At 35.0% G+C, this 70,144-nt stretch overlaps 3 protein-coding genes, 1 non-coding gene and 2 pseudogenes across 4 annotated transcripts; 3 read left to right on the top strand and 3 right to left on the bottom strand.

Moving 5' to 3' along the window:
* Positions 1 to 9,611: 9,611 nt before the first annotated feature.
* LOC105057981 (E3 ubiquitin-protein ligase RDUF1-like) lies at positions 9,612 to 14,183 on the top strand (annotated as a pseudogene).
* Positions 14,184 to 26,297: 12,114 nt separating this feature from the next.
* On the bottom strand, positions 26,298 to 26,391 carry LOC114914857 (U6 spliceosomal RNA; annotated as a pseudogene).
* A 787-nt stretch (positions 26,392 to 27,178) lies between these two features.
* LOC105057982 (uncharacterized) lies at positions 27,179 to 28,726 on the top strand. The gene is made up of 5 exons (XM_073249079.1): positions 27,179 to 27,775; positions 27,876 to 28,137; positions 28,251 to 28,309; positions 28,408 to 28,473; positions 28,631 to 28,726. The coding sequence occupies exons 1-5, from the start codon at positions 27,179 to 27,181 to the stop codon at positions 28,724 to 28,726; spliced, it is 1,080 nt and encodes a 359-aa protein (XP_073105180.1).
* A 1,510-nt stretch (positions 28,727 to 30,236) lies between these two features.
* Positions 30,237 to 46,290, bottom strand: LOC105057921 (vacuolar-sorting receptor 3). The gene is made up of 12 exons (XM_010940643.4): positions 45,749 to 46,290; positions 38,540 to 39,232; positions 38,168 to 38,256; positions 37,943 to 38,012; positions 37,792 to 37,875; positions 37,608 to 37,684; positions 37,452 to 37,533; positions 32,191 to 32,273; positions 31,988 to 32,054; positions 31,656 to 31,784; positions 31,462 to 31,571; positions 30,237 to 30,809 (listed from the first exon to the last, which is right to left on the bottom strand). Exons 1-12 carry the CDS (start codon positions 46,062 to 46,064, stop codon positions 30,708 to 30,710), a joined length of 1,902 nt encoding a protein of 633 aa, XP_010938945.1. The 5' UTR covers positions 46,065 to 46,290; the 3' UTR covers positions 30,237 to 30,707.
* Positions 46,291 to 52,415: 6,125 nt separating this feature from the next.
* Positions 52,416 to 55,279, bottom strand: LOC105057922 (pentatricopeptide repeat-containing protein At1g25360). Its single transcript, XM_010940644.2, has one exon. It carries the CDS (start codon positions 55,232 to 55,234, stop codon positions 52,799 to 52,801), a length of 2,436 nt encoding a protein of 811 aa, XP_010938946.1. The 5' UTR covers positions 55,235 to 55,279; the 3' UTR covers positions 52,416 to 52,798.
* An 8,024-nt stretch (positions 55,280 to 63,303) lies between these two features.
* TRNAM-CAU (transfer RNA methionine (anticodon CAU)) lies at positions 63,304 to 63,375 on the top strand. Its single transcript has one exon. It is a non-coding gene; the product is annotated as a tRNA-Met (tRNA).
* The last annotated feature ends 6,769 nt before the right edge of the window (positions 63,376 to 70,144 follow it).

Below are 70,144 nucleotides of genomic sequence, written 5' to 3'. Positions count from 1 at the left end.
GGATCTTAGATATATGGCCAATTGGGTTTAAATCAAGTGAGAGTTTTGTTGGATGTGTGCCCTAAAAGCCAATTGTTGGCAAACACATTATGTATTTTTAGAGTCTATTCTTGTATTTATAAAATTTTGTTATTACTAAAGGATATTTTTATTTTTAATCATGTTTATGTGTCCATGATTTATCTTAAAAATTAATAAAGATGATATTATATATTTTCAAGGTGTTGAGAATTTAATACGTACATTATTAATGGTTAGTTTCTAAATGCTTTCGATCATAGGATCGTCATAGAGGATAGTGATCAATCCATTTAAGATTGATGCATGGGTCACCTCCTTTATGGACAGATGAATCTCGAGTCTATAGTGTGGTGACACTAGGATAAGAGTGCAAGTGATTGTTAGAGAATAACTTATACTGAGTGTGATCAATACAAAAAATTACTTAGATGTCTACTCACTCGTCAGTGATCTTTTCGATGCTATAGTGGTATGAGTGGTCTTTTGACCTATAATATCATTGGCTATTCGCAGTAAGACTACTAAATTTGACTATATATTTTTTTAGTCCCTAGCCATTCAGATCTTTGCTGTGTATGTTAACTACAGTAAGTTCAAGTTCGCTATTAGAGTAGGATACACCTAGATGGAATCTATCGACTTTGATAGAAAAGGAGAAGTCGTATGCGATTTGCAAGACAGAGTTCAAGAAGTCTTTGATCGAAGCAAGTGTGAATACTAGAAAAAAATTTTCATGGGATTCATAAGTGAACTTGAGTTGAGCCAATCTGGCATATGACTGATAATGGAGTTTGACGAGTTCTTCATGATCTCCATCAAGTCGGGACTCACGATAGAAGGACTGAATCATATGGCAACTGCACCTAAATAGTATTTATATTTTTCTACTCTGCTAGGTTGCTAATACATACTGCTGATGTCACTGATAAATTGTGAGAACTCACTAGGATTATTTTCAGATCAACGATCTTTATTGGGGTAAGCTAGAATTGTTTTGATCCATCGAAAGGAGTTTCAATGATACTATGATGGAGATAATGGTGTGTCTCACTACCTGATAGAATAGAACCTGAGGGGTTACACATAAAAAGAGTTTGACCTGATCAACGACTTGGATCAAATTTGAATTATCAATTTGATTGATGACTTGAATTTGAAAATTACTAATTTGTAAGTGTTACATATTCAGTAATTGCTAATTGTTAGCATGAGAACTTTATTGCAAATATTATGATTTAATTGGGACTAATTAAATTATGGATCAAGTCCTAATTAATTTAAATTAGATTTAATTTAATTAGATTTGATTTAATTTAATGCTAATTGGATTCAATTATCCAAATCAGATTTGAGTTTCAATCCTGATTAGATCAGGTTTGACAGTTAAATTTGATTCGATTCGGACTCAATTTGAACCCGATTGGGATCCAACTTGAATCAATTTGACACTAACCCTTAGAGCCCAAGTTTCCTGAGCTTCTCTCCTCATTTGGCTGACCAAAAAGAAGAGTGGGTGGTGATTTTTCTCGCTATTTTTGTGCATGCACGCTTGAAATGATATAGAGAGGTTGTTTTTTGATATTTCTTGATTAGTTAGGATACCTATTTGGATAGAGATAAAGCCAAACTAATTCAAATTGATTCTTATCAGTTATTGGCATAGGAAACAAGATAATTTTTTGCGATAAAATTATAAAAGGGGATGGGTTTTGACATGAAAAAAATCAACGCGTTGTTTTATGCGCTAACTACCGCACGCCCCCTTTCCTTCTCCATGCCAACCACCTCTCATTCCTTCTTTTTCACGCTCCTATTCCACATCAGATAGAGATCTGAAAGAGAGCCTTTGAGAGAGGAAAAAAAATCAAAAAATAAAATTTTGATTTTTTTTGATGATTAGGATCAATCCCCAGGATCCTATATAGGACTGCTTCAAGTGATATCAAGTAAAGTGATCTGATTCAAGACGAAGAATGAAGCCTGCAAGGGAGCTAACACTCTGGGGGTTTCAGAGTTCTGATCGAGATATCTCTATATAGATACTAGCAGAGGTCGGATGCTTGCGTGGCTATGACAATAACCCCAGACATCTGTAGGATCCGATCCGACGGAAGAGGAAAAAGTGATCAGATATACCTTCTTCTTATTGTTTCTGATTTTAGATCTATGTTCATATATTTATTTATGTATGTTAGATGATTCTAGGCTTGATTATGATTTAGAATCAATATGCTTAGATTAGATTAAAAATTTTAAAATCTATTTTCACTATGGTTATCGTAATCGTATAGATCTATGCATGCGAATCAGCCTGTTTTCTAACAGACTCAAATTGCAGAAATGAAGATTGTTTCGAGCCGGCTCAAAGTTGGCTCGAATCTTATTTCGAGCTGGTTCAAGCTGCAGAACTCGAAATTCATCTTTCTATCCACTTAAGAGAGCTAGCTCGAATTTGTCTCGAGCTGGCTCGAATTTATCTTGAGCTGGCTCGAACTACAGACTTGAAAATACTTCTTTTTGTCAATTTGAGAAAGCTGGCTCGGATCTTGTTTTAAATTGGCTCGACTAGTAGAACCCAAAAATCTCTTTTCTATCATCCTGAGAGAGCTGGCTCGAATTCTTTTTGAGCTGACTCGACTGTGTGCCAAATTAAAGTATCAAGGATATTCCATGCCAGAGCTGGCTTGATTCTTGGGTGGGTCGGCTCTAAATTTTTTAACTTTTTTTTTCATTGTTTGACCTTCCAAACTTGAGTTTCTTGGCTCCAATTTCTTCTAAATAATATTTTTATCTTCTAAATTTATTTTCTTCACAATGAGCCATCCTTATTTTAGTGAAGGAGTCGGCTCATCTTACTTGAGGATTGACTCCACTAAGTTTAAACTTGAATTTTCTCCCTTGAAGACTCGAGGATCGGCTCATCTTTTTCAATGAATATTATTTAATGTCAATACCTGGAAAGATCTACAAACATTCTTGAAACACATGATTAAATATATGATATACTCAAAGTTTAGCAATCATCAAAATCAATCATAGGATCAATAAAAAAGAGCAGAGAAAGTAAGACTTCCAATGGGAGTCTTCTTCCCCATCAAATCTAACATAAAATCGATCTTCTAGGGCTGCCAAAAAATCTCAAAAAATCCCCTATAAATCTCCCTCTCTCCCTCCAAAATAATCCATGATAAGCATCGGCCCTCTTCCTCTCTTCTTCCTCCCTTCTTCCTCTCCTTCTTCCTATTACTTTGGATGCTACCGTTGGTCACCAACTTTGTTGGAAATCTATTACAAAAAGAATCCCTTATTTCTGCCATTATTTTTCTTATTTCTCCTTTCTCTGACTTCCTCCACCATCGATGATCATCATCAAGGCCTTTGGCCTCTCCTTTGCATCAGTCTTTGGCCTGCGTTGGAGCCCCAACTGCCAACGAGCAGGTTGGGACCCAAGGATACCAAGCAAAGGGTCTCAATTTGGCCCTATTTTGATGCTTTTTTGTTGGTTGGCTACTTACGACCGGCTGTCTCCTTCCCACCACCATCGGTTGCTTGTTGCTACCACCCATCATCGATCTTCAAGCCACCAACCACCATAGACCACCATCCCCTGTTCTGCTTAGAAAAGGAAGAAGAAAAGAAAGAAGAAGAGAAGAAAAAGAAAAAAAAAATTTCTCTCTCTTTTGCATCTCTCTCTCCTTCTCTCTAGAATTTTTCTCTCTTTGCTTCATCTTTCTCTCTCTATCCAAGCCATGGATTTCAGTATGAACTTGAGAAGATCTTTTGAAAAAGAGATCCAAAAATACTTTGATATCTATGCAGTATGTCGACCCTATCCTGACTATGTCGAGTATCTTTAAAACCCACTATTGATGAATCCTATTGATTGATCTTGATCTTGATCCAATCTGTGCTTCATAATTTTTTGATTGAGTCGCTTAGATCTAATCCTTAACTAGGAGGTCCATCCGAACAGCATGTCAAACCAACCATCCAATCTATAATCTCCTTTCCTTATAATTAAATTTATCAAATAAGAATTAATTATATTTTAATATATAAATTCATCTAATGAAGCTTGAAGGGCTAGGGTGGAAAGGGTAAGTAACTTCGATACTTTTTACTTCTTTTCAAATTATCAAATATTTTCAATGCTTAAGATTTTATGAAATATTAAAAAAAAATATTTGGCATTGATGATTCTGTATTTTCTTAAATTAAGTATCAGACATATGATATCATGTAAATCATGTAATGTCATGAAAAGTATAGTTTTATGAATATTCTAATATTTTGTATAGTTGTTATAAAAACACTGATTTCATGATTGTTTTGCTTTATAGATTATGAACTATATAAAGTCATTAAATATCTTTCAACTTATTTATTTATGATATAAGAATATATCTTTTGAGAAAATATGATTTAAGAAGTATGACTATGGGCTCTCATATAGCTATGTATGGCTCCGTCAGTAAGTTACAATAGTTGATATACAGTTCTCGCCAATAGGTTATAGTAGCTTGGCATACTGGGCCTCAATAGATTATAGTAGCTTGGCATACAGTCCTCGCTAGTAGATTATAGTAGCTTAGCATATGGCCTTCACCAGTTGGTTATAGTAGTTGGCATGATTTGATTTCGGCCATATTATAGGTAAGATGATCATGATATTTAGTCTAAGAGAATTACTAAGAGTTATGATGTGATAGAATGACAGATGATTTATGACTTTATCCATAAAGTTAAAATGATTTATGAATTTATTTATTTTATGCATTGAAAATCATGTTTATGTAAAGTGCATGATTTATGCAAATAATAAAGTATGATTGATTTATGATATAACGATATTATGAAAATTTTATCTTACAATAATAATCTTCTCCTCTAAATAATTTATTGATGCATATATAAATTTATACTTGATTCAGATAAGATAATATAAGATTTACTTACTAAACTGGTGTAGCTTATTTCTTTTTTTTTCTTTTTCTATCTAGATAAATAAGATTAAGAATGAAGGATAATCCAGACTTGAGGTCTATGCTAGTGAGCTTGGATATTTTGTAGTTAAATCTTAATTTGTAGGATAATTATGGATTTGTGGTCAACTATTGATGAATTTTGAGACATAAATTTTGATATTTGATATTAGATTTAGATCTTCAAAACCAATCTTGATTTATTTTCTTAAGAAATGATGAAATTAAAATTTTTTATTATATTTAATTTATGATGAATTTTAGCTAATAATGATCGATTGGCTTCATATTATCATGGACTGTACCCCTCGGTAGTATTGTTGAATTATGTTCCGAATTTGAGCATGATATTTTATAGTATCAAAGTAATAGGTTTGATCATGTGTAGAACTTAGCTTAGGATTATTATTCATAGGGTTAGATAGACAAAGAGTATAGAAGAATTGATCTAAATTAGAATTGTACAACGAAAACATGGTGGAGTATTAGATGAAAATTAAGTAATCTTATTTATTTAGAGAATAAAAATATGTCAAATTTTGAGGATGAAACTCTTTTAAGGAGGATAAAATATGACAACCTGATCTATCATATCAATCTCAAAGTGGCTCCGAAAAAAAGAATAGAGGAATGAAGACTCCTGATGGGAGTCTTCTTCCCCATTGAATCTGACATGAAATCGATCTCCTAGGCTGCCAAAAATCTTACAAAATCTCCTATAAATCTCCCTTTTCCCCTCCCAAGTAATCCACAACGAGCATCGGCCCTCTTCCTCTCTTCTTCCTGGTTTTGCCAATTTTTCTAGCACTATATCCATCAAAAATTGGAGTCGAAGACATCATCAGCGTCGAAGATAAGCCTTGGTCCTCTTCCTCTCCTTCTTCCCCTTCTTCCTATTACTTTGGGCACCACCGCTGGCCACTGGCTTCACCAGAAATCTATTACAAAAGAACCCATGTTTTTATCATTATTTTTCTCATTTCTCCTTCCTCGAGCTACCTCCACTACCGGCAATCACCGTCGAGGCCTTTGGCCTCTCCCCTACATTTGTCTCTGGCCTATGTTGGAACCGCAGCTGTCGGCGAGCGGACTGGAACTTGAGGATACCGAGCAAAGGGTCTCGATTTGTCCATGTTTTGAAACTTTTTTGTTGGCTAGCTACTTGCTTTTAGCCATCCCCCACCCTAGCGCCATCAGCCGCTTAATGTCATTGCCCATCACCAGTCTTTCGACCGCCAACTGCCATTCGACCACCATCCCTTGTTTGGCCAAGAAAAGCAAGAAGAAAAGAAAAGAAGAAGAGAAAAAAAAGAAAAAGAAAAAGAGAGAGAATGATTTTCTCTCTCTTTCTCTCTAGAATTTTTTCTCTCTACTCTCTTTCTCTCTATATTTGATCCACAGACCGTAGTATGAACTTGAGAAGATCTTTTGAGAAAGAGATCTGAAAATACTTCGATAGCTATGCAGTATATCGACCCCACCCTGATCATATCAAGTATCTTTAAAACCCATTATTGACAAACTCTATTGATCGATCCTGATCTTGATCTAATTTGTGCTTGATAATTTTTTGATTGAATCGCTTAAATCTAACCCTCAGCTAGGAGGTCGTGAATTATCCGAAGTATGGATAGCCTGTCGATCCAACCACCAAATCTACAATCTCCTTTCTTTATGATTGAATGTATCGAATAGAAATTAATTATATTTTTAATATATTAAATAGGTTTGATAAATTCATCTAGCAAAATTTGAACGATTAGGATAAAAGAGGTAAGTAACCTTGATAGTTCTTACTTGTTTTTGAATTACCGGATGCTTTTAATGCTTAAGACTTTATAAAATATGAAAAGAATATTTGACATCCATAATTATGTATTTTCTTAAATTAAGGATCAAGCATATGATATTATGTAAATCATGTATTGTTATGAAAAGAATAGTTTTATGGATATTCTAATATTAACTATTTGTTAATGAACTATGAAAATCTATATAGTTGTTATAAAAAAAACTGATTTCTTAATTATTTCACTTTATAGATTATGAACTCTATATGATTGTTAAATATCTTTTAATTTATTTATTTACGATGTAAGAACATGTATTTAAGGAAATATGATTTAAAAAGTATGATTATGAGCTCTCATATAGTTATACATGGCTCCACCAATGTGTTATGGAAGTTGGCATATGGTCCTCGTCAACGGATTACAGTAGATTGGTACATAGCACTTACCAGCGGATTATAGTAGCTCAGTATATGCCAGTGAATTATAGTAAATTAGCACATAGCCCTCACCAGCAGGTTACAGTAACTCGACGTGTGGCCCTCGCCAGTGGATTACAATAGCTTGGTATATAGCTCTCACTACCGGATTATAGTAGCTTAGCATACAGCCCTTGCCAGTGAATTATAGTAGTTGGCATAATTTGATTTTGATTCTATTATGGGTATAAGGTGACCATAATATTTAATCTAAGAGAATTATTAAGAAATATGATGTGACAGAATGACAGATGATTTATGACTTTATTTTATGTATTGGATATCATTTTTATATAAATTGCATGATTTATGCATATGCAAGAGTATGATTGATTTGTGATATAATAATTTCATGAAAGTTTTATCTTACAATGATAATCATCTTCTCTAAATAATTTATTGATACGTGTATAAACTTATGCTTGATTCAGATAAAATAGTATAAGATTTACTTACTGAGTTAGTGTAGCTTATTTTTTTTTTTTTATCTTTTTCTATCCACACAAATAAGGTTAGAAATGAAGAATGATTGAGGCTTAAGTGTCTATGCTAGTGAGCTTGAAGTTTTTGTAGTTGAATCTTAATTTATAAAATAATTATGGACTTGTAGTCAACTATTGATGAATTTTAAAACATAAATTTTGGTATTTGATATTGGATTTAGATACTCTGAACCAAACTTGATTTATTTACTTGAGGAATGATGGAATTAAATCTTCTATTATATTTTATTTGTGATGAATTTTAGCTGATTATGATTAATTGATTTCATATTATCGTGGGCTGTATCCCTTGATAATATGATCGTGTTATGTCCAGATTTGGGGTGTGATACTCTTAAATGGGTTTATCAAGATCAACACTACTGTGTAAGAGATACTTCTATATCTTGGACTAGCATTTCTAAATCCTTCAGGTGATAGTGGAATATATATAGGGATCATAGCTTTTTAAGTGTACATGGTTCACTATTTATTTTTATAATTGTTAAGCTTGATTATTTTTAAGATTTATTGTATGATAACATGAGATCCTTTTCATGTTCGAATATTTACTATAGATGATACAGATTCCCGTTGTTTCCTTTAGGCTCCTTAGGTCTCTTGCATATCTATAGTCTTAAAGATAAATCACCTTCAGTACATTACTAATTGCTAGCACATGTTGCTTAGATTGTTCAAATAGATATTTGGAGTATAGAGGAACCCTGCTTTCAAGTGAAAATAGGGATGGTAGTTGTAGTCAAACCATTGGATATTCAAACTGATCTGATCTGAATGGGATAAATTTTATCGATCTAATTAAAATCTGAAATGGATATGGATTCTAAATAAAATATCCAAAGCAGCTCTAAGTTGGATGCAGGTAATCATATGCTCAGATCGTTGTAACTTTAATCTAGATCCCTCTTTTTAATTTTATAATTATTTTAAAATATTTACATGATAAATTTCTTAGCCAATTGTTCTGATCTAATTGATCTGTTTTATCTGTCCAATCTGGTTTGATCAGCATCATCTCCTTTATCCATTCTGACATAAGGTGGATATGGGATGGGAATAGGTTTAAGCCTCTTTTTTTTTTTTTTTTTTTTTTTTTTTTTTTTTTTTATTATTATGGTGGGCGAGCATGGTTATTGGCTGATGGCCCATAGCCATCCCTGGGTGGAAAATCTCTTAATGTAAATTTTGGCCTATTTATTTTAGTTCAAATGAACTTGAGAACCTTTGAGTCAGGCATTCCATATTTCCTATTGATTCATCGATCAAGTTCTTTTTTGTAGCACGAAATTAGATGGGGCAGAATTTATAGATAATGTCTAAAAGGTTACATGAATAGAATGGAGTTTATTGTAACTTTTGTCTGCATTCCTAAAATACCCGACACCACACCCTCTCACACATGTACCCTATCCCACTTGGTTCAAACAAGGCACCGAGTGGGTGCAGATTGGAGTGTACCTAAGAGTGGAGGTATTCGAGTTTCTTAAGCCTAAAAAAGACTCAAGTTTTGGAATTTTGCAAGATTTGTCCCTGATCCCAAATACAGACAAGACACCATGTGGATACGGACTAGAATACGTAAGTACGATCTGTCGATATCATCACATGATAAGATACATATTTTTTTTAAAATTATCATTTACTATAATGATCTAATAATATATATCCCATGAGCATATACTCACTAATCGTTGTCTATAGAGAAAAAGACCAGAGGAAGAGGCCTTTGCATGTGTTCCCGCACGTTCTCCATGACAAATAACATGATATTTTTGTTTGACTTGTGTGCTCTCTGCGTTCCATGAGAACACCCCTACTACCCTAAGCAGGACGTGCATGGGGTAGACTTAGGTGAGCTTTTGGCCCATGAGTACTTATAATTGTGAGTAATTCTTTCTACACTGGCTGCAGTGTAGAAAATCTGACGTGAAACGCACCATTTCGCCCAATTGGTCCACATAGCATTTTCGTGGTATGACATGATGGATATTGCTTCAATTCAAATTAAAAGTCTAAAGACGCAAGAAAAAAAGAGCGGTGCATTTAATGCACATCATAGCCTGATTTGAAATTTTAATAGGACCAAAATGCTCTTTTCCTCCAAAGCAAAGTATTTTTATCATTTTGAAAGACTGGTTAGACATTACAAATGCTGTTCTTCTCTCTCTTCTTCCTCATTTTGTTGAGCTTTTGCCTGAGCATCTGGGTGTCCAAGTTTTACTCTCCAACGAGATTTGTGCATCCGATTTGTGCATCCAAGGTTGTTAGAAGATGTCTACATAATATTATCCATTCAAGCAATATATCCCACCCATCAGGAAGTAAAATACCATTTGTAAATCCTTTATTATAATTTTTTTTTAGTCTCTTTATTATAGCATCTCCTCTGATAGTTAAAAGAAGTTAATGCATTAAGTAGATTTAAATGGAGTTCTTCTTTTCAGTTTTGAATACAGCATGCCATATAATTTTTTTTGGAAAGTCATACAACAAACCAAGATGCCATGATTTCTACCCAAGATAGTTTTTGATAATATTCTAGGATAATATTATGATATTTTATAGATAAAATATCTTAAAATAGATATTTTTTGATATTTTTATGATATCATAAGCTCAAAATTATGACATTGAAGGTCAAAATTATGACATTCTGTCGGTAAAATATGTTTCGAAGATAGTTTTAGTAATATTATGATATCTTAGTTTGAAATTATAATATTTATATTGATATTATAATATTCTGTAGATAAAATATTTTAAAATAAATATTTTTTTAACATTTTTATGACATCCTAAGCTTAAAATAAGAATTTTTTAGATCAAAATCATGATATCCTATAAAAAAAATATCTTTCTATGATAGTTTTGATAATATTATGATATTCAAGATCAAAATTATGATATATTAGATAAATATAATGATATTCTATAAGTAAAATATCTCAAAATGGATGCTTTTTAATATTTTTATGATATTTTAGGTTCAAAATTATGACATTGAAGGTCAAAATTATGACATTCTGCAATTAAAATATCTTTCAAAGATAGTTTTAATAATATTATGATATCTTAATTCAAAATTATAATATTTTAGATTAATATGATGATATTCTATAGATAAAATATCTCAAAATAGATATTTTTTGATATTTTTATGATATTCTAAGCTCAAAATAAGGATATTTTAGATCAAAATTATGACATCCTATAGGTAAAATACCTTCCTATAATAGTTTTGATGATATTATGATATCCAAGATTAAAATTATGATATTCTAGATAAATATTATATCATTTTATAAGTAAAATACCTCAAAATAAATATTTTTTGATATTTTTATGACATCGTAGGCTCAAAATTATAACATTGAAAGTCAAAATTATGACATTCTGTTGGTAAAATATCTTTCGAAGATAGTTTTAGCGATATTATGATATCTTAATTTAAAATTATAATATTTTAGATTGATATTATGATATCCTGTAGGTAAAACACCTAAAAATAGATACTGTTTGATATTTTTACGACATCCTAAGCTTAAAATAAGGATATTTTAGATCAAAATCATGATATTCTATAGATAAAATATCTTTCTATGATAATTTTGATAATATTATAATATTTAAGATCAAAATTATAATATTCTAAATAAATATTATGATATTTTATAGATAAAATACCTCAAAATGAATGCTTTTTGATATTTTTATAACATTCTAGACTCAAAATTATGACATTGAAAATCAAAATTATGATATTCTGTAGGCAAAACATCTTCTGAAGATAGTTTTAATAATATTATGATATCTTAGTTTGAAATTATAATATTTTAAGTTGATATTATAACATCCTGTAGGTAAAATATCTCAAAATAGATATTTTTTAATATTTTTATGGTATCCTAAGCTTAAAATAAGGATATTTTAGATCAAAATTATGATATCCTATAGCTAAAATATCTTTCTATGATAGTTTTGATAATATTATGACATCCAAGATTAAAATTATAATATTCTAGATAAATATTATGATATTCTGTGGATAAAATACCTTAAAATAGATACTTTTTAATATTTTTATGATATCCTAGGCTTAAAATTATGATATTGAAGGTTAAAATTATGATATTTTGTCAGTAAAACATCTTTCAAAGATAGTTTTAGTGATATTATGATATTTTTGTTCGAAATTATAATATTTTATATTGATATTATGACATCTTGTAGGCATAAATTTTCAAAATAGATATTTTTTAATATTTTTATGACATCCTAAGCTCAAAATAATGACATTCTAGATTAAAATCATGATATCCCATAGGTAAAAAATCTTTCTATGATAATTTTGACCATATTATAGCATCCTAGATCAAAATTATGTCATTCTAAATTAATATTATGATATTTTATAAGTAAAACACCTCAAAATAGATATTTTTTTATATTTTTATAATATCTTAGATTCAAAATTATGATATTGAAGGTCAAAATTATGCCATTCTACAGATACAACATCTTTCGAAGATAGTTTTAATAATATTATAATATCTTAGTTCAAAATTATAATATTTTAAATTGATATTATGATATCCTATAGGTAAAAATTCTCAAAATGGATACTTGTTGATATTTTTATGACATCCTAGGCTCAAAATAATGACATTCTAAGTTAAAATCATGATATCCAATAGATAAAGCATCTTCCTATGATAGTTTTGATCATATTATGATATTCTAGATCAAAATTATCGCATTCTAAGTTAATATTATTACATTCTGTAAGTTAAAACACCTTAAAATGGATGCTTTTTGATATTTTTATGACATCCTAGCTCAAAGTTATGACATTGAAGATCAAAATTATGATATTCTATAGGTAAAACATCTTTTGAAGATGATTTTAATAATATTATGATATTTTAATTCAAATTTATAATATTTTAGCTTAATATAATGACATCTTGTAGGTAAAATATCTCAAAATGGATATTTTTTTGATATTTTTATGATATCCTAAGTCCAAAATAAAGATATTTTAGATTGAAATTATGATATTCTATAAGTAAAATATCTTTTTATGATAGTTTTGATAATATTATGACATTCTAGACTAAAATTATGATATTCTAGATAAATATTATGATATTCTGTATGTAAAATATCTCAAAATGAATGCTTTTTGATCTTTTTATGACACCTTAGGCTCAAAATTATGATATTGAAGGTCAAAATTATAATATTTTGCAGGTAAAACGTCTTTCGAAGATAATTTTAACAATATTATGATATTCTAGTTTAAAATTATAATAATTTAGATTCTCCTCGAGAAGGTGGAGAACCCTTTGTGTTTCGGTGAACCCTCCGCATTTCGACGTTGCCGCTGGCGAGCCTCGCCGGTTTTGCTTCTCAATTTTCCGACCCTACCACCAACGCTTCGACCTTCAGCTCCATCACCACCGTGGCACCTCCGTGAGTGATCGCTCCCTCTTCGACCCGATCATCATCCTTTGCTGCTCGACCAACGATGATGATAGAAATGCCAATCGTGCTCCTGCCAACAGCTTCGAATTCTATTATGATGATGGGGTGGGATCTGACCTCCACCCCTTATTGGAGAGCATGTCGGATTTCTTGATGTCTTTAGCTTTTGAGCAGCTCCTGGACCAGCTCTCCTAGATCGACATCCATGGCATTGGCGGTGGCCAGGCATGCGAGCATCCGCCCGCATTGAAGGCTGTCGTGGAGTCGATGCCCACCGTCCAGATCGCCGCCAGCCATATCAAGATGGACACCCAGTGTGCTGTCTGCAAGGAGCCGTTCGAGCTCAGGACTCAGGCTTGAGAGATGCCCTGCAAGGATATCTACCATCAAGATTGCATCTTGCCATGGCTTTCACTCCGAAACTCTTGCCTTGTGTGCCACCATGAGATGCCCATCAATGTGCATGGATGGAGTGGGGTGGAGGTGGATGGTGATGAACAGGCTCCCTGTGTGGAAATGAGGAGGATTTGGTCGGCCTCATGATATGGAGGCTACCAGGTGGTGGGTTTGTGGTTGGGAGGTTCTCAGGGGGGAGAATAGCAGGGGAATGGAAGTTTTCAGGAGTTTACACGGAGGGGATGGTGGATTCAACACCACCAGTGGTGCAGCGAGAAGGATCTTGTGGACCTTAAGGGTGAGTCGGTCCAGGGAGAGCAGAGGAATTGGTCGGGCTTTTTGCAATTTCATTCTTTTTTCAGGCGCTTCCGCCCATCTTCCTCCAGTTCTTCAAGATCAACTTCAGACTCCAGTTCCACTGCTTCTCCAAGGCACCGCAGAAGTTTGGTCTTCAGTTGGAGTTCACGAAGGCACAGTTTAAGTTAGGCATTGGAAGATGGGAATATTAGAGCAATCATAAGATGGTGACTGAAGAAAGTGGAGAAAAATTTGCCTTTCTTTGTATCTAGTTTTTTCATTTCATCTTACCATAGTTGTAGTTAACTGTTTTCCTATTTCATGTAAGAGGAGGAAAATAGGATCTTAATCGATGGAGATCCAAGTGTTTTACCCCACAATTCTATCATAAATAGAAGATATTTAAGGGGAAAAAATGCAGTTTGCTTCTATTGTTTCTATTTTGTGGTTTGGAATTGAACATCATTCTGGATTCTTATGAAAGATAAGGAAGAAGCTGATTTTTTGTTTCATTTGAGAAGTCCAACACACCATAGTGATTTTATGTTAAATAGAACTCTCCACTATGAATCCTATTTCAGATTCTCTATCTTTTTTCTTAACATGCTGACAATCGCCTTTCTTCTCCTCCTATAAGCTACATCGCTGACTATCTTTGAAAGATGTTTTACCGACAGAATGTCATAATTTTGACCTTCAATATTATAATTTTAAGTCTAAAATATTATAAAAATATCAAAAAGTATCTATTTTAAAATATTTTATCTACAGAATATCATAACATTAAATTAGAATATCATAATTTTGATCTACGATGTCATAATATGATCAAAACTATCATAGAAAGATGCTTTACCTATAGGATATCATAATTTTAACCTTCAATATCATAATTTTGAGTTAGGATATCATAAATATCTCAAAAAACATCCATTTTGAAGTATTTTTCTTACAAAATATCATAATATTTATCTAGAATGTCATAATTTTGATCTTGAATATTATAATATTATTAAAACTATCATAGAAAACTATTTTACCTATAAAATATCATAATTTTGATCTAAAATATCCTTATTTTGAGCTAAAGATGTCATAAAAATATCAAAAAATATTCATTCTGAGATATTTTATCTACAGGATACCATAATATTAGTCTAAAATATTATAATTTCAAACTAAGATATCATAATATTGTTAAAACTATCTTCGAAAGATATTTTACCTGTAGAATGTCATAATTTTGATCTTCAATGTCATAATTTTGAGCCTAAAATATCATAAAAATATTAAAAAATATCAATTTTAAGATATTTTACTTACAGAATGTCATAATATTAATTTAAAATATCATAATTTTGATCTAGGATGTCATAATATAGTTAAAATTATCATAGAAAGATATTTTACCTATAGGATATCATAATTTTGGTCTAGAATGTTATTATTTTGAGGCTAAGATGTCATAAAAGTATCAAAGAGTATCCATTTTGAAAATTTTTACCTACAGAATATCATAATATCAACATAAAATATTATAATTTTAAACTAGAATATCATAATATTACTAAAACTATCTTCAGAAGATGTTTCATCGATAGAATATCAAAATTTTGACCTTCAATATCATAATTTTAAGTCTAAGATGTCATAAAAATATCAAAAAATATCTATTTTAAGATATTTTATCTACAGAATATCATAATATTTATCTAAAATATCATAATTTTGATCTTGAATGTTATAATATTATCAAAATTATCATAGAAAGATGTTATACGTATAGGATGTCATAATTTTGATCTAAAATATCCTTATTTTGAGCCTATGATGTCATAAAAATATCAAAAAATATCTATTTTAAGATATTTTACCTACAGGATATCATAATATTAATCTAAAATATTATAATTTTGAACTAAAATATCATAATATTATTAAAACTATCTTCAAAAAATATTTTATCTATAGAATGTCATAATTTTCACATTCAATATCATAATTTTAACCCTAGGATGTCATAAAAATATCAAAAAGTATCTATTTTAAGGTATTTTACCTACAGAATATCATAACATTAACTTAAAATATCATAATTTTGATTTTTAAAATTATCTTCGAAAAATATTTTATCTGTAAAATGTCATAATTTTGACATTCAGTGTCATAATTTTGAGCCTAGGATATCATAAAAATATCAAAAATATCTATTTTAAGATATTTTACCTACAGAATATTATAACATTAACTTAGAATGTCATAATTTTGATCTATAATTTTATAATATGATCAAAACTATCAAAAAAAGATGCTTTACCTATAAAATATCATGATTTTGATCTTCAATGTCATAATTTTGAACTAAGATATCATAAAAATATCAAAAAGTATCTATTTGAAGGTATTTTTCTTACAGAATATCATAAAATTTATCTAAAATATCATAATTTTGATTTTAGATATCATAATATTATCAAAACTATCATAGAAAGATATTTTACTTATAGAATATCATAATTTTAATCTAAAATATTTTTATTTTGAGCTTAGAATATCATAAAAATATCAAAAAATATTTATTTTGAGATATTTTACCTATCAGATATCATAATATGAACCTAAAATATTATAATTATGAACTAAAATATCATAATATTGTTAAAAATATCTTTAAAAGATATTTTATCTGTAAAATATCATAATTTTGATCTTCAATATCATAATTTTGAGCTTAGAATATAATAAAAATATCAAAACCATTCATTTTGAGATATTTTATTTATAGAATTATATAATATTAACTTAAAATATCATAATTTTTATCTAAGATATCATAATATGATCAAAATTATCATAGAAAGATACTTTACGTATAGGATATCATGATTTTGATCTAGAATATCATTATTTTGAGTCTAAAATATCATAAAAATATCAAAAAATATGTATTTTGAAAATTTTTACCTACAGGATGTCATAATATCAACCTAAAATTTTATAATTTTGAATCAAAATATTATAATATTGCTAAAGCTATCTTCAAAAGATATTTTATTGATAGAATATCATAATTTTAATTTTTAATATTATAATTTTGAGCCTAAAATATCATAAAAATATCAAACAGTATCCATTTTAAAGTGTTTTACTTACAGAATATCATAATATTTATCTAGAATATCATAATTTTGATCTTAGGTATCATAATATTATCAAAACTATCATAAAAAGATATTATACGTATAGGATATCATAATTTTGATCTAAAATATCTTTATTTTGAGTCTAAGATGTCATAAAAATATTAAAAAATATCTATTTTGAAGTGTTTTACCTATAGGATGTCATAATATTAATCTAAAATATTATAATTTTGAACTAGAATATCATAATATTGTTAAAATTATCTTTAGAAGATATTTTATCTATAGAATATCATAATTTTGATCTTCAATATCACAATTTTGAGGCTAAAAAGTCATAAAAATATTTAAAAAATTCTATTTTAAGATATTTTACTTACAGAATATCATAATATTAACTTAAAATATCATAATTTTAATTTATAATATCATAATATGATCAAAATTATTAAAAAAAGATATTTTACTTATAGGATATCATGATTTTGATCTAATATATCCTTATTTTGAGCTAAGAATATCATAAAAATATCAAAAAATATTTATTTTGAGATATTTTATCTATAAGATATCATAATATTAATTTAAAATATTATAATTTTAAATTAAAATATCATAATATTACTAAAATTATCTTCGAAAGATATTTTACTGATACAATATTATAATTTTAACCTTCAATGTCATAATTTTGAGCCTACGATGTCATAAAAATATCAATAAGTATCTATTTTATGGTGTTTTACTAGTAGAATATCATAATATTTATATAAAATATTATAATTTTGATTTTAAATATCATAATATTATGAAAACTATCATAAAAAATTATTTTACTTATAAGATGTCATAATTTTGATCTAAAATATCTTTATTTTGAGCTTAGGATATTATAAAAATACCAAAAGTATCCATTTTAAGATGTTTTACCTACAGAATATCATAATATCAATCTAAAATATTATAATTTTGAACTAGAATATCATAATATTATTAAAACTATTTTTAAAAGATATTTTATCTATAGAATATCATAATTTTGACCTTCAATATCATAATTTTGAGCATAGAATGTCATAAAAATCTTAAAAAGTATCTATTTTGAGATGTTTTACTTATAAAATATCATAATATTTATCTAAAATATCATAATTTTAATTTTAAATATTATAATATTATCAAAACTATCATAGAAAAATATTTTATCTATACAATATCATGATTTTGATCTAAAATATCCTTATTTTGAGCTAAAGATGTCATAATATCAATCTAAAATATTATAATTTTGAATTAAGATATCATAATATTATTAAAACTATCTTCAAAAGATATTTTATCAATAGAATATCATAATTTTGACTTTCAATGTCATAATTTTGAGCCTACGATGTAATAAAAATATCAAAAAGCATCTATTTTAAGATATTTTACCTACAGAAGATCATAATATTTATCTAGAATATCATAATTTTGATATTAGATGTCATAATATTATCAAAACTATCATAGAAAGATATTTTATCTATAAAATATCATAATTTTGATCTAAAATATTCTTATTTTGAACTTAGGATGTCATAAAAATATCAAAAATATCCATTTTGAGATGTTTTACCTATAAGATATCATAATATCAATATAAAATATTATAATTTTAAATTAAGATATCATAATATTATTAAAACTATCTTCAAAAGATGTTTTACCTGTAGAATGTCATAATTTTGACTTTCAATATCATAATTTTGAGCATAGGATGTCATAAAAATATCAAAAAGTATTCATTTTGAGACGTTTTACTTACAAAATATCATAATATTTATCTAAAATATCATAATTTTAATCTTAAATATTATAATATTATTAGAACTATCACAGAAAGATATTTTACCTATAGGATATCATGATTTTGATCTAAAATATTCTTATTTTGAGCTTAGGATGTCATAATATCAATCTAAAATATTATAATTTTAAACTAGGATATCATACTATTGCTAAAATTATTTTTAGAAAATATTTTACCGACAGAATGTCATAATTTTAACTTTCAATGTCATAATTTTGAACCTACGATGTAATAAAAATATCAAAAACTATCTATTTTAAAATCTTTTACCTACAAAATATCATAATATTTATTTAGAATATCATAATTTTAATTTTAAATATCATAATATTATCAAAACTATCACAGAAAGATATTTTACCTATAGGATATCATAATTTTGATCTAAAATATTCTTATTTTGAGCTTAGGATATCATAAAAATATCAAAAAATATCTATTTTAAGATATTTTATCTATAAAATATCATAATATCAATCTAAAATATTATAAGTTTGAATTAAAATATCATAATATTATTAAAACTATTTTTCAAAGATGTTTTATCTGTAGAATGTCATAATTTTGATCTTCAATATCATAATTTTGAGCCTAAAATATCATAAAAATATCAAAAAATATCTATTTTAAGATGTTATACTTATAGAATGTCATAATATTTATCTAGAATATCATAATTTTGATCTTGAATATTATAATATTATCAAAATTATCATAAAAAAATATTTTACATATAAGATATCTTGATCTAAAATATCCTTATTTTAAGCTTAGGATGTCATAAAAATTTTAAAAAATATCTATTTTGAAGTATTTTACCTACAGGATGTCATAATATCAATCAAAAATATTATAATTTTGAACTAGGATATTATAATATTGCTAAAACTATCTTCGAAAGATGTTTTACCGACAGAATGTCATAATTTTGACCTTCAATGTCATAATTTTAAGCCTACGCTGTCATAAAAATGTCAAAAAATTATTTTAAGATATTTTATCTATAAAATATCATAATATTATCTTGTAATATTATCAAAAACTATATTGGGTAGAAATCATGACATCTTGGTTTGTTGTATGACTTTCCAAAAAAAAATTATATGGTATGTTGTATTCAAAACTGAAAAGAAAAACTTTGTTTAAATCTATCTAATGCATTAACTTCTTTTAACTATCAGAGGAGTTGCTGTAATAAAGAGACTAGAAAAAAATTATAATAAAGAATCTATAAATGGAATTTTACTTTCTGATGGGTGGAATATGTTGTTTGAATAGATAATATTATGTAGACGTCTTCTAATAACCTCGGATGCACAAATCTCACTGGAGCATAAAACTTGGATACTTAGATGCTCAGACAGAAGCTCAACAAAATGAGGAAGAAGAGAGAGAAGAACAGTATTCGTAATGTCCAACTAGTCTTTCAAAATGGTAAAAATACTTTGCTTTGGAGGGAGAAGGCATTTTGGTCCTCTTAAAATTTTCAAACCAGACTATGACATGCATTAAATGCACTGCCTCTTTTCTTACGCCTTTAGACTCCTGGTTTGAATTGAAGCAACATCCATCATGTCATGCCGCGAAGGCGCTACATGGACCAATCGGGCAAGGCGGTGTGCTCCATGTTAGATTTTCTATACTACAGGAGGTGGAGAAAGAATTACTCTATTGTTGTAGGGTGAGAAGAAGCTTAGGTCACTCCAAACAGCTAATAGCCATCTGTTCAGAACATTATTGAATAGACTTAGTCTACCGTATGTGTTATAGACAAAGTTATTGAAAAGGTGCCACAACAGCATACAATGGTGTATTGAGTGGTTAAACAGTTATATGTTAAGATGGTTACAAGTTTAAACAGCAGTGTCTTAAAGTGGTTTTAAAATTTTTAAAATCAAAATACTAATGTGGCATTTTTTATTGACTTTGTCTATAGCACATGTAGTAAACCGAGTCTATCCAAGAATTTCTCTATCTATTTGGACATGTCAAAGTCTCTTAAGGACCACAAGATTGTCTGACATGGACATATCCACATACACCTTGTACCATCTTGAGGTAAGATGGATTAGATAAAGTTAGATTGAGTTATGATATATCAAGACAGATAAATTATGTATCCATATTCTTTTACATGATTAATCTTTCTTATGATCGATCATAATGCTTTCTTCTCTACTCTGCTTTATAGAAACAATACAAAAGAAATGGAGCTCTAAAACATCAACAAAGCTTACAAATCAAAAATCACAACAAAGGGAGATTTGAAGGAAATAAACTTAGAAAACAAATTAAAGGTTGTGGATCCAACACTTTCAAAACTCAAAAATCAATGCCTGTCACCTAATAACTGGATCAGTAAATTAAATTGGATAAAGAAAAGAATTTGGGCAACTTATACCTGAGAGAGAGGCCTATTGGTTTCGGCATCAAAGGTGGTGATACTCTTAAAGAGAATAGTGACTTTGTCCCAAGTGAATATGAGAGAGCACAAAGGGTAGACTAGGGCTTGGTAATGGGCACGAGAGATTGCGAGAAGGATAGTGAGTTGGTATGCGTGCAATTAGGGTTTGGGAAGGGAGTGGATAAGTAGCTGGCTAGGGGATCAAATTATTTAGAATTAAAGCATACTAGGAATAGTTAATTGGCCAACGGCTTATATATAATCGGGTTGGGTTCCCGTACCTAGATCCATTACATTTTGATTTCAACAAGATTGTAAATAAAGTAATAATCTTCTTGAAATTATTAAAAAATACTTCTTCAATCATTGATGAGGCTATCAAATTGATATGGTTGTAACTATTTATTATTTTTTTTATTTATTCACGATAGTGGTATTTTTGCTAATCATATATGAAGATGCTTCTTGACACATCATTATTTAACCACAGATATTTTCCTCAACATCAATGATAATGGGAAATCTCATTTGGCCCTAGAGAGTTGATGAATAAATTGAGTATATGTAGCACTAATCCTATATTTGGTTTGGGTTATGAAAAGGAGGATAAATAAGGTTGGAAGGATGAATAGCCTTCATCCATTATTTGGTTCAAAAGATTTTAGACAAGATGGATAAAAAGAAAGGATTGTCCATTTACCTTGGCCTACTAATTTACATCCTTCCAATTTAGGAGGATGCAAGATAGATGGAGCATGCGAGGGTTGGATTTTTGCATTGAAAACATTACCCCTCACTAATTTTTTGACAAAATTATAACATATCTTCACTTTTTCATTTCATTTTATTTATATATATTTTTCATTTCATTTTATTTATATATATTTTTATTTTATCTGTGTTATCAATCTTGTACTATTAAATTTTATTACTAATTATTTTAATTTTAGTACATAATTTTTATAATTATAAGTAAATAATTAGAATTATATTTAATTTTTTATTTATATTTACTATTTATATAAAATTATTTAACTAGTTATATTATAAAGTCATCTATTCAATTAAATTTAATTAAAATTAAATATTTATATAATTTTTATATAATTATAAATTATAAAAATTATAAGTTTACACAATACTCCACTTCTTTAGTATAAATAAATATTATAAATTGATAATAATAATTTTTTATCAATTTAGTATGGATTTTTGCATGGACAATATTATCCCTCACTAATTTTTTGACAAAACTATAACATATCTTCACTTTTTTATTAATTTTATACTATTAGATTTTACTACTAATTATTTTAATTTTAGTACATAATTTTCATAATTATAAATAAATAATTAGAATTATCTTTTTTATTTATATTTATTATTTTTAGTTAACTATTTGTATAAAATTATTTAATTAGTTATATTATAAAATCATCTATTCAATTAAATTTAATTAAAATTAAATATTTATATAATTTTATATAGTTATAAATTATAAAAATTATAAGTTTATACAATGCTCTATTTTTTAAGTATAAATAAGTATTATAAATTGATAATAATAATTTGTTATCAGTTTAGTAAAAATATCAAATAAATATCATTCATCATTCTTTTCATTCCTCCTATACCAAATAGAAGAGAAAATATTCTCATTCATTATTTCATATTTCAATAAATATATAAAAAGATGGATAGAAAATCCATCCATCCTCCCTCTTCCATCATTCCTCCTCTATCCATTCTTTTTCTAATACATCATTCATACCATATAGAGGATAAGTGACCTATGATCTTATAGTTTCTTGGTCCAAAGTAGGTAGAAAGCCCCAATGTTAAGAAGTGGTGTCCAACTAGGTGACAAATATCAAATCAGATTGCAAACTCCCCCCTAGCGAGCTAGAATCGTCTAAACTCGGCACTCGCCCGTCCATCAGAAGGATGGGACAACCCCACGCACTTCCAGATGCTCAATGACATAAAATTAGGAACAAGGAACAACCTCTAATCCATATATTTAATCTAATTGGATAATGCTAAGTGGTGCCTATATTGTGGGGCAAAAACTTCTCCACACGCATTGATTGGTTTAGCTCATAGAAATTGGTGTGATGCATGGGGCTGATCGGAATGCAATTGCCAAAGCCAATACTTTTTGTGTGCCTTGAAGAATCTCCAATCTAGTTTATTGGATTGTCAAATTTTGGTGACTCTAATCCTATATAATCAAACTCATTTGGCTCTTAAACTCAAGGATTTTGGCTTTTGTTTATTAAAGATAAGATCTTCATATCTAATGCCAGCACTTAATGTCCATTAAATATATAAAGCATTTGAGATGCATGAATTAGAGTACTAAAAAAATGTAAACGATTTTTGGACCAGTAATTAGAGCGAAGATATCGCTGGCATCTCTTATCTTGATGTGTTGTTATTTTGTCCAGATTAGGTCTTCTAACACTTCAAAGTATCAAGGTTTGTTTTCTAAAAGAAACAAAAAAAAAAATAAACATAAACATATAGTAGTGAACATATAAATAAAAGTATATACGGGTAACAAAATATATACTAGTAAACATAAAAACATATGCTTTGAACCAAGGCAAATCGTTGAAGATGTAACAACGTTAGATGGTTAGACACATGTACTTCACGAGTAAACATGTACTAGGTCATCTTTTATGTTGTGTGCATGATCAAAAATAAAAAATAAAAATGATAGAGAGTCTTTGTAAAGATTTAGGGAGGTGGATAGAGATGGCCATGACTGTAGAATTAACTGAGGAATTAAGGCCGTGGCTTGTGTTGGTAAAGCCTGAGAGCGTTCTTCCTAGCCAAAGCCTAAAGTGTTCTTCCAACTCAGTACTGATGGGGTTGGTAATAGTTTTTTGTTTGAACTTCTCGTGAGTTGCGGCAAACCTCGGATAGCTGTAACACATTGGGTCCTACCATTGCATGTACCCAAGTGTTTGCTTAGATGATGCTACCTCTTACCTTTTGAACAGAAGGATGAACGTTCTACTCCCAGTGATGTGGCCTCTTATGTGTGAGGATCTGTGAGATATGTTTTAGTACCATATTAGCGTGCGTTTGGTTATATTTTTGGATTTTTAATTTTTAATTTTTAAAAAATATTTTTTTTTTATTTTTGTTATTGAATAAAAATAAAAAAGTAAAAAGTATATTTGGTAACTATGTTGCTGCAAAGTAAAAAGTAATGTTTGGGGACGACAGGTGAAGAGCTCGATGAGAGAGAAGAATTCAAACTCTTTACTTTTTAGTTTGATGTTTTAGATGTGCGGAAGTAAAAAATTCAGAAAAATAAATTTTGAAAAGCAAAAAAATTTTACTTTATATATAAAGTAATTATTTTAATTTTTTTATTTTTATTTTTTACTTTTCATGATGTTACCAAACATTGCTTTTTGATTTTAACTTATTAAAAATCAAAAATTAAAAAAATATATTTTTTTAATGATTAACCAAATGCACCTTTAATAAATCATCGATACTTATGTGGGATTAAGAAATCAAAAAATATTTTCTTGGCTAGCTTTTTTGAGTGAAGTTTTGGGTTGTTGAAAATGATATCAAAACGGAACTCGCCCATAGCTCGTATGAACTTGAAAACATCAGGGCTTAAACCAAAAGAGTGTGAGGATCTATAAGGGTATTCATTTAGTTATATATTAGATTTTAGATATTTATACAGAATCAAAGAATATAAATAACACCTTCTTGACTAATCTTTTTATGTGTGAAGTTCTAGGCTGTTACATTATAGGTAGTAAGTGGGATTAGAGCCCCTCTCAGTTAAAAATAAAAAGATTCGTTAGAGTAAGAAAATGGCGGTAAAATAAATATCAGAACGGCAAACCAAGTTTTTTCCCCTTTTTTTATTTTTTTTTTCAAGAATGGTGGTGTTATCTCAAGATTATCAAAATTTGGTTTGTAATTTTATTTGTATCTCGAGTCACTTAGAATTGATATTAATAACTAGTTCTATGGGTCACAACTTGCTTTGAGAGGTGACACACATGTTAATGAAAGATGACTCTGTAACAATCTTTTTTAGTTAACAGAAACACTCTGAAAAGATCTAGTGACAACCATCATGAGTCAACGAATTTGCAGTTGAAAGTACAAAATGTTGCAGAATGGTCATTAATGCCCATGAGTTTATTTCCCATAGAGCTTAGCCATAATTGAGTTCTTCATTGATGCAAGCTGCCCCCACCCTTTTCATTTTTCAAAAAATAATATAGGATATAACAAAATTGCTTAATTCAGTGTTGGAATCCACTTGAGTTATAGATGGGCTCCATTATAATTGATGAACATCCTTTTGTTTAAGCTAGAAATAGATCTGTCTTCCCAAACAATGTTATGGTACCCTTATCCTTTGACCTTTGAATCTACCAACTAGCCTGACTGAAGTGTCTCATGGTAGTTGTATCATAGATATAGGATCAAATTCTCCTTCATCAGGAGCTTTCAGGGGAAGGCCACATTCTGTTGTGTAGCCAACAAAATTGCTACGGGACTCATCTATTAAATGAAGTGAGCAAAATGTTCTTCCAATTCAGTTTTGCTTGCTTGGTGAAAAACATTGGTAGCTATTGTTTTTTTTTTTCTTTTTCTTTTTTTTCTTTTTCTTTTTGGAGAAAAATTGCTATTGTCTCCACAAATAGAAGTAATATGAATGAAGACTACTACTTCCAGCTTTACTATTAGATAAACAACCTCTTGCTTTCCCAAAAAAGAAAAAAGGAAGACCTCTTGCTAGAAAACTAGACTTGGCACAAACAAAGCATAGTATATGGCCTTCACATGGGACTAGTGTTTTACATTGTACAAGTCCAAACTAGTACTCTTGGCACTTTCCTTTAGCTTAAATTTTAGCAAAAGATTGACACTGCAAATTGCAAGATAATGAATTAAAACAAAACTTGGTCCATTTGTCGAACTGCATGTGCAGGAGCCATATTAATCTTCTCTGTATTGTTCCAATTTTTATCGAATGTCTCTAAACAGACATCAGTAGGGTTAAACACAAATTTCATAGAGTGATTATCAAAGTTACTAAATCTTCTTCCAAGCTCACAGGAAGGACTCGCATGTAATTCACCAACTGCTGACAAATTGTTTGTAGCTGGCCAAACCATAGGATCCCAATAATTTGTGAGCCCAGAAAAGAAACAATCGTTAGATATGCAACATCCCATAGGGTATCGAAACAATCTCCAGAACACCTCCCCACGTTCCTGCAGGTCTCTCCTCTTCTCCTCCTTTCTTTATTCCCACAAAAATTCCTCCTCCAGTTTCCTTCAATTCCTTAACAACACTCCCACGTTCTCCCAATTGCCAGATCACACACTTCTCACACTCTCTCTCACCTCCCGCTCCTTCCTATACTTAAACCTCTCTTAATCATAAGCTTATGGCCTTTCAATCAGTAGCTTTAGACCCTTGGACCACTTAAATAGAATCCCATTGAATGCCTACTTCACAGAATCTTAGATAATCCCTGGTGTTATTCTCCTGAGAAGACTCCCCAATTTTTAAATCCTTTCATTGCCTGAACTTAGTCCTCTCTGAGCTGTATTGCTCCCCTAGGTGACTATTAAAGAATGTTTATTATTGATGACCAAAAAATTTGCTGGTGCTGGCGAGACAATGAAACCAACTCTATATGTGCAACATTCTTCAAAACTAACATATAAATACACTTTCAACTTGCTAGGCCTCACCAATCCATTCTAACAGTGATCATACCACCAAAGTCCCTCCTTTCGATCACCACCCAAATTTTTGTAACTCCACAATGGAGCTTGAAGGAGCATTTGATGTAGCGATGTCGGCTGAAGAGTCTGAGATAATTGCCCACCTGCTAGGTGGTCAGCAATTTCCAAATGAGCCTGATCAAGACCCGAGCATCGGAATGCCACCGATGTTTTGGCCCGGCCATAGTTCTGATCTGTATTACTGTTCGGACTTCGAAACTAATGACAACCCATACTGTGTGTCTCAAGGGAGTAGCAGCACTAGTACTAGTAGTTTCTCTGTTCCCCTTGCTAACAATGTAGGCTGCTGCTTTAGTAATTCTAATGCTGTGCCGCAGATCAGCACTTGCTCCACCCCAATGGATTTTAGCATTGGGGAAGAGCAGATTATTGCGCGATCCATTCCAGCTGTTTCCTATCATCAATCCAGTGAGCCAATTTGCACGGCCGAGGAGAAAGGCGGCGATGAATTCAGAGGCTCAAAGGAGAAATTATCAGTGCCTGTTGTTCCTCCTCATCAGACCTCACGAGACATAAAGAAAAGGTTCCATGCAGGTGATGCTGAACAGCCCATGACAAATGGGAGATGTGGCACCTCTGTTGGATGTCCTAAGAAGAAGGCTCGGGCCTCGGCACCGGTGAGTATGCAACTCCTCTTTAACTGGGTGTCAACATATTGCCAAGTTTTTATTGGTGCAAGTTCTAGACATCATGATCAATGGATTGTACATATATTAGGTACCTAAGAAGGTGAAGAATGCTCAGTCTAGGAAGGCCAAGACTGACAGTACTGGCAATGAAGAAGAGAACAATGCTGACTTAAATGTGCAGAGCTCCATCTACTACATCTCAGAGGAGGATTCAAATGCCTCCCAGGAGCTGAATGGAGAAGGCGGGGCAACATCTAGCTCCAAAGGAGGAACTCTGAGTACAAGTGGGAGAAGAAAAAATGGTCGGAGATCGGCGACCGATCCCCAGAGCCTCTGTGCAAGGGTAAGTAGTTGATCTGAATTGGCCAATGGCCCTCATTTTGAAACCCAAGAATGCAGTAATGCTGCTGCCAACTTTTTGACAACCTGATGTTATTGCGACTTCAATAATTTCACAGAAGAGGAGAGAGAATCAATGAGAGATTAAGGATTCTGCAGAACTTGGTTCCCAATGGGACCAAAGTAAGTTTTGGTTACTGCATCAATCCTGCTTTGCTACAAAAATTTTCAGAGTGAAAATGTCAGATATCTAATGAGGGTAAATTGGCATAATCTTGCAGGTAGACATTAGCACAATGCTTGAAGAAGCAGTTCAGTATGTGAAGTTTCTACAGCTCCAAATTAAGGTGAGGATTCTCTGCCTTGTGTTATCAAAAAATCACAATCTAATAGTCAAAAAAAAGGTCCAAACCAATAAGAAATTGTAGGTTGATATAATTAGCATTTAACCAAGGTTACATTAGATATCTGAATCTAATTTTGTTGGTGATTTTATCTGTGCAGCTTCTGAGCTCAGTTGAGCTGTGGATGTACGCTCCAATTGCTTACAATGGGATTAACATTGGACTTGACCTAAAGATTTCTCCACCTCAACAGTAAGATCTAAATGGACTCGGACCTGGAGATTGCACCAACACTGGCCCCCAAACAGAATGTTGCTGGATCTGTGTTGTTCACAAGTCTTTATTTATATCTTCTTTTTTCTTTTTTTTTTTAGATTCATGACACAGTAATGGGTTTATCTAAATAAGCTATTCTGCCATTGGAGGACTAAAACTTAATGATCACCTTGATCAGATTTTAAGCTCTCAACTCTCCTTGTGTTTGTTCACCATGAAGCAGATGAGGAGATGGTTAGATTCTTTACAACCATCTCTGAGTATAGGATATAAATCGGGCAAATCCCCATAATCAGAATATCGATAACAATTCTTCGGTCCACTATGTGTAACATTCCTAAAGTTCTTCTCCAAGATAGCAATAACCAGTGGAGGCTAATCCCAATCTCAACTCTGGATTTTAACTTTTAACTAACTGATGTGGCACACGAGGACTCTCCTAACAATATTGAATGGGCCTCTTCATTCAGAAATCATTAACCACGGCCGAACGGGTGTTTCTTATGGGCTAGAATTTGGCCCGATTACCCGTCTGAGTTGAACTCGGTTGCAGAGGAGTTCTTCTTTCTGGATCCACACATATCAGGTGGAACCTGGAGCACCCCAGAGCCCAATACTTGCATCAACTGGTAGTAGATGGGATTGGGCCAGCTTAGGTTTCATTATCAGTTCTTTGTACAGTACAATGGGGATGATCATCCTCCTAAATACATTTCTTTGTGTCTCAGGCTCGCTTCAGTCCGGATCCATTTTCTTGTAAAGCTCCGAGGCCAACCCTGTTCCCATATGACTCTCATCGGTTCTTATTTATTCTAGACCCAGGGCTTCGAGTAATAATCCATGTAAAACTGTGCAGCCAAACCACGGCAGCAAACCGGAGAAATGAACGTGGGGAGACCTGCATAATAGCAGGTGACCTTCATAAAGCAGTAGAGAGTAGCATTAGAAGTCAGGAAATTTCAGCTTGAGTTTGATGATGGATAAAGAAACCAAATATGGAGAACAAGAGGGAAGCGTATATGAGTTGACCAGCATGATGGAGAAAATGGCTAAAGGAAATAGATTTAACAAGTCAGAGCTGGAAGATGCAAGGAGAGATTCCATAAAATCAGATTCTCATATTTATCATATAAAAAAAAAAAAAAAAAAAAATCACTGGATGTAAGAGTGTGTGTGAGAGAAAGAGGGAGAAAGGGCAACCATTATCATCCAAGCCTTTTCCATTGAACAGAGGTCAGCTATAGAACCAAACCTACATGGCGAACCGTAAAGCAGGAAAAACTTTATTGCTTACAAGTTAAACTTGTGCATCCAAGGAGAGACTCCAAAACTTTCCTAGGCGCACAGCAATTAGAGCACAATGCGAATAGGGCAGTGTGGATGAAATAAGACAACGTCATATTGAGTGCCATCTCTAAATTTTTCATACCTTGGGGGTGTTGTCAAACCACAAGCTAGAGATGAGAGCATAGAATCTGTAAATGCATGTCTGCTAGAAAATGAGAATCTATCTCATTTGATGTAATTTGAGCTCACGCAACCAATGAGAAATCCTTCATCAGTCCCCCGCACTTGCAGAAAGTCGGCACAATGTTTAACGAAATATTAAACAAATTGTCAACATGGCTGTCCACGTGAACTAAAAAGCCACCATACCGAGCACCATCCCTGTGAACTGTTCATGCCTTGGGCTATGTCATCAAAGCACAAGGCCTTTGGGATATGATGTGTACAGAAATCTATACATGTACTGTGTTGATAAAAGATGAAGATCTTTAGAATCCTCACTCCATCTTGGCACACAAACAACTTTCCTCGGCCCTTAAAAATCTATTTGAATATTAAATATTCCTTCTGTGGGCATTCCTCCCATCCATCTTTTATTTGTCCACCAAGCACTGCGACTTTCTCGTTCAGGCATGGTGATTGCAGAGAATCCTTCATGAAAACCAATCTCCATTTCAGGCATGATTTTCTTCATGGGCATGATTTGGGACCTCTCCTTGACTGTCCAGAGGCATGTATTGTGCCATAATAGCTCTGATCTCTGAGTCCATGTACGACTGCAACAAAAAGAAAAAGGTATGCAAAGTAAAGAATTACCAAACAGATGGCCTAAATACAACAATTTTCAGTCCAGCAAAAACTAAATAGTATGTGGCAGGGGGAAATGCCAAATATAACAATCCTGACAGAGTGGTCAAATTTTTTCAGTGGGTATCAAGAAATGGAGGCAGGAAAATGTTTCAGTAATGGAAATCAAGATCGTGGCAATAAATTCATCAAAACAATAAAGCATAGACATTCTAACTTGCAGTTACTTGACTCTACAGTGTTAACTTCAGAAACCAATGATATTTTTTATTTTATCTACTGTCAAAAATGTGATATTGGCAGAACTTCCATGGTTTTGCACAAAATCCTAAAGCAACTTTGCACAAGCATGGCTCTTGCATTTACTCCAGGCTAGTTCACAGGTAGGAAAACTTTCCTTACTGGCTATTCAGTTTAAGCTAATGCAAACAAGTAATTACCCATTTGAGGTTTACCGGATAAAATAGTTCACATAAAGCATAAAGAAGGCAGCATTTTATATAGGGAACTGCATTTAATTTCCCCAGAAACTGGAAGCCAAAGAGACTGAACAAAATCCCCATTACAGAGACCACAAAACTAATGAATTTAAATATAATCAACCGGAAATTATCAACTTACCCTCAATCTATATTTGTACACAATATATGCCCCAAAAGCAGCAAAAATCAAGACTACTAAGATCACCCAAACAGCGGTCCACGTTGCCTTGGCTTCACTTGCACTCTTGCCTGCAAATAAAACATCAAAACAATATCAAGCAACAGAGTTTTACGAGGATGTGACTATTACTCATGCTAGATTACAAATCTCACTTATGCAAATGTCATGTTCTCTGATGTACAGAAGATCTCTGCTACAAGTGCACTCATAACTTCCCCAAGTATCTTTGCAGCTGCATTCAGGGCACTGACATGCTGTTTTCTCCTTGCATTCATCAATATCTGTGGATGAAAAGGACATGGGGTGTAAAGCAAATAGCTTTACATGCATAGGAAGATTTTTTGTTGTGATATGAGATGCTGAGATGATTTCATAAGGTGTAAAGCAAATAGATTTACATGATTTGAGCATCATTTTTAACAAGACCCAGTACATGTAATGAATAGGACCATGGTAATGAATATTAGTTAACTGAGCACCTTACCTTCGCAAGTTTTGATACCATCACCTTTGAATCCAGAGGGGCACACGCACTTATTGTCTCCAGTATCCTGTACACACCAAAAACATGAATTTGCTCAAATTACTCCAAAACATAGAAGCACATCATGAAGATAGAGCAGTCAACGTCCATAACCCACGCATTTGGTTAACAGTATTTTGCAACCTAGAGCTCCCTGGACCAACCTGACAGGCAGAAAAGGTCGTGCCACCACGTGTTACTTGCCAACAACCTCCATTATTTATCCTGCACCTTCCAGGACCAATTGCTGCAGAAAACATGAGTTATTGAAAGGTGTCATCGTGTAGAATGTTTTTATGAAGAAAGCATGTATTAAAAAAAAAAAAAACTGGATGGTTGTTATTTTCTATGATAAGGCTGTATATTGTAGGTGGTTTCCTCCTCTTAATATAGCAAGTCCAAGTTTTCCAGCCTCTATGACTAGTGTCATCACAACATTTTAAATGCCATTCAAACAGTTTTCAGTACAACAGTAATGTTCTAAGATATACAACAACGAAGAATAAATGGTTGTTAGATACACGCCACACCCAATATAACAACGTTATGTAGTGGTCATAACATTGTGATGCAGAAACGTCTTGGGGGAATAAATAAGAAATTAGGTCCGGATCCAATTTTTCCTGTTTAATCTGAATTATCATTGGATTTGATGGAGAAATTTTGCATGGGAAGGAATCCATGTCCTAGGTCAAAGGTATCCTTGTTTTTAAGGTGATCCTCAAGTGATGCTATGGGGGAGGAGAAGAAAAGACATGGACAAAAAAGAATTCAAAACTTTATTTTTTTTAAGGATAAATTATAGAAACACCCTCTCAATTTTAGCCCACTCTCACTCACACCTCTTCGACTTTAAAACATGTCAAACTAATCCTTCAAATTTTTGAAATATTTCAATATGGTCCTATGGTTTATCTCTGTTAATGGAATGATACCATTATTTCATAAAATGATCAAACTATCTTCAACCCTATCTCCTTCTTCCTTCCTCTCCAACTACTCTCCTTCTCCGCCTCCGGCGCCAACGTCTTTCCTCCCTCCTTCCCCATCCTCCTCTTCCTCCTCATCCCTTTCTTTTACTCATCGTCCTCCTCCAAGTCCGCCCATGAGCTTTCTTCCTCCACGGTGACTCCCTCTACGTCTGCCTATTTCTCGCTGGCAATCCCTCATTTCCCCTCCTCTCCTTTCTCCTTACATACTTCTCATCCAAGCCTACTTGTGAGCCTTGTCCCTCCATGGTAGCTCCCTCCACCTCCATCAATCGCACCAGCAAACCCTTCTCCCCTTCCTCCTCTCCTACTTCTCTTCCTTCAGGCCCGCCCATATCCCTCTCCATGGCGGCCCACCACCTCCAGCCCCTCCTCACCAGCAACCTCTCTTTCCTCTCCTCTCTTTCCTCATCCTTTGTTTCCTCATCCTTCTCCAAGCTCACCTACGACCCCTTTTTCCCCCCTCTGCTTTCTCCTCATCTACTTCTCATCCTCCTCCAAACCCGCTTGTGAGCCTTGTCTCTGATGGCTCCCTCCACCTCCGCCTACCTCGCCAGCAAACTCTCCTCCCCCCTCCTCCCTTTCCTCCTCTCTCACTTCTCCTCCACCTTCTTTAAGCCCGCCCATATCCCTCTCCACGATGGCTCCCACCACCTCTGCTCCTTCCTCACAGCAACCTCTCCTTCCTCTCCTCCCCCTTCCTCATCCACATTTTCCTCTTGTTCTCCTCCTCCAAGCTCACCCACGACCCCTCCTTCCCCATCCTTTTTCTCTTCACCCACTTCTCTTCCTTCAAGTCCGCTATGACCCCTTCTCCATAGTGGCTCCCTCCACCTTTGCCCTTCCTTGTCGGCAGACCATCTTTCTCCCTCCTCTCCTTCCTCCTCACTCACTTTTCCTCATTTTTCTTCTCCTCTAATCCCACCCATGAGTGCTCTCCCTCCTCCCTCCCCTTCCTCCTAACCCCTTCTTCTCCTCTTCCTCCTCCAATCCCGCTTATGAGGCCTTTGGCGCCATCCTCTCCTTCCATGCCGACCACCTTGATCCCATCCTCCCCCTTCATGGCAACTTCCTCCACTTCCATCCCTTGCTGATGATCCATCCAATATGAGCAAAGGATATTTTTATCTATTGAAATAGAAAATTAACACCAACCGCTGGAAAGTGAATAATAGAACCATATTGGAACATTTCAAAAATTTAAAGGACTAGTTTGACACGTTTTAAAGTAGAGGGATATAAGTGAAATTGGACTAAAGTTGAGGGAGGTATTCTTGTAATTTATCTTTTTTTTCTATTTCACCAAGATTCTAAATCTTAGGAATATCCTTACCTCTGGTATAGACTAGAATGACTTAAAAACTAAAAAGTCAAGTCTTAACTATTATTCTAAATAAATTAATCCTATTCCTTAAACTAAAATTATAAGAAAATGAAGCAAAAGATGCCAACACTTTATCTTGACATGGTTAAATAAATCCACTAACTCATCTAGTCGAGGTTTAGAAACTTGATTTTGGTTTTGGTCAGATTTGTGCAATTTCAGTTTCAGCAATTTTGACAATTTCAGAAGTGCTCAAGTTCCAGAGCTTAGGTAAAAAAAAAAAATCAAAAGAAAATTGGAAAGAAGTTTAAAAAAAAAATTAAAGAAGCCAAGAAAAGTTATCACGGAACATTTTAGAGTATTATGTGTAATATAGGTTCTTTATGTGAGTAGTTGCTTTTGTTTTATGCTAGAGCTAATATTACTTATTGAACTTGTTCAAAAATTAATAGCCTCTTAGCACATAGTTCAATCGCATGTTTTCTTCTTTTTTTATAATTAGAAATCACAAATACATTAAATTTAGGCATTATCTTCTCATATATTCGAGGTTAGGAGGCTATTTAATCAAATGCATATAGATAATTTTTTTTCTTTTTTGAGAGAATTATGATAGGAAGAAGCTTGGTGGAAATTGACATTAGCCTAGGCTCAAACCCAAGTCACTAGAATCCAACACCTGATGACTTTACCAATTGAACAAATTTGCACCTTGACATAATTATGAAATGTTATAATTTATTTTATATAAAAAATAGCATCCCTAGACATGCATTGTGGTTCAAATAACCTTGTAAAATACAGCAAGAGCCTTTGTGGCCTCAGTTTGTCAAATGTTACGCTTGTTATCCAAACCAGCATATATGGAACCGACCCGAACCATGCAGTTCAGCCCATACTAGGGAGAACCCACACAAAATGGAAACTATTCTGCCATTCAGGTCATTTTGGTTTATAAAAGCCCTCCGAGTGGCTTCATTTCAACTGCTCTCTCTCACAACCGGTTTTACTTCAAATGTTCATCCATTCTCTCTCTCTCTCCCCCCCTTCTCTTCGATGCCAAATGATGCTAACCAATGCTGTTGCCCTCAAACAATGCCAAAGACAATGCCATCAGCCTCAACCAATGCTGAAGATAACATTGTCGCCCTTGATTGACACCATAGGGGCCCTCACCAACATCTCCAGCCCCTATCAATGGTCAAGATTAGGGTATGGGATTTCTAGCTGCCACCACCAACAAGGTAAGCCCCTCTCTTTCCCCCTCGCTCCTCCCTCCCCCTCTTTCTCCTCTCTCCTCCTGCCTCTCCATAAGCACTCCCCCCCCCAAACCCCGGTCTCCCTCCCTCCCTCTCCTTCTCCCTTTTCCTCCTCTCCATCTCTATGATTCGGTACCACCGTGGTATGTACTAGTACCATACTGAACCAAACACCAGCTAGTACGACCCTACCGATCTACATCATTTTCATGTCACCAAAATGCTTGTTTTTCGATATCACATGATCATGTAGCCTATTTTTCCCCTTCTTTCTTTTCTTCAAACTATATCTCTTGATCTATGAGTTGATATATCTCTTGCTCTATGAGTTGATGATCATAAGGTTGATTGAAATAAGTTACAGCTCTTTGGTTGGTCTGAGTGCTCTGCAGTTTCTTCATCTAAAACAAACAAATATCCAATGGTTGATAGTAAAGTGGTTGTGTCACCTGCTCAATTTTTGAGAAACCTTCAGAACATTTGAATTGTAATTTTTAGGCATTTTCAATTTTAGATATCATGTTTAGAAGGTGAGTTATCCTCACTAAATAAAAGCAGCTACATTTTTTAAGTCTCCAATTCCCATAAGCCTAAGTAAATTTCTTTTTGAGTTTTAAATCATGTTCACTTCTACAAAAGAAGATCCTGACACTGCTGGACTCAAATAAGTCTAAAGGGAGAACCCTCCTTAAGTTGGAATTTCTATGATTCTACGCATAATAAGAGTCTTGCATCCTCCAAAATCCAAATTCTTAAGCTTATCAACATTATGAACATAACTTACCAAATAGATCAAATTTTATGTTATAGGCATATTAGCACATAATCCATACTAAAATCCTTTTAAAAATTATCCTATATGGAAAATCTTTAGTAGTAGCCATGTGCATTTGCACATGCAATATTACTAGTTAAATTAAATGGCCGAACACATGTTTTGCATTGGTAGGATTATAGTTATTTGCCCGGCTCATCTTCCCCCCTCCCTCTGAACACATTAATGAGTTCCATTTGATATGGGTGATCATATGCTCGAGCATCACCTACCACTTAGTATTAGATTTCAGATGCACAATATCAAGAAAAGTTGCATGACACCCTTGACCATCTTTTATCTTTCAATACACATTACAAATCTTGATACCTCAAAGTACTCACTCTCCAACAAATATGCCTCTCTTTCTTAACCAAGGCCCTAAAACATCTGGAATTGTTACTTAGTGCTCTGTATCTAATCTGTGCTTCAACAAAACCACATATAAACATCAATAGCAGCAGCAATACTCTATCGTATATAAGATGCACACCCTCAGAGTATCTGGCTTAAGTTGTATTCAGTTCCAGAAAGGTTAATCTCGGACAGTTAATTGATAAGAATGACCTCTGTTCTGCCTGATATGTGAATAATTGAGATGAATTTATGTCTCAGGGTGTTTTGTTTACAATACATCAATTTAGCGTCCGTCCCGTATTCTTGTTATTCGTGTTTCGGTTTCCCAATGAATTAGTCAATATCACATGGAGATTGATGTTTTTTTGGTAATTTATGGAGATTGATGTTGAAGATAACATTTGAACAACACTTCTTATACTCCTTGCTTTTATTTTCACTCTTTGTTGAAAGCACTAACTCTTTGCTACCAAAAGTTTCAATGAATTTACAAATTATTTTTCACAAAAAAAATAAGAGGGTTTCATCATACATGTTGTTCGGTTTTCATTTTCTTCTTGAGCTTTTGAAAACCAAAACATAAAACAAAAGAAATGCCAAACAGACCCTTAGTTATTCTTGTCAGACTTTTTTTGTTTTAAACTGTCAGATTTCAATTGAGATGATGGGGGAAAAAGATCACCTTCGCAATGGCTATAACCATCACCCTTGAAATGCACACCATCAACCACCGGACACTCACAAACTCTGCCACGGAAAGTGTCCTGAACGACAATCCAGCCATTAGGACAAAGAAACAACCAAAAGCATGTGAATTATATAGTTGTTCACTTCAAACCTTGCAGGCAGTGATGTTGGAGGCTTTATCTTGCCAGCACCCCCCATTATTGTCCAGGCATTCATTTGTTTCAATATCTGTATTGAAAGCATATATGAATCAGAAACCTATGCTTCTAGAATAAAATTCTATCATGAGAACGGAAAAATGTTTTCAGAATAATTTCGCAGCCAATGACTCCTACCATCACTTAAACAAGCGGCTGGCTCGGTAGTTTCCTCAAAGCCAGCACATATAGCTTTCAAGACAGCTTTTTTCTCTAATTTTCCTGCAATTTTACATGTTAGCACCAGTAATGGCCTAAAAATGAGAAATATAACATATCCAAGACTAACCTCGATATTGTCGATTATTAACAATTAGAGTAGGCAATATGGTAACATCTCCCCTCGAACCCTTTCCAACCTGTACAAAGAATATTCATCATCTAGCATTTAGGTGTGGAGTTAAGTTAGCAGTACAAACTCAGAAGGAATGTATGGCAACGTCATTTCGGAGTATGAAATTCATCATAACAGATTTGACAGATCAATCTACCAAACACATAATGAGATACCGACCTGGGCATCTTGCTCCATTTTCAAAATTGCATGGTCAGAATCTGCATTTGTATCCCCCATGCACTTTTCTATCTTCTTGACATCTAGCCCTGCTTAAATGTAAGAATATTATTACTGTCCTGCTCAATGATAAACTGATGCTTTTACATATAGCAATGAAAATTGCTGGCCAACTTAAATACATGGTATTACCATCATTTGTACAAACCTAGTACATTAACATATTGAATTTTTCTTTTATATATCTTCATATGGGAAGTATGAATAAAGATTTATTATGCATTATAATAAAACTGGAATGATAGCATCTCCCAATCATGTTAAGTCAGCAACCAATTAAAGTATATCTGTCAACTTGAAAATAAACATTACCTAATGACTTGATAACAGTGTCAGCACACTCTTTGTTATATTTCTTCTCCTTCATAGGGCACCTGATGTGAAAATCAGTCACATAATCCCACCAGACCCAGGGCCTTTTATTCTCACTTGCAACTTTAAACACACAGAGTTGCCTCAGATTCTCAACAACCACATCTTTTCCTTCATAGCCAGTGCTGAAATCCTGCTCAGGGTCAGGTGCACAATACCTCCCATGATTGATGCATTGGGACTTGCACTGTTTGCTAACAATAAACGCTTGAGGACAGTACCATGTTATATAATGGGGTGTAAACTGACTGTACCCACCTTTCTCAAGTAGTTGAGCTGCGCCCTTAAATTCCTTTAGAAAATCCATCAGCATGTTGCATTTAGGCCCACACTCATCATTGCTGTTAGTCCACAACTCATACTCCACACGATCATCTGGATGTGGAACAGCTTCTCTCCAGTCAAGGTTCACATTCACCATTTCACCACTAAGAACAGCCTTCTTTAACTTTTCGCCAAATTTTTTATCAATGAGCGCAGAGGGAATCGTTATGTTCTGAATATACTTTGCAGCTTTATCATCCTCTCGAGGCAGATCCATGGTAATCAGTGGTTCATCCTTGTCATCAATAACTAGCACTGCTGAGGCGCCAGCATTCTGTGCATTCCAAACCTTCTTAGCAAACAGGCATTCTGTCAAAAAAAACAGTAGTCAACACAAGTATAATACATAGGAAACACATTCCAAAAAAAAGTTAGAATTTAAAATCTGGCTTCAAATATGGAAAGGTGATGTGCAGCGCAGGATGATGCCTAATTGGGGTTATCACATATCAACATTACATAGAGCCATACCTTAATTATACTGCAAAATATCAGTGTGAGTATCTAATGAAATACAGAATGCATAGTTTAGTACAGTCAGTGCTAAATTACTTATGCAAGGAAAAGCAAATTTGTTTTTATTCCCTTTTTTCACTTGAAATTTAGATAAACCTGTTTTTTTTTTTTTACAATGACTGAATCAATTGGAAATTTATACTGCATCTAGAATCTTAGATTTATTTTGAAAAATATTTCTTTTAACAATGCTCATACATTAGCATTGCATTAGAAAATGATAGAAATTTAAGTAACAAAATGAGTTCTTTTAAAAGAAGTACATAAATTTTCAAACAAACTGATGAATTCTTTTTCAAATATGCTCATGATTACATACACACACATACCATTTTTATGGATGATTTTCCAAGTTTGTCAACTTAACCTCATCTTTCTTGAAGTGAATTGCAACTACAATGCATGTTATAAATGACCTAAAAGATTTTTTTATAAAACAATTGGGGCCTGAATAATTTTGCAACATGCAATTATTTGTTCCCACATGTTATAGACTGATCAAACCTTTTTAAATTTAAAGAATTAAGTAGGTATTACTACATGTCGACTCGAAAGGCCAGTCAACAACTAGGAGCTTCCTTGATGGTCAAAAACAATGCTCATAAAACCAAGGAGCAACCTTACGATACCTAAAACCAGTACATTTGGTTTCAGTTTCCTGTCTCCAAATACAAGAATTGTTCTTCCCTCACCAGCCTTGGTCAAAGAAAACATCAAAATTGTTTTCCCACATCATTTACCTGATTAAGACATCTCTTCAGAATATCTACACACTATAGTCCACATTGACCAATGTTCTCACCACCATAGTCCAACAGTCGGCATAGCAGATAAAAGCTTAGGGGCAAATGACGTCAGGGAGAACCATAAACATCATTAGTCAAGCCAAATTTACCCTGCCATGCCCCCCATCTTGTGGTCATCAATTCCACCTAAAAGATCTCTTTTTCTCAGAACACATTTTATAAAACCACTTAAGGCCAATCCATTTGTATGTTCCCATATACTAATATTATGCAAGCCCTTCTTCCCCATATCATATCTCAGCTACCATTTGCATAATATATGGCAGTCATCCGTTCCCTCCCAATATCCAAAGTTATGAAAGATAATCCTCATGAAGATGAGGGGAACATTTGCATTTACAGCCAGCATATTTGAATATATCTGCAATCATAAAGGTCTCCTTGAGAGACTTTCTTTAATCCTTTCCTCCTTAAGTGCTGTAAAATTAACATTTTAGTGACCACTCTAAAGAAAATGAGGAAAGAGAAGCCTTTCATTAGAGGAACCTGTGGATGGGCCAATGACAAGCTCATGGAACAAGGATGTCACAAACAATTGTTTTTCATCCACCTTGGTTTTCTCCCTCAAAACTCTTTTTTTTTTTTTTTATGCATGAATTGTTGAACCTGTGAAGGTCAATTCCGCAACAGAAGCCAACCTTGCCTTTCTTGACTTTACAGTAATGCAACCCTAAGTGACAGAAATTTGTTAAGCATGCATCTAACTTCAACAAAAGGCATTTTGTTTCCAGAACTAGACTCCTCAATACTTTGCTGAACTAACATACTGGTTATCATCCTTCCAACCCACGTCTTCTTCCTTTCAAGAGAGATTATTTACTGGCACAAAGGTTCCCTCACAGGAGATTCTACTGTTAAAAGGTTAAGAAGACTCCTCGCTTTTATCTTTCATACTATGTAGAGTTTTGGATTAGACAACAAGGGTATAGCCATATGGGGACTTTCTTCTCCTAAAATATGAAACATGCATCTTTCATCTATTTTGACTTAAAATCCTCCCACATTCTTGTCCCTTCAACTCAAGATTTATAGCTTAATGCCCCTTCCTCTATGTTTAAGCAAAGATTTAAGTAGAATTTCATGATCTTTTGTTCACTACTTTGCCATACAATTTTGAACTCTCTCATTATACACTAAGTGGGTGTTTGGTTCGCAATTGGAATCGGAATCGGAATGGGCATGGATTGGAATTGAAATCAAAATGATCAAATCATCTGAAGTATTTGGTTGGTGATTGGAATCGGAATCGAAATTGATGATTCCCATTGTTATTGTTTGGTTCATACAAAGATAAAAATCAGAGTCAACTCAAATTTTTATTTTTATTCTTAACTAAAATTTTTAAAAATTAATTATTTTAAAAATTAATATTAAATAAAAAATAAATATAATAATAATATCTTTAATTTTTTAAAAAAAATATCATTAAAAAAATGTAGATAGCAAATTATCATTAAAAAATTTATGGTAAATCTAACAAAAGCTCGCCATAGCAACTACCAGCGATCTTACAAAAAAAAAAAACTACCAGCTAGAAAGATAGGATCTCTCAGGTGGTCCCCTCTAATACTCTGTCCTCCACCCCTGTATATAAACCCCCATCCCCACCACCACCCTCTCCCTCCTTTGCCCAACATCTCTCTTCCCATATCTCTCTCAATTTCCAATAACTTAGTTGGCAGCGCCCTATGCCACCGTCGTCGGAACCCTAAACGAATGATTCCGTCACTGACCATGGTCAACATCGACCGGAGGATGGTGGACCTCACCCCTGCCCACGCTGTCGGCCTCCACCGCCTCTCCACCCGTGCCGCCACCGCCCCTTCCATGTCCACCGCCCGCAATGGCCTATTCTCCTTCTCCCCTCTCGCCGAGGCCGTTATCTCCAACCTCAAGGCCTCCGCCGTCCCCATCCACCCGGGCCTCTCCAACGTCAAGTTCGCCCGCCTCGAGGCCTAGTTCGGCTTCGCCTTCCCCCCCGACCTCCGTGCTGTCCTCGCCCTCGACTTCCCGGCCAACCCTGGATCCCCCGACTAGCACTCCCTTCCCTAGCTCCGCACGTCCCTCAACCTCCCTCTCGCCGCCGTCTCCCTCCAGATCGCTCGCGCCACCCTCCGACTTTTGTTAGAGTTTTTTTTATCTCGTTCTACTGGAATAAGATTTTGACTCCGTTGGGATGAGTCTGGATTCGGTTACAGAAGGAATGGATCATTCTCATTCCTCTCTGAAATGAAAATCAGAATGGGACTCTCCCCAATCAAACAATTGGAATGAAAGTCATCCATTTTGATTCTCATTCCAGGCCTTAATTATTCCAACCAAACATCCCCTAAATTAACTTTGATTTATGCCTCAAAAAAACTTCTTCCTAGTTATGCTGCTTTTATTTTCTTTTCAAATCAATAGTTCCTCCCAAGAATCACTATGCCAATATCGAAGCCTGTACCGATTACCTGGCAGCATGGTTTGGTACACCCCCATGCTGTTCTATGTCGGGTTTGTATTGGCACAACAGAAAAGGCAAGGGAGAGGGAGAACAGGAGAGATAGAAGGGAGGGAGAAAGAGGGAGAGAAGGCCTGTGGAGGCTAGCAGCCTGTAGCCCAACATACAAAGAGGGTGGCGGAGAAGGAGAAGGGAAAGAGAAAAGATAGAGGGGGAGGGGGAAGAGAGGGCGAAGGAGAGGCAAGAAGGAGGGCTAGAGATGGAGGGTGGCGGATAGCCAGTGAAGGTTGCTGCGAAGGGCAAATGGAGGGGCGAAGGAGGGGCTTCATCCTCCAATTCTCCTATTTCGATCAGGATAAAGGTCCCAGAGGGAGGGGCTCCTTTTTTATTTTGAATTATTTAAGTAAAGTCAGCAACCCCCTTGCTAACTTCACTTAATTTTATCAAAATAAAAACTTCTTTTATTTTTTCAAAAAATAAAGTCGGCAAGGAAGTTGCTGACTTTACTTAAATTCTTCAAAATTAAAATGAGGCCCCTCTCCAGGACCCTATTTCAATTAAATTCTTCAAAATTAAAAAGGACCAGCCTCTAAGACCCTTGTTTCAAATAAAACAGGGGAACCGGAGAATGGAGCCCCTCATCCACTCCTCCACGCCCCTTTTCAACCCTCCACCCTCTCTCTTCCTTCCTCTTCCTCTTCCTCTCCCTCTCTCCCCCCTCTCTCTCTTTTCCTTTCTTTCCTTCTCCCCCTCCTTCGCGGGTTTCTCAATTTGAAGGCCAGATCTATCCTAGTCTGCCACCAGTATGGCTCCATACACCCCAAATCAGATGATTCAGGATGCTTCTGCTGACCTTAGTTCCTCCCTTTTAGGTCTTTCCAAATCTAATATGCTCCGCATCTCCGCTTAATGTCAAATTTGTAAATCTTCTAAAAAATTATATTTCAAATTCCTTCGACATCTTAAACACATTACTCTTCACATATCTCAACTTTTTGAGCAAAGCAAAGATTGAGTTTCCAATTTCTCGATGCACACCCACATACCATCATATGGAATAATTGATAACAGATTGTCAAACCACCCTTTTTTTTTTCTGGTTGGGGGGGTGGAAATGAAGGCAATGTTGGTCAAGATAGTTGTCAAGGTAAACCTCTTTAGCATGTCAAAAAAAAAAATCACCAAATCAATGGACAAGAAAAGCTAGTAATCTTTCTCAAACAGGTTCATATTACTAATCCATAAAAACTTACTAGGAATCATGGAAAAATCCACTTCAGCATTTCAGTTTAAAGTCTAAAGGAAATTAACCACTAAACTTTCTACTTATAATAATATTACAATCCCAACACCCCGTCCCCACAATTTTGCTAGCAATATTCTTTCTCCACCAAAAGCAAATTCCAACTGTTGGGCATTTAGGCATCTTAACTAACACAAATTTACTTACTAAGACTACAGAAATAAAGAGTCAATGGTTTTGGTAAAAAATGAAGACTCAAATTTACTATGATTTCCAAAAAAAAAAGGAAAAAAAATTGTACCACCATATGAAAGCAAAGTGAGGTGATTATACATAATTAAAGCCTCTTTAGCAATTCAAACCTCCAAAAAGCAACCATATATGTGCCTAAAAATTTTCCATTTACCGTCCAATCCGCAGCATTTATGAATTCTCCTTCTTAAACAATCTTCTGGCCATCCCACTTCCTCATAGATCCTCGTAAAACCCAGTATTGCAAGAAATTAATATGAACTAACCCTCCAAGTTTGGCCCCCTCCCCTCTCTAGAATCTCATACTGATTAGATGAACTATTCACCCCTTTCAATAATCTTCGAAATTACATGCTCACTTTCTTATCCTTTGCTTCTTGATTGTTACTTTTAGCAATATTCCCAAGACTATCAAGATACCACAAAAGTTTCTTTTTCACTTTTTAGATGTGGGTACCCATCCACAAACATGATTTGTCTTGCAAACCAACAGCTAAACATGATGCTACTAAATGCGCTTTACAGTGTATCTAGATATCCCATTGATTGAAGTTGACCAGACATAAGACAACGTCAACATCCCCTCCATAGATGCAATTGCCTGCAAAAGTGCAATCCCTCTTTTAACCTAATAACTTATAGAAAAAGGAGGGAATCGAACTTCATTTTCAGCAATATGATGAAGACATGATAGTTTCCTCTGCTCTGCTTTTGAATACTAAGTATTCATGAAAGTTTTAGTGATTTGTGCTGAATCATGACCTTGTAAGGTAAGATTAGTTAACTTATTTTGATGAATAAAGTATGAGGCTAAGATACATAAATATATCTATTTTTAATTTCTGACAATAGACAATTTTCTCAATCATCTAGTTACCATGGTTACTTGCATGGTTGTGCCTTTCAGTTCAAATATAACTACTGAGAACAGTATGCTAGGGAGTTTATGAACTCAGGAACGCCGGCATGACATGTGATTTAATGCCACTATTACCAAATGTTAAATGAAAGAAGACAAGTGTGACGCCTCTCCAGTACTGTTAGCTTTATGTATTATTTGTTCACAATGATAAGCATAAGAATCCTATGTTCAGGTGCCAGCCCCCATCATCTTGTATTAAAGAAAACATAAAAATAAGAACGTAAGCATCCTATGTTGGTTAACAAGGAATGCAACTTCCATGCAACACTAAATGTCACTCCATGCAACTTCCATGCGATGCAGATCACTCTGCCAGCTAAAAGGTGATTGAGATACAAACTTCTGAAATGAAATTCCAGTATAATCGAACTTTTCAGCGCCGAGTATTTGACTTTAATTAAAAAGTGGAGGAACAAAACTAACATAACAAAATTAACTGTACATTTTATCGAACATCTTACTAAATGTCGCCCATCATTTTACAGTTCATGGACATCATTCCGACCCAAAGTTTTGCCTTAATTCGCTCAAAAAAGTTTGTGCTTTCAAAACCAGTAAATTAAATGCCAACATAAATCCGAACAAAACTCCAAACTTCAATTATTCTCTTTTGAGAACACTAGGGAATCGAAATGGGGATTACCTCCTCGATCGACAAGAAGAAAGTTAGGGAGCGCTCCCGGCTTGGGCTTGAACAAATCCGAATCCGAGAACTCCTCGCAGACGTATTTATTGGTCTTGGGGTACACCACAGTGCCCGCCATGCTCCCGCCGTACTGCGGGATGCCGAAGTTGCCGATGGCGCTGTCGTGCTTCCCGCGGAGCTCGGACGGCGAGGTCACCATCAGACTATTCTTCTCCACCACGAACCTCCCCGCCACCGGCAAGGCCAAAAACACCAATCCGAGCCCCCAAACCGCGAGGAGGAACCCTGGGACAAGCCCGTCCGATCGCCCCATCTCCCCCAACACGAGGCCGAAGCCAAAGAAAAGGAGAGAGATGAGAAGAAGAAGGAGGTGGCGCGGATCGAAAAGAGAGGGTTTTGGGAGCGGCGCGAGCGAGCGAGAGAGAGAGATTCTGACAAATGTTTGATATTATTACTTTTGGTCGTCAGAGTGGGTCAAGCGGGTCGTGAGTGGTGACAGTGGGACGGGGGTTTGAAGCAGCGTTGGAAGCTTCAGGGGAAGATGATGCGTGGCGGGGTAGTGGGAGAGTTAAGAAGGGTACTGTAGGGAGTAGTGAGTGGTTTGGCATGGAAAGAGAAGGGGGCTGTTATTGATGCTTGCGAGGGGGATGGTTGCGGTCTCCATCATCCATGGCCCACGTTTTGGGCAAATTAACGGTGGAAGGTCTGGATTTTTATTTTTTTTATTTGCAATATCTTTGTATATTTAGTCTTTAAATTATTTTGCATGTAAACCCCTAGCATCTTGTTAGTTGTTATTTATATAAATATTTTTTCTAATCATAAGGTACTAATTGAATTCTTTAGAAATCTTAGTAACCACGTAGACAACCTCTTGTTGTATGTGCGTTTCTATTTCAAACACTATGACGCAAGCTCCTTAAAATTTGAACTTATTTTTGAGCCACATCTCCCATCTCTATCAGTTTCATGATTTTATTTTTAAAATAAATATTATAATATAATTTTTTAAGTGAATGATTTATTTAACCAAATCCTCCATTTAAGGTGCCTAATTTCCACCGACTTTTATATATATCAACTTTCATCATGGAGTAGATACTCCAGTTCTGTTATATCTTAAGAGGTAGAAATGAGATAAGCGTAGAAACAAAAAAAAAAAAAGAATATAATAAATTATATATTATTCAAAATTTTAAACATATGCAAATCACGGCTACCTATATTCCTATAGAATATATTGTGAATTATTGCTACAAAACTCCAATCTGAGGTGAGTGCAATTGAGATCGGACTCTTTCCGACCCAAGGGCACGGCTTGAATCCGAGGACTGGAGCGCCGACAAAAAACTGCACAAAAAGTTTACTTTCATCAAAAAAAGTTCTCTAACATGGAAGCCTTTAATACTGAAATCAGTCAGAACTTGAGAACAGTAGACAAAAAAAATAAAGAAAGAAAGAAAGAGCAAGAATATAAATTGTTCTTTAGAGTTGAACTTATCTCGGTCCTCTTGTTACCTCTTTATATAGAGAGAGAGTTATAGGCTATTATATCTAAATCCAATAAGTCATTAGACCCTAGTTTTTTAGGTTCTTGGCCTTGATCTGATAGATCGTTAGGATAAAAAATCTGCCTACTAACCCTTAAATCAGAGTTGTTAGTCGTGGGTGTCAATAATAGATTTTGTTCATGTTTTAAAAGTTGTTAGAAGATTCTAACGAATCACCCATGTAGCTGAATAGGCTGGTGGCTTGAGATCGATACAAGATCGAGATCCTGTCTCGGATGTATCAGAGCCATTTTTGAGATTTTAGGATATTATCTTCTATTCTATTGGTTGTTGGACCTCGTTTTCTGTCTTCAATAAGATCCCAGCCACGAAATTGGTGAAAGTTAGAGCCATGGGTCAAACAGAAGGTGATGATATAAAATTGCTTTGTGTTGGCTTCTTGAATCTCTCCCTGGCATTCAAGATCGTCTTATTGAGTCATCAATGAGTCCTCAATTATGGCTCTAGAAGGGGAAGATCGGTTCGGATAATGGATAACCTTCATGACACTTGTCCCTTGCTTTTGAGTCTAAAGTGGTTTCACTATTTTAGATGAAGTAGTCGGTCTCAAGATTGATTTTCGATTATCGATCTGTCCTTCTCCTCATAGCATTTACTCTATAATATTCAGTGAAAAAAATTTTGAAACTTCATTAGTGTGCCACTTCGTAAGTCTTGCCACATTTATGAAGGATAGATGGCTCGAGATATTGCAGTATAATGATTTAAAAAAGAAGATCCAGAGATCATTTTCAGATCCATCAAGGTTTGCCACATGTCGGATGTTGATAGGCCCCATATTGTGCCTCATAGATCGACCTACGTAGCTCAATCCAAAGAGGTTTGGTGAAGAGTCGCAGGATCCGACGCCCTTAATGCTAGCCATGTGGAGAAATCTAATGGTTTAGAGATTTAATCCAGGCCGTTGGTTGATAGTATAAATAGGCATTATCTCCATTGCTTTCTCTCTATTTTGCTTTGCCAAATCTCAGCTTCATGTGCTAGCTGCTCCCTTGCAACTGGAACCACCAGATGGAAACTTTTTTGATCATTGTCATCTTCTTTGGCACTATCGTCCTTTGAGTTACCTTATTCTCTGGTTGGTTCTCTATTCTTTCTCTGTTCTTCCTTGTTTTTTATCATTTTTCCTAGTTTGGTTCCTCCTTTCCTTGTTTCCTTATTTCTTTCATGTCCTTTTCTTCTTCTTTTTATTGTCTTAGCTTTTATTGATAGTTTCTTTTTTTTTCCATGTCTTCTTATAATGGTGAGGTCAGGGGTGAAAATCCCATGGTGGCCAAGGTCCTCGATTGCCACCTCTCGGATCAGGTTCGAGGATACTCCTCAAGCCTACCAAGGATACTCTTCATGTCTTCATTATTATGCTGACATCGGCTCTTCGTCTGGGGCCTGAGCCTCTGAATCCTGAAGCACGGGCAGCCTATGAGCGGGTTCAGAGATTTTTGGGACCTGAGTAATGAAGAGATGAGCAGTACTGAGAACGATCTTAGAAGGTTTTGTACTTAGTTTTTCAATCTCTTGGCCTTCCAACTTGAAGTCCTAGTTAGGATGATCGTGTGACCGATGCTCAAGTGGGACAAGTCGCACTATATGGGAGTCCCTCTGGATAGGTCCTTGTCTTCATTTCCATCCTTTCTTTAATAATATCCTTGATTTCTATAGAATCCTTTTGACCTAGACCACTCCAAAATCTACTCAAGCAATCATGATCTTTGTCATTCTATGTAACTAGCTTCATATCACCCGTGTTGCTTGCTCCAAAGCATTATTCACTCTAAAGAAACATCTTCATGAGAAAGGATGGTGGTATTTCTCTCCCCAATAAAGTGTAAGTTCATTACCGGACTATCCTCTTTAGTTCACGACTGGAAAGACATTTCTTCTTTGTGTCCTCGAATCTATCCTAGGGATCTAGTTGGGTCTAGAGTGATCCTTGTCTGTCCTTGAACAAAGATAGGTACGTTCTTTCCGATGATGAGGCATCAAAATTGAAAGAGCTAGTGGCTGAGCAGAACCTCTATAATGTCGATATTAGTCCGATGTTGCCTTAAAGTATGATCGACGTCTTTCTTTAACTTAGAAAATTTTTCTGGTTACCGTTAGAACTTGAGCTAATCACTTTCTCTTTGGTTTTGCAATGATGAGGCCGATCCTTAAGTCCATCAAGTTGGCTTTGAAAAGAAAGTCGAGCTCCTCAGGTGGAGAGTCCTCATCAAAAAAGCTGAAGAAATTTCAATTGAGGACTCCCACCCCTGCACCCTGCACCTGCACTGTCCATGGGTACTTCAGGCATCGGTCCATTGGAGATTGAGGACAAGCCCATGGTGGCCGTGCCACTACAATCTACCCCACCAATGACTCCAAATTCGGTTCGGGCACCATCTCTGTCTGCCAGACGAACTCCATCCCCACCTTATCCAGCCTCATTATCGCTGTCTCCCATGGCGCCGAGCAGATCAACAAGGTATGAGGCAGGCCCCTCCTTGTTCGAGTCTGAGGAGGGGTTATTACTCTAGCAAGAAGAGTGCAGAGTGATGACTCCACACTTTGGAATCACCAACTTACCCGAGAGTTGGTAAAGATGACTCTACTACCAGTCGATTGATCAGAGAAGAAGGCCTATCCCTTGGATGGGGTGATAGGCAACTCATACACTGATCCCTTTAAGGTAAATATTATTTGCATGTTTCTTCATCATTAACTGAGGTCACTAACTCGTTCTTTTTCTTGTGCAAATCGCGCATGATATCACTGTCCTCAACAAGGGCCTCATTGGTTTTAACCGAATGAAGCTCTCGTTCAAAAAAAAGCTTCGGGCTTTTGAGGCCAAGGCAAAGGCTACCGAGGTGGAGAGGTAGGCAGCTAAAGAAAAAGCTTCCCAAGCTAGGTCCAAGCTCCTAGTGACTCGAAGAAGGTCAAGGCCCTAGAGGGCTTTGTGGCCATTAAGCGTGGGGCCATCGAGATGCATCGATGGAAGGTAGTTGAGCTCGAAGAAGCCCTGGAGTTCGGCAAGATAGTGGTCAAGGCTGCTGAGGATAGGGTGCAGCTTATTAAAGCTTGAGCCGAGGAGAAGAAGGCAAAGACCATTGCCAAAGCCAAACTCAAGACCATCAATGAGTTCAGGGGCTCAGAAGAATTTGAGAACGAGATCACTGAGGGCTCTTCGATGGCCTACGAGCATGGCTTCAAGGCATACAAAAGGCAGTTGACTCGAATGTTTCCCAAACTGAATCTAAGTGGTTTCCTGCTTGAAGACAGCAACAATGAAGATGAGCCCGCCCCAACCACTAAGGCCCTAGCTTTTGAGCCTACAAATGACAAGCCGGATGCAGAGCTTGCCACCAAGGATATCATCGACGGTTCTACCGAGCAAGCTGCGGATCCTACCACTAAGCCCATGCCTAAGGACCTCGACTAAACTTATACTTTTGCTTTTCTTTTTTACTAGTAATGAACTTTTTGTAACAAACCTTCTTTCAATGAAATGAAATGAATTTCTTTTCATTGTTTGCCGATGTATGTTCTCGTTGAATAATCTTAGTCTTTGGAATCGATCATTTGTCTGACCAATATAGTCATCGACTCGATCAACTGATTGAGTTGGTTACAAAGTAGAAGTCCTCGATTCAGACTTGAGTCCGAAGCCACAATATCTGAAGTCAGTCTGAAGTTGATCCTTGACAATAAATTTTGCTAAGTCGATGTCGTTGCCTTTTTCCAACCAATGTGGTTGGAAAGATCTTGACAAGATTTCATCCGAAGTCAGTAGAAAGTCAATTCATGATAGTAATATTTTATCTAGTTGTTGTCGTCGTCTTCACCCAACCACACTAGGTGTCATCAGGAAGATCTTGACGAGGCTTTTTATCCAAAGTGAATATGAATTTGATGGCAATAATTTTGCCCAGTCATTGTCGTTGTCTTCACATGTGTGGTCCAAAAGATCTCGATAAGGCTTTTTATGTAAAGTCGATACGAAATTGATTGTAGTAGTTTTGCCAAATTGTAGTCATCATCTTCATCCAACCACATATGGTATGGTCAGAAAGATCTCGATGAGAGTTTTTGTATAGGTCATACCTTGGATAGAATATCTCCTTATAATTAATACTTTGCGATCATTGATTTGAAGGTCTTAGTTGTAACTAAGATATCTCCATAAGGTCAGTACATTCCGACCTAATCATCAGGGTCCATACCAGAGTCCGAATATCTTGGATCGGATTATATCCGATCATCTTTCTCTGAGGATCAAGGTCTGACTCGATTGTCTTAGATATATTCATGCAATCTTTTCGATCGTTTCTGATGACTTTAATAATGAGCAGCTATTGCCAACATTATTTGAGTATTTCATTTAGTCATTTTAATGAGAAACCTACATCAAAGCTCAAAACAAATATTTTGACTGATACAATTAATAGACACACAATTTACTGATAGTACATTCTCAAATTCTCGATATTCCATATCCAAGGAATGGGAGTTCTATCAATGTCTTCAATTTTATAAGCTCCAGATTTGATGACTCTAGTAATTCTATAGGGCTCTTTCCAATTCGGAGCTAGTTTGCCCTGCTTTATAGGTTTAAACACCTCAGCTTGATGAAGGACGGAGACTCCTAGATGGAATATCTTCAATCTAACTCATGCATTGTAGTAGCAGCTACTCACTACTGGTACAATATCATCTTAATTCGAGCTTATTCTCTAGTTTCTTTGAGCAAGTCCAAGTTCATTCGAAGTTGACTTAGATTCTCCTGTTTGTCGTAGTGTTCCACCCTGATCGTCGGCATCCCAATCTCAACAAGGATAACCGCTTCAGCACCAAAGATAAGGTTAAATGGCGTCTCTCCAGGAGGAGTCTGAAGAGTTGTTCGATAAGCCCAGAGCATGCTGTAAAGTTCTTCAATCTAGAATGCTTTAACTTGACCGAGCCTCAACTTCAGTTCTTGTGTGAGTTGCCACCTCGGATTCTCTATTTGACTATGGATGGCCTACCTAAGTGAGCTTATGGTCGATACGAAGTTTCGAGCAGAACTCTTTAAATTTTAGATTATTGGACTGTCACCCGCAGTCAATGATGATGCCTCATAGTAGTCCGAACCGATAAATAATAGATTTTCAGATGAAATTTTGAGTTTTAGAAATTAAACATATAATCCAGAGCACATGCCACTCGGAGCAATGAAACCAGTTTTCACCAATAATTTCCACAAAAGCACTCCCCATTCTTAAAATGGTGAAACTGCTTAACACCTCTGACAATTATCACTCAATCCAGCTGCCTTTGACATGAACATGATTGCAATATGGCGATCCCCACAAATTCTCAACTTCTCAAGAACTCTAACTGTTGCCCCAGGAGGCAATTTCATAAGCCCAAATCCAAGAGCTAACTTCTCACTGGGAGTAGCTAATGCATATTCCTTTTTCTCAGGATCAACATCATGCAGAACAAACTTGGTATTAAGTGGTTTTTACCAATAATTCCCACAAGAACACTCTCCATTTTTAAAATGATGAAACCGCTTAACATCTCTGACAATTATCTCTCTATCAGCTGCCTTTGACATGAACATGATCGCAGCATGGCAATCCCCACAGATTCTCAAGTTCTTAAGAACTCTAACTGTGGCCCCAGCAGGCAATTTCATAAGCCCGTATCCAACAGCTAACTTCTCACTGTGAGTAGATAATGCATACTCCTTTTTGTCAGGATCAACATCCTGCAGAACAAACTTGGTATCAGGGACATATCCCAGCTTCCTCATCTTGACTCCAAGTATCTCGAGGAATCTGTATACTTCCTCCACCTCAGGGTGTCTTGCATCATTGACAAGGAACACATGAACCTTATTTGCAACTTCAATCCAGCTGCATCCAGGCTCCTTCTTCACCCCGCGATCTTTCATCAATTTCCTAACCCTCAAGACATCATCCCACCGCCCAACAGCAGCATAGATGTTGGATAAAAGGACATATGTTCCATCATGCTGTGGTATCATCTTAAAGAGCTGCTCCGCTGCATAAATTCCAAGATCCATGTCCCCATGCATTCTGCAGCCTGATAGAACAACCTCCCAAATACATGGGCCTGCCTCAAAGGGCATTGATTCAACTACATCCCTAGCTTCTCCAATACGCCCAGCCCTGCCTAGTAAATCTATCAACCGGGCATAATGATCTTCCCCTGGGCTAATACCATAATCGCGTTTCATGGATTCAAAGTATCGAAAGCCTTCATCTACCAAGCCCGCATGATTGCAGGCCGACAGGACTGATAGGAAAGAGATGCGATCGGGAAATATACCCTCCCCAATCATGCGGTCGAAAAGCTCAATTGCCTCTCTCCCATGTCCATGATGCCCAAGGGCCGCAACCATTGCATTCCAAGATACAGCGTCCACATTGGGCATCAGAAGGAACATGAGGTGTGCTTCCTCCAGAGCTCCACACTTTGCATACATCGTCAAAAGAGCATTTCCGGCCGAGTTGCTTGATTCATAGCCAAACTGCATGAGCTGTGCATGAAGCTGCCGCCCATGCTCCAATGCTCCAATATCACCACATGCAGCAACTGTGCTTGCATACGTATAATCACAAGGCTTGGTGCCCGCAGCCCTCATTTGACTGAACAACTTCAGACCCTCCTCAGCAAGCCCATTGTGTACAAACCCCGAGATCATCACCATCCATGCCAACTCATTCTTATGAGGCATAGCCTGAAAAATTGCAAGTGCAACATCAATGCGACCACAATTCAGATATCCTGTCAAGATGGCATTCCATGAAACGGGATCTTTTCCTTTAATATCATCAAAAATTCTTTTTGCAGCATTGATCTTTCCAAACTTCGAGTATAGGGTGACTAAAACATTCTCGACTGGCAATGCCGATTCAGGATTGAAGTCAGGTCCTGAACGAATGATGTGGGCATGAACAGCTTTTCCATGATTGAAAAGCCCGGCATTTACACAAGCACTGAGCACACTTGTGTAAGTGAACTCATCAAGTGGGATACCAATTGAATTCATCCTTCTAAACATGTTCAATGCTTCTAAAAAAAGCCCACAATGCACATATCCCGAAATCATTGCATTCCAAACCACATCAAACCTTCCTTCCATCTTGTCAAAAACTTGGCGAGCTTCATTTATATCACCTTGCCTGACATACCCGACAACCGTTGTGGTCCAAGTGAGCTCATCTCTCTCGACCATTCTATCAAACACCTCCCTCGCAATTACCGCTGTCACAGGGGAATCACACCTGAAGTATAGAGCAATTAAGGCATTTGAAACAGGGATGACGTGCTCCGTGCCGGACTTCACCACGGTGCAATGGAGCTGCCAGCAATGATCGAGTTCAAGACCAATGATGGCGGCTGCGGCGCTGAGAACTCCGGTGAAGGTGTAGTCGTCCGGCCGGAAGTCATCCCGCAGCATGTCGCGGAAGATGGCGAGGGCCGGCAGGCCGTCGCCGGCGCGGGCATAGCTGGAGATCATGGCGTTGTAGAAGACAGTATCCCGGGCAGGGAGAGGGATGCAGTCGAAGAGGCGGCGAGCGAGGGGGAGGCAGCCGGCGGCGGCGTAGGCGTTGACGAGGGAGGTGGCTGCAGCGGCCTCGGCAGGGGCGGCGTCGAAGAGGTGGCGGGCGGAGGGGAGGTCGCCAGCCTTGGCGTAGATGTCCACGAGGCGGTTGAGGATGTGGGCGCGGGGCTTGAAACCGAAGGCGAGGATGTGGGCGTGGAAGGCGCGGAGGCGGAGGAGGAGGGGGTGGATGGCGTCGACGGCGGCGGCTTTGGGGAGCGCCGCGGCGAGGAGTTGGAGGTGGGTGGCGAAGCGGTTGGCGAGTTTGTGGACATCGAAGGGTTGGAGGGAGAGGAGGGGAGCAGAGGGAGACGATGGGGGCATTCCCTCCCATCCGCGCGCGCGAATGGGCTCGCTGGATTGAAGGACAAATATAATTGACAGCTGCTAACATCAGGGAGAAGGTGCGATTTTGGTAAATTAACCATCTATTCTATTTTTTATTTAACTAGCTTAGGACCCGTGCGGTGCACCGAATATAATTTTTTTTAAAATATATTATTTTATTATTTTATTTTATTATATTTATTTTATATATATTTAAAAAAATTAAAATAATAAATAATTATATTTTATGTATAATATAAATTATAAGTTACAGATAAATTTTATGAAGACCGACGATCTTGATTCCTTCAAGCTTCTTTATAAATTTATTATTTTTTATTATTTATATCTTTAATCATTTTTAAACATTTTCAACTCTGTTTTTTCTTCTCCTTCATTTTTTTTCTCGCACATTCCCCAATTCTTCTAATAGTAGAGCCGACAATATTATCCATCGACCACCACTGCCACTAACGATAGTAGCATTTTCGAGCTCGAAATGGGACGAAAATATACAAATATAATGATAGATGGCCGTTTTATGAAATATCGATAAAAAATTTTAAAGATCTAAATTTTATTTTTTTAAAAAAAATTGTCTCTCTTGACATTAAGAAAAGGAGGCTACACTTCCAGATTTAAAGTAGCCCAAAATAGTTTGCAAGCTCTCCAACTTGATTAAAAAATAAAAAAATAACTTTTTCAATTAATGAAGATAAAATCACTATCCAATTGTTAATACTTTATTGATTAGTTATGGTTCAATCAGTATCCATCCAATCTACAAAGACTACACCATACATCGATCCCAAAATAAATGGTTAGATGTCAATCATCACTCATCAGTATTCTAGTCATCTCCCAACAGTCGGATTATCACATATCAACATTGTGGCATCATTTGCCTTTTTTTTTTTGATAAAATTATATCATTTGCTTTTGGCGCAAGTAAGAGGGCTACCATCGAAAGTCCCCTCGTTTGGTAGCAAGCTGAGTGCGTGCTCGCCTCGAAGATCGGGTTAGAAGTCTCATGATCCACTCACTCGCGGCTCCCTCCCACTTTTCCCAAAACCCACGACATCTCCCTATATCCCCTCGCCCTCCAACGCATCCCATCCGCCTCCTCCCCTTCTCCCATTATCCTCCCCACCATCGCCCCCACCACCCCGTTCTCCTCCACCACTGTGCACCCCCCACCCCCACCCCTCCGCTAGCACCGACCGCCAGTCGAGGGCACCTTCCACCCCAGACAGGTCTGCCTCATCATCGAGGATCTCATCACTAACGACGCCTCCGTCCTCTAGACCACCACCCTACTCCGCACCGAGGGCCTTGAGGTGCATGATGCCATCATTGTCATCGACCATGAGCAGGGCAACCGTGAGAATCTTGCTGCCCAGAGCATCTACCTCCACGCACTCACTACGCTGTCCAACATCCTTCGGGTGCTACACTGGCGGTAGATCCTCATGTAGGTCCGCGGTCAAGGGCAGTAGAGGAAACCACCATCGGTAGGCTTTTCCTTCAATGACAAGGTAGGGGGCTATAGCATCCTCTGAACTCTCCATTGCTAGGATCCTCGGATAGCGTCTATGCCAGCGGGCTTCTACCTCTACCGCTCTTTACCTCGCTGCATTCGACCTTTCCCTCTCCCTCGGCCATGGGGCCTCTGTCGAGATCTTCTGCGACCTCTTCCCCGATAGCAAGTCCATCGATGGTCTGTCGAGGTCTTATCCTTGCATTGTTCGTTGGCCTTTCTCCTTTTTTTCCCATTGGTCCACCACCTCGATGGCCTCTTCTCTTTTTTTTCCAAGAACACGTGGTGGCCTTTTCTCTATTTTTTGAGGACACGTGGTGAATGGAGGCTTCTCCATGAAGGAGCCTCCATTTTAATATATATAAATATATTAAAACTAAAATAACCAAATTTTTTCATGCGTTGGATCCATGACCGATATTAAAATCATAATTAAAATGGAATTTGAATATCAAAGAAGAGTTGGGATTAGATTTTCAAAAATTGAGATACTCTTATTCCCTTTTAAAATTCAAATAAAAATGGAACTCCATCCAACCAAAATGCTTGAATGAAAGCCACACATTCTTATTTCTATATTAGCTCAATTTTTTCCAACCAAACGTGCTCTTAAAAGTCACTAATTGAAGGTTATATTTGATTGAAAGTACTGATAATTGTGATTTTTTCATATGTATGGATGGTTGGCATGTGCAATCACCGTTGAAGTTATGGGTGATTGGCAGCTGTAATCACCAAAGCTATTTCAATTTTCATGATGTTATAACTCTCTTATTAAGAATCAACATTATCTCTCCCACCTTGACATAAGTTCATATCATTTTTTTTAATTATATTTTTTTTAATTGATAGATGTCTTATAGCTCATTTTTTTATTTTTTACTCCCTTGAGGGTGATTGATATAATGAGTAATTCTTTGTACATTGCATGTGGTGCAGAAAAAATACATCGTCCTACTTGATTGGGCCACATAGCTATCATTTTCTAATGTGCATTTAATACCTACAGTTCTATTTTTTCATTTGAAATTTTGAATGATGAAAATATCTCTTATCTTCTAAAAAATTATGACATCATGTGGCCATATTATAACATCCTACAGTCAAATCATGACTTTCTATTCATAATTTGTTCACAAAATGTCATAAGAAAGAGAAAGATATTTTCATCATTTAAAAATTTTATAAATTTTTAATGACGAAAATACCCTTTCTTTTTTATAACTTCTGAAAAAAATTGATTTTCTGTATGCAGGAAGTTATAATTTGACCATAGGATATCATAATATGGCCACAGGATGTTAAAAATTTTTTAGAACAGAAAGGCATTTTTGTCATTCAAAATTTTAAATAAAAAAGTACAACTATGAGCATTAAATGTGCATTAGAAAATAGTAGATACGTGTCCCAATGTGATTGGATGGTGCACTCCACATCAATCTTATTGCACCATATATAGTGCATAAAGACTTCCTCTTGATATAACTCTACCATGGGCTTCAACTCTAGTGTGCCTCGTATCAGTACTTGAACCTATCTATTGAAAAATGTTTGTTTGCATCAGTAGTATGCACTATATTTCTAATTATGGAGTAACTTGGGCAAACTCTGTTGCAGTTAATGTTTATTAAAGTTGTCAGAATCTTATTTATTGTAGAATCTTGGATATCACGGCTGCTACATATTGCTTACAAATCTTAACATATCAGTCCATTGTAGAATCTTAGATATCACAACTGCAATATATTGCTTACAAAATCTTAGCATATCAATCCATTATAAAATCTTGGATATTGCAGCTGCTATATATTACATAGCAAATCTTGGCATATCAGCCCATATCACCCTCCAATGGTTATGGGATCTGATTGTCATATTTATATTAAATCTTAGCATATCAATCCATTATAAAATCTTGGATATTGCAGCTGCTATATATTACATAGCAAATCTTGGCATATCAGCCCATATCACCCTCCAATGGGATCCGATTGTCATATTTATATTTAGTATATGTATGAAATCCTAGGATTTTGCTATTGTATTATCTTATATCAGGTCTCTACTATCTTTCTCATAATCGTGTGATTGTATCATTGTATTCTACTATATTTGGTCCCTAAAGTCAAAGGGCTCAACTTGTACATAAGGCACACTAGTGCCATGAACATGATAAGAAATTCAAATCTCTTTTTCAATCCAAATTTTTCATGGTATCAGAGCTATCTTCATAGCATAGGATACTTATCACCAGTAAAAACTTAAGAAAGCAGTACCATGCTTGGATTGTCTGAGTGATGGAGAAAGCATAGAGACACTACATTAACACTTGGATTAGAAATAACAGTAGAAGAGGCCATGATGGTTAGATGGAGAATAAAGGACCAAAGAATATAAATACTAAAAGAGGATAATAGGAGAATAAGAAAGAGGGTTGATTGATCAAGGAAAAATGCGCTTTGATATCATGAATAGAGCTCTATAGCTAATAGTTCCTCACATATTTCATATAGATCCATAACTAATCGAGGCATGTCCTTCTCCAATTTCAACATTAGTAGGGAGAATGAAGCATCAAACATCGACTTCCTACTTGCACTTGTGGAGCAAAAAAAGAGTTGAATCGGATCTTCCAAGATGAAAGGATTTTTCAATTCCTTATAAGGGTTATAATGACTCTTTTTCAATGGTTTAGAGTTAGATACTCACCATGGAGTCTTTACCTATAATAAGTAAAATTTTTTATCTGATTTTGCAAGAGGAAAAATAGAAGACACTATAAGTCAAACCCATGTAGACTCTTGAAGGCACTACCATGGCTGCTTCGCACTTTGATAAGCATGGTTCTAGTCATTCTAGTAATTGAGGTAGCAGCCGTGATATCCAAAATTCTATAATAGATGAAATTCTAACAAGTTTAATAATACCGAACTTACTCCTAGCTGGTCTTATATTGTAATATCACATCAAAATCATGAAACCAGAGTGACATAGTAGAAGTATGATAGGCCCATGACCCACAAGTCGCAGCATCAAAATCTGGCTCTGATATTAGAGTGGCTTTCGTATGTTTATTCTTTTTTTATTTTAAGAAAAAGTTTATTCTCATATTCTTTGCTCTTTTGCTTTTTTGTATTCACATTTTCTGTTTTGAACCATGATTGCCTGTTCTTTCGTTTTCTGAATAGACAATTTTTCTATTGTTTTGCTTTTTAAAGACATGAGTTGACAAAAAAAAATTTCTCTACCGTTTTTTGAAAACATGAGTAGACCCAAAAAAAATGCATTCAAACTTTTTTCAAAGAAACTCCATTTATCAAGTTCTCTGTTCTTCTAATTTTTGAATTCACTAGTTTTTGTTTATCTCTAATTCTCTGTTTGATTGATTTTTGAAGAACCTAAGTGACAATTTTTGTTTGTTCTCGGCTCTTTAGTTTTCTGAAGACACCTAACTAGAACAAAAAAACAAAAGGGAAAGAAAATAAAAAAAGGGAATGCATGCTAACTTTCTATCATCCACTAGATTGGTGAGTAACAGTGGCTTCTACCTGGTAACTTCCACATTTTAGTTTTTCTTAGTTGATCAAAATATCATGTGCATGCTTATGCAAGCAGCTCCCTGAATTGAACTACCTGTATTCCAAAGAGATGCTTGAAGGCAGACGCAAGAGCAAGATATAAAGATATTCTGTTGCCTTTTATATGCTCTGGTTCCCACTCATCTGATACTACAACCTGAGCTCAAAGGCCTAAATATTTGAGAAAGTGTTGAATTACTTGGCAACATCAATGAGGTAGACTTATATATGACTTCCAAATGAGTCATGGAAAACTAACACCAAAGCTTCCTTCTCCTCGTAGTGAACATAGATCAACAATGGGGACAGCCTGCAAAAAAACAACATTTAGTCTGCAGATGTTGCACCATGAAATCCAAAGAATGCAATTCATATCATCAAATGTCATGATGGCCTAATTAAAAGAGTTCAATTTATATTAAAATGTAACAAGCATATAGCAGAAGGTGATTTCCTTACAATGCAGCACCTTAAAAATGCTACATTAGAACAAAAATTAGGACGAAAAAGAAAGTATATTTTGAAAAATAAAGCCTTGGCCCATTGAATGTATTCCCATCTGCATGTTGCATGAAGATCACCTTTTCTGGGGAGTTGCATGTCAAACCAAAATTCAGGTGAGGATTATAAAGTTCTCTTCCTCTCCTCATGATTCAATGCCTTGTTTGAAGTGGATATTGAAGCTCAGATGTCACCCCTAGAGTGCAGCTGTTTCTGTGGAGATGAGTATTTGGCACAACTTCAGTGTCATCACTCATCTCACCCAGGATATAGAAGATGTAACTCAGATATCCAGATTTAATGTCAGTGCTTCTTCAGTAACTCTAAATCCATGGCTGTTTGGAGTACTCTTATTTAATAGCATAGCTGCACTTCCATCATTCTGACCACTCTGGAATTTTTCCAACTTCTAGAAATGGATAAGGTTAATGAACAAAGGAATTCAATTATTGAGCTGACTGCATGAGATTGTCAGATCTGCCCTCTCTCTCTCTCTCTCTCACACACACACACACACTTTTCAGAATTCTGGTGCATGTCCATGCAGGCTACATCATCCATGACCGTACGGCTGGATCTTGGCTGCCAGAGCTATCCCTGTGCAAGGAAAGAAACTTTAGTTCCATTGACTGAATTCTAAGCACCTTGGGAAGGTATCTATGAAACTGTTTCAACCCTACAACTTTTCAAACTTGTTATTGAAGGGGTTTCCTCTACCATATTCAGCTGAATTAATGGTCATGGGGACTGTTTGCATGGATATTTAAGGAAGATCGAGTGCTTATCGATCACTATAATCAGCTTCAATGCCTCTCATATCTTTGGGGAAGGCAATCAGGTCAGTGATCACCTCACAAACTTGGCATGTGTGTTGCCCAAAGTCAAGTGCTAGACTTGGGATATCTCTATCTATGAAACTTCATTTCTGGGATTATAATTAGGGTTAACCCTTGTCCCAATCACAATAAAAAAATAATAATGGTAAGAAGAAGAAAACAAATTGATCCCTCTATCTTATTCGAAAGCTGGAATAGTATCATCTTTCCAAGTTTGTTTATGTCAATTCATTTTAGCAAGGGGTTAATAATATACATCATTCCTCAACACCCCCTCCCATGTGGCCCGGACCACGCACATGGGAGTCACAATTGACTCAAGATAACAGGTGGTACAAAGAAAAATTGGCTTGAATGATGATTTAAAGCCATGATCGTTGGCTTTGATACCATAATAACTAACCATTAGACCCTAAAAGCCGAAGGTGTCAAGGCATCAATAATGAATATCAGGCCTTGGCAAATAGGATCATAAGTTTAATGTGAAGAAGTGATCCATTCTCTATATTTTGAGTTGTTATTATTTTTACACTTATCGAAACTTTCAACCTATCCTTTACAACCCCTAATAAGAACTGATATCACTTGTTGATTTTTGCATCAAAATTTCACATAAATATTCTATGCAACAATGCGCCAAATTTCGGTTTATCCATTAAAATACAGTTTTGTGAAATCCATAGGTACTTTCCCTTTTTCATTTTCAATAAACATAAAATGGCATGCATGAGAGGATTCCCCTTCCACATACCCTTTGCAACAAATTACTAGCAATAATAGCATTGCAAAGAAATCTCAAATCTAAGTTTTCATATGCAATACTAGGTGGCTTCTATGGACACTATCGACTTAGCATTTATAAAGGAATCAAATGGTAAATCCCTTAGGCATATGAATAAATGAAAGAAGAACGGTAGTCTGCCATGCATTTCTAATGATGCCACCTAGTCAACTATTTATCTTCCTACCTCCATGTCCATTTTCTGGTCCATCCATGACTTTCTCTACCCCCCATGAATAAATTGCACTTACAGTGGCAATGACGCTGTAGGGAATCTCCTCCTCCCTTCGCTCTTGTGACATGCTGTGTTTTCTTCCAGTGGAAATATAGTTTTGTAGCATCTCTATAAAGAAAGCACCTCAAGAAAAAACAATAAATTAGATAATGCATTTCAGAGAGTTCCATCAATAACATTTCTATGAATAATGGTGAGGACACCACCAACATTTAAATGTTAGAATAACCCTAATCAAACACTTTGGCAAACATCAAGGCTCAAACTTGGGAGGATGCAAAACTCTAGGCTATGGCTCAGTTGGCAAGGGTTCCATCTATATCACATGTAAAAATTGTCTCCCACCCAATCATTATTTTATGCCTTTTGTGTTGTTTTAATGCTCTAAAGTATGCTTCTGAACTATTTGTATTTTGTCCAACATCCGGCTGATTTGAACTATCCGTTAAGGCTCAATTAGATGGAGGTTAATTTTAGCAAACTCGTTGTTTCCAGTTTGTTATTTAGAAAATTAAGCCTATTCTTGGTCTAGATCAGAGCATAATCTCTGACCATTTGATCTAGCTATAATGAGGAAGAAGAAGGCAACTCCGCTAACATCAGAGTGGCGCAGCGGAAGCGTGGTGGGCCCATAACCCACAGGTCCCAGGATCGAAACCTGGCTCTGATAGTTAGATAGCTTCCCAACACTTTTTTTTTTTTTTTTTTTTTCCCCTTTTCATTTTTTTAACCCTTTACCCATCTCATGCATTTAAAAGGATGTTAAAATCGAAGTTTCCTACCACGCTGTTGGAACTTAAAACCACCCTTAGGCAAAAACTTGCCTGGATTCATCGGCAAAATATGTACAAGACCTAAGCATTGATTCCTCCCCAAATGAATTTGAAATGACACTGGAGAAAGCCGGCAAAAATATCATGGATTATATTCAAAAGGTCCACAGAAAAAGTGCAGTCTGTATTTTAACATGTTCGATCTAAATCAACACCCTTGCATGAAACAATGAGGATTAGGCATGAAGAGTTCTTCATAAAACTGCAGTATATGCTATACTCTGAAGGTTTCCAATGCTAAAGCAAAATATTATAAAAGGAACAAATTATGCATGCCATACTACAGCAAAAAACTTATCAGAAAACATAAAACTTGGTCAGCATAAGGTGATAAAACATTCTCTCTCCATGTTTATTGTGTCAAATGGGAGGTGGGGGGTGTTAAGACTATGATAAAGTGCTGGATCCATAATTTGCAATGCAATCTTCTCACTACTGTAAAGATGCAACTCCATTTCGAACATAGCATGCAGCCTCTGCATGCAAACTGTATTGTTTCCTTTCGCAGTAGCCCTATAAACCATCAAGACTCGATTTTTTCACACTTAATATCATTCAGCCGTAACTTTGGCAACGAAGCCATAAACAAAACGATGCCAGATCCAATGATTTAGAGCATGTAGATGTTTCTGTATTCAAATTTATGAGCATTTTAGTGGCATCAGTGCACATGCAGAACTTGTCTACTAGGTGGGTGGGAGGGGAAAGGCACTAGGAAATAATAACTAAGAGTGCGTTTGGTTAGTCATTAAAAAAATATTTTTTTTATTTTTTGATTTTTAAAAAATAAAAATCAAAAAGCAATATTTAGTAACACCATGAAAAATAAAAAGTAAAAAATCAAAATCAAAATAATTACTTTATATGTAAAGAAAAAAATTTTTACTTTACAAAACTTGCTTTTCTGCTTTTTTTGCTTTTCTACGTCTAAAATGCCAAATCAAAAAGTAAAGAGCTCGAATCCTTCTCCCTTGTCGAGCTCTTCAACTCCCCACCTCCTTTTCCCTCCCTTTTGAACCTTTCTTCCTCGTTGAACTTTTCACCTGCCATCCCCAAATTTTGCTTTTTACTTTATAGCAACGTAGTTATCAAATATACTTTTTACTTTTTTGCTTTTACTCAATAGCAAAATTCAAAAAAAAAATAAAAAATATTTTAAAAAAATAAAAATCAAAAAGTGTAACCAAACGCACCCTAAATAAATAAAAATGAAAGTTGTATCAAAATATCAATAATAAAATACTAAAAAAAATATTGAAGTTGTGCTAGCTGTCCTTTTTGTACATTCCCGAGCCCTATCAACTATGCACATATTGTTGCTATTCTAAATTCCTAATGGATGCTCTTCATTTAAATCTATTCATACTTTAAAACTAAATATAAGAAAGAAATTAAATGCTAATTAAACTAAAAATGAATACATATTGCACCATAATTTTGCATTTCACCATAAATAAGGGTGCTTCTTATTTGCGACTGAAATTAAAATCAGAATGGATTGAAATAGAAATTAGAATAGTCATATCTATCAACGTGTTAGGTTCATAACCATAATCAAATTCGGAATCAAAATAAGATTTGAATACAGAGGGAGAGTGGGGATTGGATTTTGAATGATTAAGACATTTCTATTCCTTTGTAGAATCAAAATAGGAATGGAGACTCCCAATCAAACGGCTAGAATAGGAATTACTCATTTTTATTTCCATTTTAGAGTTCAACTCCCTCCAGCCAAACACACCCTAAGTACTATGACTTTGTGAAACCCATTACTTAAAAAGCATCTAAAATTACTAGAACAAATCACAAAAACAAGATGCATGTGATCAATAAAATTCAGGAAAAGAGAGAATAAGAATATAGTTGGATTTGTTTAACCAAAAGATAAACAGAATATGTCATTAGTCATCATAAAATGCATGTCTTAATATTCCAAATCCAGATTTTCAAGCTTACATATTTCAATGTTCAATCACTATGTGAAATAAATCAACTTGGATGATATTTGGGAATAGGGAAGGTGTGATATTCAATGGAAGCAAAAAAAGAGACATTGGAGGGGGAGAGAGAGAGCGAAAGAGATATAATAATGGGAGAGCTCTGCATAGGCCATATTCTTCCTTGTTTCTTCTCTTTACTTTCTTTCTTATTTTTAGGAGAGCGAGGAGAGCATTGTGAGTATTTAGAGAGATTTTAGGTGGGCAGTTTTATTAGAAACAATGGATTGGGAGTTAATTCTCATTATTTGTTCCCAATCAAAAAAAATTCTCATAATTTATTGATACAGGGAGAGGGTGAGAGAGAGGAACAAAAGAAAATGGAGAGATTTTAGGAGTAGTTTCAATGGAAATAATATATTCTCCTTTTCATCATTTCTTTATTTGCATAAACTTGACGAAATCCAATTGTCAAGACTCATATTTCAAAAGAGTGGTATTATTTGAAAAGTTCTAGAGAGTCATCTACTTTTTGGGCTAAATTTTTTTTGGATGCCCACCAACCCATAAGAAATTATTAGGTAGACTAGGTCCATCGTGAACGTCTAATAAAATCATTCTAGTATATATTATTATTACACATAAAAAGAAAAATGAAGAGAGAAAAGAGATTAAAAATTTTATCTTAGGTTTATGGTGAATCTGAACCACCTAATAATTTCTCCAACCCATGCTTTGATAAAGAACACATGATGCTTAACCTGACCATGGAGATGATCAATTAAGTAAATTTCCTAATAATGATGTCCATGGCTCTTATAATGCTATAAATAGCTATTTTGATGTCATTTTTAGAAAATGTCAGGACAATGAAATTACATATATGATCCACAAGGTAGTAATAACAAAAATAAAATATACATATAAAATAATATAAAAATAGTTTCATCACTAGTAATGCACTTTAGTATAACATCTATATGATATAGTCATGTCAATACACATTTAACTATGAATATATAAAAATTTTTACTAGGCTGTAAATCTTAGACCACCTATTTCTTTTTTTCCTTTCAACATTGCAGGATATTTAGTACTTGGCTATAGTTAGGATAATGGGTAAAAAAAGAAATAGATAGAGCATTATTGATATCAGTCAAATGATTGAATTTTGTAATTGTACAAGTTTTTTTGATTGTTATAAATTGAGATTAGTATTGTTCATCAATATTAAAGTTGTTACAAATTTACAAGCCTTGTATACTCTCTTGGGTCTTGTCCTAGAGAGTTTATAGCCATCTCACATGATTGACCTGGATAGTAGGTTAGGACATGATGCCAGCCTTCTCAAGAGACATCGACAAGAAGAAGAGGATAAAGATTCTTAATCAAATTGATAAGAATAGTATTGAATCGAATCGAAATCTACTTTTTTCTGTCTATTAGAAAATTTGTTTATTGATATTTTTTGAATGTATCTTTTTGCCCATCAGACTAGATGGTCTCTGAAATTGAAAGCAATGCAAGCTTGTTATACAGCGAGAGCAATATTTTCTACATATGTGTTTTTTGATTTGTTCCACTTCCTTCTTTTTAGCCTTTCTCCTTTTTTTCATTATTTTAAATCTTAGATTTTGGAGAATGAAAATTTATTGTTTAGCTTGATTTTGTTTAAAGACATTTTCTTTAAGTTTTTGTATTGGGGATGGCCATTTCCTCATATTTATTTTAAAGATTTGATTTTACTCCTATCTAACTCAAAATAATGATTTTTTTTTGTTTGTTTGGGGATGGGTGTTTTGCTTATATTTTTTTAAGATTTGATTTTTTTTTTGTTGCATGAAAAGGCATGATCATTTTGATTTTGGATCATGGGTGATGGTTGGATATTTGTAGTTGAACAAGAATTATGAGGCAGCAAATATGGACATCTCACTCGCTTCACCTCCTCTCTCATATAATGTCATCTCTTCTTCAAACTACTTAAAATAGTATTTATTTTTACATATATTGCAGTTTATTTATTTGCAAAATATATTTCACAAGAAATATTATCTCTTATTCAAAAATTAAGATTTAAAACTTTAAAATCTATATCCTTATAAGTCATTTTTTATGTTTATTTATTTTATCTTCATTGTGTCACCATGGTATCTTGCTTGCAAATGATTAAATGAATAAATCAATGTGTTAATTACCTTAATTAGTTAGTTAAATATAGAAATATTAGGCTTTTTATAGATCTTTTGAGGTACAACTAAAATCCATCTTATTTGCTTTTAGAAGTCCTATAGATTTCTTATGTGGTTAAGAGTGGGAGGAAGATGTGCCACAATTCCTGAAATAGGGGATACAAAAAATTATCTTTCATAAGAAATTAGATATCCTTATATTATTAGGATTTTGTGCTCAAAGAGTCCTTCAATTATTGTTTGGGTAGAGGACCGTGCTTATTTTGCTTCTTTTATGGCACGATGATCAAAGTTTGGACTGATCTAGGCCATTTGTAGTCTAAATTATTGTTAGTTTTATCTACTCCAAACTTTCGACCTTACTCTTTCTTCAACTCAAACCAATGCCAATTGTCTATGTTTTTCTCCATCTAATCTCTCCAATGATCCTTATAACTTACAGTAGCAGGCCAACATAGCTTTTCAATCTATGCTTGAGATATGAGGGGACACATATCAATTCAAGCAGTGAGAGAAGGAAGTAATTGTTTCAATCTACTTAAGTCTAACCTCTTGAAGAGGAAAAAAATAAGAGAATTGCAAAAGTAAGGCTGTAAATTTATTTTCTTTCATTAATTTAAAAATCAAACTAATTACAATCTTCATATTTATAGTATTGAGGTTTCTTCTAAAATCCCAATTTGATCCCTCTTCTAATTAAAGAGGTTACAAGTCTTCTAAAATAGCCATAACTTATGAAAATAATTACAAAAAAACTCAAATATCTTGGAAGCTAGATGTTGACTTCTGTATCAACTTTGTCTTCTATCATATATAGCCTAATTTCTCCTGAAATGGAAAATACAACTCAGTTAAAAATTTTTAAAATTTTGTTTGATCGAACATGTCGATGCCTAAATGGCCTCAAAATAGGCATGCTTGGAGCTTGAGAGTCTATTCTTAATGATGATCTTGTTCAAGGCATAATTGTTGATGCATATCCACTAATCACCATGAGGGTTTGGCCCTCGAACCATAGGCAACCCACATGATGAATTGCATGATTTTATCACTCTCTGCTTGAGCAACTCAATAATTTATCTCTTGATCTCATCATTGTTTGTGATTGAGTTGCAATAGAGGCCTAGGTTAGGCAAGGGTGCATCTCTAACTAGTTGCATCTCATCCTCTATAGCTCTTCAAGGTGATAGCCCCTTTATCTCTTGAAATAAATTTAGAAATTTTTTGGTAGCTGAGTAATCTCAACTTTCTAATTAAAATTCACCGTCTCTATTAGAAGACTCAATCTCTCCTGAATGACATGGCCTTTTTTTAATATCAATAATATGAATTTTTTGCGGGTATTGACTAGCATCTTCACCTGCACAACAATCAAAAAGTCAATTTATTTTTATGTCATGGTAGTCTTAGTCAAAAACTCTTTCCTATCTTTTATAAATCAATACTCATGCATCAACTTTAGAAGATCACATCCTCATCTCATAGATAGGGGCTCCCAAGGATCATCCGATATGAATAGAGGAAAATTAGTTCAAATATTACCTCTTCAATATACCCCTTAGTTGTATAAATTTGAGAAGGTATGTTGTTTGGTGCCTTTCAACTTGACATCCTTTTTTATCTAGCCAAAATGGTAGAGACATAAATATAGGGAAGTTTGTAGCACCAATTTTTCAATCAGGATTCAAAGAGGAGGTTTTTCAGTTACCAAGGTCTATGATCACATCAATGGTACTCTACTTCACTTAAATCTTTAACCAGAAAAGATCCCATCTGGCTTCTATGTCTACTTAAGTTGCTGCCTCAAGGTTTCTCACTATCAAGCTTAAGTAACTCCTCAACCTTGGTCACATGAAGTATCACCTTTCTTTCTTCTTGGGATCTTGCTTTGGCTATTTTTTTTAGGCTATTACTTGGGTTGAAGCTTTTAGTATTTCTCTTTTATATATCCAACAATCTTACAATGATCATAGTAGTTTTTTTAAGTCATATTGGCTTTGTTCTTGTTCTGCTTCTGTTTTATCTCAATTTGCTATTACTTTTGTCATGGTTCTTCGATTTTTTAGCCATCTTACCATCCCATGGCTTGTTATTCTCTTTAATCCTTATGGCCTTTATGTTAGTTTCACAGATGTCATTAACTTTAAATGCTTTAGTTCCTTAATTTCTAATATTCTCATGAAGTCTTTGATGTACTTTATGAAGATTGCATAATCATTAATGGAAATCCCCAAAGAGACGCTTATTTATAGAACTTAGTGATATATCCTAGAAAGATTATATTTTTGTCAAAGGTACTACCACTTAATCTACTAATTATTTTTTCATGGTTGATTGGGCCAATTTCTTTCTTTTTTCTTTTAATCAAGATTTTGAAATTTTGTCCATGATAGATTACAAAAATTATTACTTCTCATATAAGAATTCTATCAAATAAGAGTATGACTGAAAAGCTTCAACAGGACAAAACTACTTTT

The sequence above is a fragment of the Elaeis guineensis genome, chromosome 15, assembly GCF_000442705.2.
Source record: "Elaeis guineensis isolate ETL-2024a chromosome 15, EG11, whole genome shotgun sequence".
NCBI lineage: Eukaryota > Viridiplantae > Streptophyta > Magnoliopsida > Arecales > Arecaceae > Elaeis > Elaeis guineensis.
This window is presented reverse-complemented; position numbering and strand designations above follow the sequence as displayed.

Coding starts and splice junctions, on each gene's coding strand:
- LOC105057982 (XM_073249079.1), top strand. CDS start 27,179: ATGGAGCTTGAAGGAGCATTTGATGTAGCGATGTCGGCTGAAGAGTCT. Junction 28,310..28,407: donor TGGTTCCCAATGGGACCAAA/GTAAGTTTTGGT, acceptor ATAATCTTGCAG/GTAGACATTAGCACAATGCT. Junction 28,474..28,630: donor TTCTACAGCTCCAAATTAAG/GTGAGGATTCTC, acceptor TTATCTGTGCAG/CTTCTGAGCTCAGTTGAGCT.
- LOC105057922 (XM_010940644.2), bottom strand. CDS start 55,234: ATGCCCCCATCGTCTCCCTCTGCTCCCCTCCTCTCCCTCCAACCCTTC.
- LOC105057921 (XM_010940643.4), bottom strand. CDS start 46,064: ATGGGGCGATCGGACGGGCTTGTCCCAGGGTTCCTCCTCGCGGTTTGG. Junction 38,257..38,539: donor CACTGTTATCAAGTCATTAG/GTAATGTTTATT, acceptor ACATTTAAGCAG/GGCTAGATGTCAAGAAGATA. Junction 31,785..31,987: donor TGGTATCAAAACTTGCGAAG/GTAAGGTGCTCA, acceptor TTTCATCCACAG/ATATTGATGAATGCAAGGAG.